This window comes from Hydractinia symbiolongicarpus, chromosome 7 (assembly GCF_029227915.1).
Source record: "Hydractinia symbiolongicarpus strain clone_291-10 chromosome 7, HSymV2.1, whole genome shotgun sequence".
Taxonomy (NCBI): domain Eukaryota; kingdom Metazoa; phylum Cnidaria; class Hydrozoa; order Anthoathecata; family Hydractiniidae; genus Hydractinia; species Hydractinia symbiolongicarpus.
Window position 1 is genome coordinate 4,553,671 of NC_079881.1, and position 71,254 is coordinate 4,624,924.

Genomic DNA, 71,254 nt, shown 5'->3' on the forward strand with positions numbered 1-71,254 from the left:
TTTACTGACCATTAAGTGACAATTTAGAGATCGTTTGCATGAAATCTGAAGCCAGTTCAGTTGATTTTTATTAATAAGTGCGTTATAAATGTTGAGAAATGCCGCATTGAATTGTGGTAAACAATTTAAAAGACTGACTGCATTTTGAATTAATTTCAAAATTTAATTTGCCGATAATAAACACATTTTTCACGATTCTGTGTTTTAGTATTCATTTTAGTCACAAAAACAACCTCGTATTCAGTTTTTTTTTGTTTTTTTTTTTGCTTTTTACATATGTTTTTTCCGACGAGGTCGCTACTGAAGTTACAGCAGGGACCAACAATATCTGCACCAACTTTTAACAAAATTGTGTCTTTACCAAAACATAGAGAGGGTAGGGAGGTGCCCCTAGCATTTTCTTTTTGAACAGGCACTAACGGTAATAGCTGAAATTCAGTTAGTTTGTTTATACAAAAAAAAGGTTCGATATAAAAAGATCATAATTCATTTTACAGACTTTCATATAAGGTTTATTGTGAGCAGTTGTAATCAATTTACCAAAAACAATTATATATTAGTGAAAACATGGATGGTAGTTTTATTACTTAAAATAACTTGTCTCGGTTTGCTTTAAGGATATAAATTTTCTGTTACAAACAATTACTGTATCGTCTTTGCACAACTACACGAGTTTTTAAAGATAGGATTTTATGTAAGAATATTAGTTGGTCCAGTTTACGCCCGTTCTTTGTTGACCTTGCTTTTTTTAATTTTTCATAGATCTAACGAAATAACGCCTTGACTTCAGATTAACGCCAATAAGGGTCGCCGCAACAGCCTTCAACAACGAACTAAAAGTGGAAATAATTCTTTTTCTTAGTTAGTTAAACTTATCAGTTTTACCGCCCAAAAATCCTTCCTCATGTTTCGTAATTTTCACGGCGAAGCACTGAACATATATTAGTTAGGAAAGTTTATCATTTCTTGAACATGAAGAAATGATAAACTTTCCACAGTAACATGAATACTGAACAGACAAACCGAAATAATATCTTCAATAACTGAACATATAATCTGACACTTTTTATTATACGTTTTATGCCTCGTCTCCAGGGCTCTTTTCCAATTTTTGAACGGTATCCCATTATTTAAAAGAGAAAAAGACGTTGAATTAGCGCCACCTAATGTGGGCGTAAAAAGGGCAGGTAACTTTATTTCCATCAGGGAAGCTAGATTTCGAAAACTGAAAACCGATATTGTGATATAACATTTTAACACTATCTAATATGATCTGTACTTCCCACAATTTATTGGGATACAAAAAAATCTGGCAAAGACATATCACGAGATTTTTTATTTTCAAAAAAAGTTTAATGACCATTTTCAATAAATGTTGAAGATGTGATCAATGACATTTATTTTTACCACAATAATACATTCACCTTTATGTAGATATGTTAATGATAAATTAATTAGGAAATTATTTTTTTAATACCAACGGATGCTGAATGTAATCCACGTTTAAAATAGAACAGGTCCAAGCCATATAAGTCGTTATCGGACACAATGTCATTGCAGCAAAATATAGCTTTTAAAGCATGTTTATGATAACAACACTAATTGCACAAATAAAAACATCATGAAGTCATGTAAAATCAACACGGCTTTTAGAAGCATCTTGCATATTATTGGCTCGTGGTAATGACTCAATATTATTACGTCAAAAACATTGTTTTGTTTTATTTTCAAACAATAAACTTTTAAAAAGCCGTGTCTTGCTAAACATGTAAGGTCGCAAGCTGGGAAAATCCAATGAGAAGATATTTTAGAAAAACAAAATATTTTTAAGTGGTTGTTTTTTATTCTATTTTCAGCTTCGGCTATTTAGTAGAATATCATATAAAAAGAAGTAGCGTGTTTAGATGGCAGAAGCTTCGATCAGTCACTCCGAACAGACGTGTTTAACACTAAGAGAGAGGCGACATATACTCAACATGACTAAAGCTTGGAAATATATATCAAGGGTGAAGGATGTCAAACGTTACAATGAACGATTTCCTTCCAACGTGAAGGTGAATATATACGCAGACCACATCTCATCGAATGATAACAAAAGTTTCTTCGAAGATATAGAAGAACAAGAAGGTTTAAATGAAGAAACTTCAGATGCTGTAAAAGAGATATTAAAACCTCAAAATTTATATAATAATAAATATTTTACAGATTTTACGGAGTCGCCACACAAAAGAATAAGTTCTTTAAAGGGTACAGATTCGTTGAGAAGCAGTGCTAGCAGCATACCTGAAGTGATCGAAGAGTGTTCGAGTGATGATGAAAACGATGAGGATGCTGAAACAGATTGTGATTACATGCATTGTATAAACTGCAGCTTGAATAATTCCACAACATCTTTAGATAGTACCATATCTGATCCTTACATTAAAAAAAGTATGAACAATTGTTATAAATGCAGACATTTAGTAAGCTCAAAAGATAGATTGTCGATACCAAGTATGATAGAATATAAACGTCCTTTATCGTGGTCATCTGGTGATTTGATTAAAATGTCTCCACAGAGGTTGAGAAAGAGTGGTTCGTCTGCCAGTGAGTTACCCAGCATTACGGAAAGTTTTGATGAGGGAGATGGTAAAGATGAAGAGAAGGAAAATAAAATAGACAACAATAAATTGGTAGATTTTGAAAACAGTTTAAATGCGGGTCGGAGACGTACGATTAGTGATGAATTGGATGCTAAAAATATCCGTAAAAAGAAATTTAAAAATATTTGTAGAAACTTTGATTATTTATAATCTTAATTTTTGATATATATATAGCTTTTATCTTCTTATGTTTTTTTTAAGTTTATTACAATATTTGTATATACTTTCGCCATGTGAATATTGTAGATATGTGTAGATATACTCTATGTAACCTAATTGCAAATAATATGAATACATGAAGAACTCGAAGACACGAAAACCAAAAATATTGTTATCATTATAAGGAGTAAAATATTATGACGGAAAACTCTATATACATCCAATAACTTTTGCTGAACTCTTGAAAAAGATAACATAAAACTCGGTTAGATATAGATGGGGTCCTGTTAAATCATGTACATGTATGGCTTGTGTCTGGGCAACGTGAAATGCAAGATGATGGTAGCAACACCACGGTTGGGTATAATAGCAGCGCGCGTAAAAGATGGATGCAACATCACTTATTTTTAAACTTGTTATCCATCATTTTTGATCGAAAGTAAACAGGCTATTTAGAAAGAGCTTCAATTGTAATAAAAATATTTTAAGGTCATTTATTTCGTTAACGATGCTTCAATTTCCTGTTTGCCATAAAAGACAAATTAAAAAATATTGATAGATCTTATTAACAGCGAGAGCATTCAGTTTTTATAAATTTCTGACATTTTAACATCATGGGTTTAATGAATGCTAAAATACGTATTGACTATTTATATTTAGAAGGCCGGAAAAACAAATAAACAGTGCTGTGTTAGCCTTTGGCTTGTGACAAACGGAATTCCAGTTTCGGTCCGAATGTATTGGGTTGTTTATTGGATTTATGACGTGGCACGATTTTCTCCATATAAAAAATGTTGCGTTATAGCTAGCTACTTGTAGTTTTTGTCTCTTTAATAATGGCCGTCGTCTGTCTCTCTTTGTGTCCGCGAAAGCCGTGTCCCGTAACGGAAACACGAAATTTTTAAAATGCGCATCAATACTAAATGCGATATATTTCTGTCCACTTTGTTGCTTCGGTTAATTCAAAGGACGGGCGACCCCGTGGATTTTTCCATGGGCTAACGACTAGTCTATATTAAAATACCAGTATATGTCTGTCTGTTACGCAAAATGGTGCCACAAGTAGCGACACGCACGCAATGCGGTATAAAAAGGACGGGCGAACCCGTGGATTTTTTTCACGGACCACCGACTAGTACTTGCATAAAATTAGAAAATTGTTGAATAAGATTTCTATCCTAAAAAGGCAAAAAGGAAAACCTGCTTACAACTGCGCGGGTTAAAATGATGACCGGAAAGATTATTTATATAAAAATAACTTCAGTTCGTTCATCCTTCCGACCACAATGATATTAATTTAAATTTTTTTAAAAAAATAGTTACAAAGGACGCTTCAGAACGTCATTTCGTCGTTAGGTTTGTTTAAAGACGATTTTTATGAAAAGCAACAAAACACTGACTTCACAAAAAACGACTTAAAAAATCAACGACCTTACGACAGGTTTTCTACGAAAAAAATAAGATTTATAATGCAATGTTGTGGAAACGTCAAAAGAAAGCATTTTCAGTTAGGTTAATTTCAATTTCTATTAAGGTTAAACTCTATTTACCTGGGCTTTTTTGGCCCGTGTAACCCTAGGCATAGATGTCGTAGGCCATAAACCCAAAACTAATTATTATGCTTACTTGATTGAAGCTAGTATGTCTTAATAAAAACTCATTTCAGGTAAAAAAATAATTTGATAACGTTTATAGGCTAAAAAATGACTTCACACATACCAAAAATAAGCTAAAAATATAAAGAAAAGTTCTTCTAGATTTATTGATGCTTATGTTGTTAAACTAGGTAAATGATTGAAGTAACAAAGACAATATAATGACGTCATTAGGATCAGAAATAACGTCAGGTCGATATTTTTTTTCAAATCTGGTCTGTATTTTATTCCTGTGTATTACCTTAGTAACACCTTTGTAATCGCCTGGTAACCAATAGACATATAATAAATTTTTATATACAGCCAATAAACATCTTACAACACTCTCAAATAAATGTCAGCAGTTTTCAAATTTCAAAATAAGCCTCTAATATACATTCCCCCACGCGAAGCACAAAATTTGTCCAAATTTTTTTGTGACAAGCCCCATAAAAGTCAAAGTCGCCACTCAATTACTTGTCCTAGGTATAATAGAGTTTAAATATGGAAATAATTATGACCCTAAGATAAGTCGAAAAGAAAAAATGTTTATGTTAAGCCTAAAGATTTTAAGCATAAAACAATTGGGCCAATTTTAGGCTTTCAAGAGTGTTTTTAGGTAACAAGTTTAACATTATCATCATGTTCAATTTTATGTTAACTACACCAAATTTTGTCAGTAACAAAACCGTTTGTTTTAGTTTAAAAGTCGTTTTAAGCATAAAAGTTAGCAGCCATGCTCCCCAATTTAAGCAGTTACAAACGTTGTTATTAAAAGATTAATTGTGACGTTAATAGCAAAAAGGGAAAAAAAAATAAATAAGGACACGTTCCGCTCTCATGCTAAACTTTTTTCCATAACTTTTTTATTTTCTGGGCTAATCACACCTTGCTATTTTGTAAATTTCCTAACTTTTATTTAGCTTTCATTTTCGAATTTTTTTTTTAAAAAAATATGCTGAGGTTTCCATTTTTGAAATAAGGAGGGGTTCACACTAGAATAAAGCATGCTTAGTATAAAAATAAAGCATGCTTTGACTGAAGCAAGTTGCCGGTAACATTAAAGGGAGAGTTGCAAACAAAATTTAAAACAAAACGTTCATGTTGTTGTTTTTCTCACATACGAATGAACTTTCACTTAGTGTGAACCACCCCTAAGTATAATAAATAAATGTCCCAAAATACGCCTCACGCAAATTAAAAAATGAAGAAATGGATATTTTGTTTTTTTTTGTTAACATTATTTTCTTTCATAACTTTATCACATAAATTAATTGAATAAGAAAAACTCTAAGAAAGGCCTTCTTTGACTAAAAAGTTGAAGTTTATTATCAGAAACAGGCGTAATGACTTTGGGCAGCGTTGTGGGTGCATAATAGGTCTTAAATTTGAAAAATGCATTGTCAGCAAAAAAAGCAAGCTGTCCGCAGCGCGAGCAAAAAATCTACGGAGGAAGCATGTGAAAAATGGAAAGGGATAGCTAGCTCACTGATCTTCTATGTTTTTAAAACCTGGCTAACCTGATAATCTTTTTTTTTGCAGTTTCCTCCTGCTTGCGTAACGTAACTTTTAAAGGCGCCTGAACGAAAAATAAATAGAATCTAGCCTAGTAGTAGCTAGCTACATTTTTTTCATTTATTTCAAAGTGTAGGACAGGTTATTAATTTCTTGAGTTTCTTGTTGTTTTTACAGGGTGATCGGTCCTAGACAAGTATATATATACCTTGGATTCTGAGATTTACAGTCAGTGGGATATCCTGGTAGATAGATAGATGGATAGATAGATGTGCATATTTTACATGGATAGCTATACCCTGTCTATTATTTCCAGGGGGGGCCATGGCTTAGATGAAGATTCTTAGAGTATTCAATGCTCGTTTTGATCTACGCAGACCCAATTAGGGCCCGCACTCTACTAGACAACTCCCGTCATCATCCAACGGCCCACACAGTGTGCCATCTCCCCAATTTCCCTCACATGGCTTGGATTAACCCAGGGCTATGGTAACATTCACTCGCCCATGTTGAATCGCAGTCAAGAGGAATCCAACCCTGGTCTCCCGCACAGATTACGAGAGCTATAACCACTAATCTACGGCGCCATAATCGTCAGTGCTGAATCTTTCCCCACTGCTAATCGGGTGACTCTACCCCAATTGGGGGAAATCACCCAATTGAGTGAGTCTACAATGTTCTACAATGTGAAAACAACAGACAAGGCTTTATTTTATATACATAAACAAAAAAAGTCTTAAGATACTTAGTTCTGGCCTAGCCAGCTTGAAATATTTTAGGTAACTATGCTCTTTATATAACTAGCTACTTATACTCACTTCCTACTAGAGTAACTCAAGCCGCGTGTCTAGTACACTCAAATGGAAAGTTTCAGAGTCTGAACATGTGCAATATGGACTGTATATATGTAAACAAAATTATGCACAATATCATCAACCCAAGTTATCATTCATCATCATTCTTGGCTTAACATTCGTTTTCCCTGCTAGAATGGTTTGGACGGGGTATATTAATGACCCTCTTCTAATCTGATCTAGACTGTGTTAGATCTAAACTCAACTTCCTTTGTATCAAGTCTGTCCTTATAACCTCCTGCCACGTCTTTCTCGGTCTGCCTCTGGGCTTTGCCCCAGGAACTATCAAGTCTCTACACTTTCTTATCCAATTATCCTCCTCCATTCTTTCCAAGTGCCCAAGCCAATTATATCTTCTTATCTGGTTAACATCTTTAATTCTACGGATACTTAGCCTGCTTCTTAGCTCATCTGAACTCTTTATGTCTCTCAGACTGGCGTTACACATCCACCTAACCATTCTCATGTCCTTCCTTTCTAAACGGTCAAGATCTTCCTGCTTCACCACCCATGTCTCATTACCATACAACATAACACTTCTTACACAGGCCTCATACAACCTACCTTTTAACTCAATTGACAAGACTCTGCTAGTCAACAAAGGAAGTAACTCTCTGAACTTTTTCCAAGCAGAACCTATCCTGCAAGTATCAATTCTTCCAAAATCCCCTTCACTGCCCAACATATCACCTAAGTAACAGAAGTTCTCAACTATCTCTAATGAGCCACTGTTGTACATCATTGATCAACCAACTTCAAACCTCTATAGTTACCTCTTTCTAACGCATCACCCTTGCCCTTGAAACAATTCAGTATTACACTCGACTGCTACTCATTCGGAATAGCACTTTCCTTTATAATCTGGTTAGCAAGACTTGTAATAAGATCAACTCCAATATATCCAGATGCTTTTACCATCTCTGCAACAATACCTGATACTCATGCAGCTTTGCCAATCTTCAATTTCCTAATAGCCTCCACTATCCATTCTGTCTTGATCTGCATAGTCATAGTCAAATAGTCATTAATAGTGTCAGAACCACACAGTGACTTTTTTTAATTTTATGTATAAACAGAAATTATATCGCACTTTTGGCCCACAGCTTGCCCTTTTTAGAAGCAATTTTAAATTTCAGGCAAGAAAATTATTCAGAGTTTAAAGAACTACAGCAACAAAAACATATTCTATGCTCGTTGTCTTTCCCCAGCCAATACCCATATTATTATCGTCTGTCGCTTAAAATACCAATTGAAATGACAGATGAAATCTTTAATTAAACCAGGTCCATAAAGTTATTAAATATATATATATATAATATATATATATATATATATATATATATATATATATATATATATATATATATATATATATATATATATATATATATATATATATATATATATATATATATATATATATATATATATATATATATATATATATATATATATATATATATATATATATATATATATATATATATATATATATCAGTGTTCGATGGTGCCTGTTTATGGCAGAATAGACACCTCATAAGGGTATTCGCAAACATTATTATTGGCTAAAGTCTATTCCATTTTTCATTTTATATATCGTATCGACCTCAATTACTATAATTTTTAAGGGTTTTACAGCAGTAAAAACTTGACCACATGTTTGCCAAAGAAAATAAAAGTCCAAAATTCTTATGATACTGTTGTGATCATTCACATGACCAATCGCATTTGTAGTATATATACATCTGCCATTTTTAAATTGGGCTGGATGAAAACAAAATTAACTGGTGCTGGAAAGAATGCTAAAAGCAAGTAAATGGAACGATATTAGCTAACAACAGGGTATAATAAAAAACTAGTTATAGTATGTACACTACATTGTTTTTTGTTTTTTTGTTTATTTGAAGAACCTTATAATCTTATATAGGATATACCCTGTCTATTATAAAATCCCCTTTAAAGCTAAGAAACATTCAGGCTGTAGGCAAAAATTATGTTTCGTATTAAAAAAAGATGTATTTATATTGGTCAACATGTGTAAGATATTTTTATGCAAATATAGTGGGCTGAGGTTTTACTTTCATTTAATGAGTATGACTTGTCAGAAACAAACTAACACTTTTCTTTGATTATGTTTGAAAAATTTTTAAGGGATTAAAATATTTCCTAATAAAATATGGAAAGCAAGTGAGTAAAGTTAGAGCATACGTTTTCGGCTATCAGAGACTGGAAATTTGAAACTGAAAGAGTATCTAGTTCAGACTCTCGGTTCTCATGTTTTGGGTTTACGAGTTTAAGCTTGTCTCCAGCAAGCAAAAATAACAAAAGCAAAGTGTACATACTTGCTGTCTATATGTTTGCTTTTGAAAAATCAGTCCCTACACAATCGCAAATTGGTGCTCGTAAAATAATTTGTCAAGTCCTGGTTTTGTGTTTAGAATGGTAATTAAAAAAGTACTGTAGGTGTAAACCAGTTGGAGACTGCAGTATGCGCCACAATGAAAATTTGATCAGATTTTGTTGCTCTGGTGTCTCATGTATGTCAGCTGGTTTTAGTAAGTATCATATAATTTCTAGTCTTGCACAATTTTGAGGAAGGGACACCTATCCTTGTGTTTTTATATATAAATTTTCAAAGATATTGGCTAAAATGATTATTATTATCCCAACCCCCTGTTATAAAGAACCCATGTGTATTATCATACATGTATTCAGTGTCTCAGTAGTCGAAATTTACCAAGCAAATAGAGATTGTTTTTAATATAAAATACTATTATATACCATTATATTCATTCATTATTAGTATTATTTCTATGAGTTTAAAAACTGCATGAACACCAGAAGAATTATCAGTAAGAGGAGTAATTAATTGAAAGTAGTCAATAAAATAATCAAAAATATGGAAATGCTGTTACCATTCCCTCAGACACAAGTCCAGACTTATATGCAATGATAAATATTCCATTTCTAAATTCTTTCTGTTTTCATTTTAACAAAACGGCTATAGGTATTTGACTTTACGACAGTTGAGCTAATGGAACTTAAAAAAAGCGACCAAAATAAATTTTAAATCTTTTTTGGTATATACTAATTATCTAGTAATTTAAAAAGTATTTTCATACAAAAATAATTATTCATAATGTGATTGTCAGTATAAATTCTTGTATCCCTTGACCTTTTGTGTGATCTGTTGATGACATACCATTCTGTGTGAGGATTGACTATAATGTCAATGATCAAAAACTTACCATTCATTAACTCCTTACTAAGAACTTGCTAGCAGCCCTGCCTTTTTATTATTATTTTTTTCATTTATAGTTACAAACCCAATAGATGTTATCAAAGTGCGTCTTCAATTGGATAACCAACTATCTCGCAATCCAAACATATTTACAAATCGATATTATAAAGGTTTTTTTCGAGGTGGACTTCTGATTGTGAAAGATGAAGGCATTGCTGGACTGTACAAAGGGTAAATATTTAAAAAAAAATATTTATAATGTTTAAAAATTTATGAAAAAAAAATTATGTAACGGCTAAATTCTGATATTCTAAAACTTTTTGATTTTATCTAATGGTTCTACCTACTTATTTTCAGTCATCATAGAATTTTCTGTTCATTTTTTAAACTTTAAACATTCCAATGCCACTATAAATATATAATTGCGTTTAACATTGAAACAATTGTGTTATGTGTGTTTTTTTATTGTTTTATATATTTATTGGATACTGACAACCCCATAACTTTGCGATGTGCATGTCAGTTTGCGATCAAATCTTGTAAGTAAACATATATAGGGCCTATACAAGCTTACCCAGAAAATTTTATTGCAAACCAAATTGCAGATCCTGAGTTATTGGGTCATTGGAAAAAAGGCCTAAGACAAGCAAACGGATGTCATTTTGGAAAAAAAAATTATCTCAATCTATTCACCTTGATAATATCTATGCATTGATAAAGTTTGAATGCACATCCTTTATCAGGTCTAAAATTCCTGATGACAGAAAATGTCAGATTACTTAAATATGACATCATAATTTATGCAGCATAATTAAATCTGAAACTTTTTAAATGTGAATTTTTAAAAAGATTTGTTAACTAACTTTTTAAGATCTACAATATAAGTCCAACATCATTTTATACCTTGGGTTCCGTTTAATGTAACATTTAATGTAAAACATGTAACATAAAATTTTATTTTAACTTTTTTCATCCTGGTCATTGTTAGTAGCACCACAGATGTACTGAAATACTACATTTTTTATGCAATATTTTTTTGCAGTGTTGTGGCATCAGTGATGCGTGAAGGTATATACAGTACAATCCGTCTTGGTGCGTATGAACCAGTTAAAGGGTTAATTGGAGCTTCTGAGAAACATGCACCTTTTTGGAAGAAACTGATTGCAGGTGCAACAACTGGTGCGATTGGGAGTGCGATTGCGAATCCTACCGATTTAGTTAAGATTCGAATGCAAGGACAAGGTAGAATAAAACCAGGTAAAAAATCAGAATAATTTTTGCCATAAAAATTGCGTTTCTTATATAAAAAAAATGTTTGTTTGTTTGTTTGTTTGGTTGATGGTTGATTGTTCTATTGTTCTTTTGTTTCTTTCTTTGCAGTAGGGCGAATGAATAGTTTTGTCAGTTGGAAAACCTAGAATACTCAGGATCACAGGTGAACATTTGACCTTCTTCTTGTTTAGGTGAGAAGCCGCGCTACGTTAGTACGTTATCAGCATTTCGCGACATCATCAAAAACGAAGGTGTACTTGCTTTATGGAGAGGTGTTGGTCCCACCGTACAAAGAGCTACCATTTTGACTGCCACACAAATACCATCTTACGATCATACCAAGTATATTTTATTACATCGAGACATAATGGAGGAAGGACTGAAATTACACATGGTGGCTTCAATAACAGCTGGTTTTATTACAGCCTTAGTGACTAGCCCGGTAGACGTGGTTAAAACTAGAGTTATGAATGAAGCTATTGCTTCCAAAGGAGAAGTAGTATATCGATCGAGTTTTTCTAGTTTACAAAAAATCTTAAAAGCAGAGGGCGTGCTAGGACTTTATAAAGGCTTCATTCCGAACTGGATGAGGATTGGACCGCATACGATAATTACGTTCTTAATATTCGAACGGTTAAGAAATCTAGTCGGGCTTAAACCTATTTAGATTGTTTTTTTTCAGAGTTTTAGGATATTTTTTACATAATTTATATAGTACTGCTATTTTTATTATTCAGTGTTTTGAAAGTTAAATTAGTTGTCAGTTACAACGCTGTGATTGGTGGGACAACGCATTGCTTTTAAATTGCTTAGTTGAGATGGATTTTTTTGTTGTTGCCAAGATTAATTGAAACAGTTAGTTAGTACCAATTCAAGCACCTTAAGGAGAGAAATTTCCACGATTCATTTTTTTGAATATTTTGCGAGGCTTTAATTTATCGGTGGGTTTTTTGCGAGGATTAAGTTTCGCCAATCTTTCTTCTAACAATGTTTGATTTATTTTGATTTTTTTGCGTTTTTTTTCTTTAGCTAGTACTATGGGAGTCACGGGACTCTTACCCAAACTTTAGCATTGAAGATGGAGACTATCATCTGTTTTTTCTCTTATAATCTGACACAATGAGTCAAATGTAAAGATACAAGATCCATACTAAAGTTTGTCGTGAGAATCGTCCATATAATTCTTTAGTCCTTTCTTAATATTGTTTGCTAATTGCTAAAAAAATTGGGTATAATTATTTTCGCGAATTAGTCCTTCGGAAGATTTTTTGCAAAGATTTGTTATCGCGAATTTGACAAAAATTGGCGAAAATTGGTCTCTTTAGCAATTTTTCACCAGAAGGTTGTTAGTTAAGTCCAAAATGAGTCAGGAGAAAAGAACATAGGTTAGATCATTTTTATTTAAACGGAACATTAAACATTTTATATATTAGTTCTATAGCCTGTATATATATATCATCAAATATTTATCGGTTTATTAAAAACTATAAAATACATGCAAAAACATCAAATTAAACAAAAAAGTCTTCGAGAAGGTTCTAATCGACATCCATGCCACCCTGAAATAAGTATGTTAGGGTTATTGGTGTTTTCATTTTGTGCCCCAAAATGCAAGTTTTAGTGTTATTTTAGCATTTTCTTATACGAAATAAGTAAAAAAATAAAAGAAATATTTTGAACAATATATATTTTCAGAAAGTTTAAAGAAACATATTTCAAGCTTCTGATATGTGCTGACAGCCAAAATTTATCTTCCATTTTGTTCTTTTTTTGACGCACTGCACCAAATTTGCTTCCATTTGAAAAAGTGTGTTAGAAGTTATGAAAGGTTGGGACTAATTAACCCCGAGATTTATGTTAAAACACCCCAAAAAGATCAGTATATTTAGTTAATGGTCAGTTTTTAGTATCTGGGCATACTCAATTTTATTCTGGTTGCGACGCCTGTGTTTTGGCAGCTTTAACTAATTTTTAATGACGTCAGCACGCATCATTTTATTGGATTCTTAGAGTTATGTTGCGTTTTCTATACCTTATTTTCTTTGTCGGTGTGAAATCCATAACAGTCAAAATATAAATTCTGGGTGGCTATTCTACCGAAACAAACAAAATTCGGTGTTTTTATTTACCCTAAAATTGCAGTTTTGGAACTTGACAACTTCAAAATTGCCGTGCGACTGTTGAACTGAAGTGCCAGAAAGTTTTCTGGAAAAGAATATTACATCTAAAAAGGCGCACTGCTGTGAACACTCAATATGTATGTGCAGCATTGGTTAAAAGTTTAGCGCTCAACCTAAACACCTTGTGTCACTTACGATTACTTTTTAAATTTTCACGAGATAATTTAATTGTACAACATAAAAAAACTTGTGACTAGTTTTGTTAACATATTGTAACAAGGGGGTAGCACGTTCTTTTATTTCAGCTAACGAGAGCTATTTTTTCAACATATAACATAGGAAACCCTTTATCGCTTTTAGGCGCTCCATTGGATTGGTAACATGGTATACAGTGAAACCTCTTTATAGCGGACACCTCTATACATGGACACTTTTCTTGGGAGCGGTCAAACTCTCATAACAAAACCTCCGTGTAGTGGACACCTCTATATAACGGACATCATTTCAAGGTCCGATTGGCATTACCCCCTGTAACTGACCTTTCTATAGCGGACAGGCTTAAGAATGGGTCATACAAAACAAATTTTTGTAAAGAATTTGTTTATATTTACTTGGGACAATGTTTTACATTATTATTTAATAATTCTTAAATCTGTTGTATGCTATCTTTCAGCCAGTTTATGGCTTTTTCAGGGCTATAAAAACGAAAATTTGCAGGGATATCCAGGCCGTATCCACCTCCGCGGTTAACGCGTTTACCAATCACTATAATTTCCATAGAGCAATAAGGGAAGGATAGAAACATAAACACGACTATATTTTTAGGCACATGACCAACTACCACTTCTTTAGCACAATGAAAATTTGAGTTAATTTGGGGAAGGACCTTTATGTAGCGGACACCTCTATAGAGAGGTTTCACTGTAATTGCACTAAAAATCCCACCTGGAAGTGCGACTCAATTACCTGCACTGAACGTTCAACAATCATTCTAGCGTTCAACACTGGATTACTAGCTTAGAGTATAGTAATAATATTATGTCTGGGTGTGTGTGCGCAAGAAAAAGTCGTGTTATACAGGCACAAGAAATGGAATTTTAAAGGACAGTAACCCGGTGTATGTTTCCACGGGTTAACAACTAGTAAGCATTAGTACTCGTTGCTTGTCTCTGTGTAGAATAGTTGCTTCGTAGCTTATCTTTCACAGAGTTGTTATGCAATCAAGCGAATGGAAATGTACATAATGTCGCTGCCCAATATATATACTACGGCCAAATTTCGGTGTATTTTTCCAAGGGCTAACGACTAGTTTAACTGATCTTTGCATCCGTCAAAAAGACTTTTGAGCAGGAGTGTGATCCGAGTGACGCTGCTTGACAATTTCGAGTGGTCGCCAAGAAACAGCGAATAAAAAGGAAATAGTCTTGAAATAGAGCTGTAAATAAACATGTTTTTTTTGTGTCTCACACCGTCACCATCAGGTATAACAGACAAACCGTTTGATCGAGGTTGGATTTTTTTTAACAAAGAAAACATGTTAAACATCATGATATTGATATTTTTTCCACGTCAATATTGTCTTGGACAGAATTTAAAATTACTGCGTCTTTAAAATTATTTGAGATACCTGTACTATATCTTTTTAGGCTGAGCAGCTTACAATCTTAATCAAAATATGCTGAGACAAGACACCATATCGGACGGCTAAAGAAACACTTGCCAGAATTATGAATAAGCGCAGCACCGATGATGAGAGACAAAAATGCCTTTGGAACGAGGTTGCCCTGACGTGTGTAGCAACTTTTCAACGTTGTCTGCTTGGCCAACGTGTGTGCAAAAGTAGCGACTTTGCATCCTGCCTGCTGCAGAGCATCGACTGTTCGACACTTTTGTCCATATTTGAAAAATGAGAAAAAATTGCTTCAATATCCTTATTTAAGATTGTATAACCACGTATAGCTTATTCGTTGTCATTTGTACCATTAAGATGCAACCTCGTCCCCAGGGTCTCGTGGTCTCTGCGCCGTTGTTATGGAGCGGCCAACCTTATTAAATTTATCAAAAAAACAAAATACCGCGGAAACGAGGTTGATTAAGATGCTAAACGCATGGATATTTCGAGAAATAACCCTTATGGTTGCTTTACTTATGTCACCGTGTTGCAACATTGTTCTTGAGTCTTCTGTGCTAACTACTTACATTTGAGTTTGGTTACAGACAAAATTTGAAAGACGATTGAGCTCAATCTCAAAAATTAATAAATGGAGGGTTGAAGAAAGCCTCCGGGACAGTCAGGAAAAAAGAAGGATTGTTCGGTGCTCAAGAGTTTTTTATTTCTTCTCCGCGAACGAAACCGGAAGTTTAAAATGTGACAATAGAGAAGCAAAAAAACACACTTGAACGAACCTGGTTTATTTTTTTTCTTGTGTCTTTCAGTGCAAAGCATGAAACTGAAAAACGCTTTCCAAATAATTTATATGAAGATTCATTTTGTTGCATACATAATTCAATTATTTCTAAATCGGTGGCTATGATGAGTGAGGTCATCACGTAAAAATAGACATTGTCATAATTCGGAGCGAGCGAGCGAGGAGCAATTATAATCAAATATGTTCATTGTTACTCAATTGTTATTAAAATGTATCGTTTTACTCCTACGCTTCAAGCACCCTTGTTAATAATGCTGAAAATGATATCGAATATTTAGTAATTTCCAAGAATTTGTGGATTGAAATTTCCCTTCATAATGAAAAATACCCTCTATTTATTTGAAAATGATGTTCTCGGGTCCAAATAAGACAGACATACAGTAGACATTCCGGAGTAGACATGCTACACAACGCCATTAAAGAAAAGCACATCGGAACTGTTAAACAGATTCTGAGTGCGGCACACAGTATTGATGAGAGAGACATCAATGGAAATACTCCTTTACATTTGGCTTGTTACCTAGGTGATGACGTTGTGATTGAAATGTTGATCGCAAATGGTGCTTGTGTTAACTATCTAAATAATCGAAAAAAAAGTGCTTTAATGCTAGCTATCTGCGGTGAGAAATGTACTGTGAGAAAGAGAAAATGCCTAAAGAAGATATTAACTTCTTTGCTAAAGTTCGGAGTTTTAAATTTGGATTTAACTGATATGAGAGGTAACACGGCACTTCACTTAGCTGTTTTAAGAGCAGTGGGCTTGGCCGTCAAACCAAGCTGCATTCGAATGTTGCTTGAAAGTGGTGCGAGCATTACCAGCAGAAATGGTGACGATAAAACTCCGTATGATTTGGCATTGGAAAATCATGCAGTAGACGTGATCGATATTTTCATTCGTGCTCCGTTGTGTAAAAATTATTTTCGTAATGCACAAGGCACTCCAAAGGAAAAAAGACTTGACAAAAATTTTGTAAAAGGGAAAATGTCTGAGCGTATCAATTCTAGCGATGAGATCACAAAGAAACGGTACAACGTTAGTGGATATGAATGTCCAGAATGCAATAATCCATTTCGTAAGGGCATGATTGTCCTTCAATGTCATGAAGGACACATCTTTTGTCATGCATGCAAAGAAAAAATGACATTTTGTCCACAGTGTCATCAAGATATTCGAAATGTCAACATTAGGAATCGGTTTTGGGAACACATGATAACAAATTCTGTAAATTAAATTTTGAGTAAAATTGTGAATAAATTGTACATCAATTGTTTAGACATTTGAATTTCCAGATAAATTCGGATACAAATAAAACTTTATTTTAAAACGTGACTATATTTTTAAAGAACGAAATCTAAAACTAACATGTGCGAGAATATAAATACATAATAAGAGCAGCTAGAGGACTGGGGAAGATATAAACAAATATGGTAACCACATCCTCCCCCCTAGCTGCCTAAATATCTTATATATAACAAATACGTGATAAACTATAAAAGTGTCAACAAATGTATAACATAATGTCTTTATGTTTCTTATTTAAATGTTCGTTATGATATCATTTTCGTCAATGAATGTGATATTTACTTCTTCTTTCTTTTCAGCTTCGTCTTTCGCTAATTCAACAGGATAAAGTTTGTTTATCGGTCTTCTTATTGTATGTGTGTTTCCATTGAGAACATATCTAACGACAGCTCCCCGTTTCTTGCCGTCACGTGATGGTACGAACTCTTCAACGACTCCCATTTTCCAATTTTGTCTCGGTTGCTTTGCTTCCTCAATTAAAACAACATCGTTGATTCGAATAGAAGTTTCACCACGTGATTTGCCAACTCTGTGATATTCGCGTAACTCTGTCAAATATTCGCATTTCCATCGATTCCAATAGTGGTTTATGATACGTTGCAAATGATCATAACGTTGACACAAATCTTTTTCATTTTCATCGCTATCAATATGTGAGGCTTCCAAATTAATTTTTCTCCCAAATAATAAATGGTTAGGTGTTAATGGTTGCTCACCTATGTTTTCATACAAAAATGTCAGCGGTCTGTTATTAATAACTGCTTGAATTTCAGCTAGAACAGTCAGTAGTTCTTCATACGATAATCTGGTATTGTGTAAAGTCTTCTTTAAACAACGTTTAACGGATCTTACAAGTCTTTCGAACATCCCTCCCCACCAAGGAGCGGCTTCTAAATTAAAATGCCATTTAATTCCTCGAATGACTGGTCGGTGTGGTAAATAGTGAACTTGTCTTTTGGTACAATCGTCGTTGGTAACTCTTTCAATGATACCTTGTTCAAGCTGTTCTTTGAGGATACTGTTATAATTACGCAATAATTCGGGATTATTTTTCAATTTATGCCTCAATGATTCAAGTCTCTTTGAAGAAACACAATAATTATCAGGGAGCACATCGTGATCATCCTTAAAAGGCAGCCGCACCTCGTAACGTTTAGTCTGCGCGCTGAATTTAACATTTTCACAAAAATTTTCAACAGCTGGTTGTTCCTCGATACCAGCGTTTTCGAAGGACCAAAACTTTTCCAACTGATTATCCAACTTATCTTCGACAAACTCAGCCCCAATCTTCAATACGTTTGCTACCAAGACTGCACTTCTACTACCTTCACTCGACCCTATGCGTCCACTTACAATGTATCCAACCTTTGAATTTAAAGCAACTGGCCCATCCTCACCCCGAACTATACCACCATCAAAAAATTTCCAATAATTATCAGCACCCAACAAGACATCCACCTTCAAATCTCTATTATTACAGTTACTGTCAGCTAAACGTAAGTCTTTCAAGTGTTTATACTTCAAACAATCGTTAAAATTCTGTCCTGTTAAAGGATGACAAATATTTTTCACATAACAATCAACGTTGATTTTATCTCCATCTAAACCGATCACTGAAAACTGCACCCTATCTAAAGTTTCTTTGAACGAATGTTTACCAAAAATACGGATGCAAATCTCACGCTTACCAACAACCTTTAATTGCAATTTTTCACATAACTCGGGCGATATGTAACTTAATTGGGAACAGTTATCGAACAAAATTCTCGTGTTCTCAATTTTTGAAGGATCAGTAGTATTAACAACTTTAACTTTAGCGGTTTGCAACATAACGGAACTCGGAATGTCGAGCGAATTTGAACTTGTAACCAACGAAGTGGCACCAGCAACATTTTCTGGTTTTTCTTGTTCGGTTCCATCCTTATCTCTACGACCTTGGTCAACGTCCCTTTTCTTATCACAAATAGCAACATGGTGTCTACCCGAACACTTTAAACAACTAATCTTAGAATAACAAGACTTGGCTAAATGTCCACCTTTCAAACAAACAAAACATCTCTTCTTGTCACGTAACACGTTTTTCCTTGCGTCGAAATTAGTGATTATTCGGCATTGCTGTGATTTATGCGATTTGTCACAAAATATGCATCTATAATTATTCTGATTATTCTGATGATTGCGATAATTATGCTGATTGTTCTGATACTGATTGTGCGGAAGATCACGGTTCGATTGATGTGAATAGTGAACTGGTAATGCCGATGATGAAAACGGGTTGTTATCGTGTGGCTGTTGTAAAGAATATGCAGATTTCTCACGAACTTCGATCTCCGATTTTAACGCTCTTAAAACTAACTTCATATCCCAGCAATCTTTGTCGTTAAATTGACGACTAATAATTAAATTAAGCTCTTCTGGAAGTTTCGACATAAGTACCGGTATTAATAGCGGACCATAATTTTCAGACGTGACATCTAAATTTTCCAGACTTCTCACTTGTGTCTCAACGTTGTCAAATACATTACGCAATGTTTCTATGTTAGTTAAGTTATTCGCCTGTTCAAGTTTCAGTAATTTTTTCATATGTGCTGAAATAAGTAACTGTTTATTATTATATCTCTCTTTCAGTAAATCAACGACGGTTTTATAATTTTCATTGCTAAGTCTAAACCCAGCGATACAACTTGCAGCGGGACCTTCTACTAGATTTTTTAAATAGGTCATTTTTTGAACGTCGGAAATATCGTCATTAGTGTGTACGGCACATTCAAAGCTATCCCAGAAAGTCGACCAGTTTTCCGGATGCCCATCAAAGGGCTGTAAATGTAAGCGAGGCAATTTTATTAGTTTACTGTGGCTGAAAGTGCTTCCTGCTTCTGAAAAATCCTTTTTGGCTGATCGTTTTTCTAAAAATGATTCAAACAGACGAAGTTTATCCTTTAACATCATCATTTCCTCCGTACTAGAATCTTCTTCCTTGTCGATATCATCCTGCTCTGTCAAGCAATCCATAATCGACTCGTTTAGTTCAGCAACTTTCGCTATTTTTTCCATCAAAGTATCACGGATCGACTCAATTTGACGAACATCTGCAACATTATCGGTATATGACGAAATAATTGTCTCTCCCCTTGTAATTAATTTGTTTGCAGTTCTAACAACAGACTTTCTAACTTTGTTGTACTTCGCGAAATCACCCATTTTTAAAATCAAAACAACACCAAACTTTAAACCAAACCAATAAAAATAAGACAACTAAAAACCACTAAATAAAACCATAGATACATAAGCAAAGTATCTCTCCGAGGGCTCCAATGAATTTCCAGATAAATTCGGATACAAATAAAACTTTATTTTAAAACGTGACTATATTTTTAAAGAACGAAATCTAAAACTAACATGTGCGAGAATATAAATACATAATAAGAGCAGCTAGAGGACTGGGGAAGATATAAACAAATATGGTAACCACAACATTTAAGAATATAAATTGTATATAGATTGTGAAAAAAAGTTGAAATATTATTAACATACATTCGCGTAAATAACAAAATTCAGATATCCAAAAATCACTTTGACACTCTACTTTGACAGAATCCTATTTTACCCTTCTTCAAGTTTTTTGCTTTTATCGGTGCTTGGAATATTATTATACATTTGTATAGATTGTATATAATAACGTTTTGTATAATAGTTAAAATAAAGAAAATATAAAGAAAAACATATATTGTATATAAACTACTGTGTTTTTTTGTGTGTCTTTTGCAAGTATATTTTATTATCGATATTACTAATTTTGGTGTTTGTCCACAACAGCATCTTTTTTAGATCATTTGCTAATTAATCGAAAGCTGAAACCCTATTTTTCCAAATAATTGCACTGACCAGCAAAGAAGAATTAAAATTTGTGGACTTAAAAAGAAAGTTGAAAGGAAGAAGCGCTGACATAAGAGAGATGTGCATCCAGGGTTGCTATCTGGTTATGCGTAACCAAACCCACCTGGTTAAGCCTAAACCCACTTGATATTTAACCACTGAATCCATCCTACGATTCATTGTTTATCTTTTACCCGTAACGTCTGTTTCACATTAAGGAAAAGACATACTTACACAAATTGGAAATTCAATATAAAGTGGAAAATTACGATTTCCTTCTTTGTTGTCTTTATGATCAGCAAAGAAGCTTCTTTCTATTATGACTAGCTGGGATGTAAAGGAATAGTCTGGAATCCAGGGGTTGTAATTTAAAGCAAGCAAATTAAAAAAGTAAATGTAAAAACGCAAAGAAAACACAAAAACGACAGTAAATACAGTAAACACGTGATAAGGCGCCGGATACTTTCTGGCTAGCCTTTCGTAGAAATCACGGTCATCTAAATTTGTGCATTCTTAGCAGAAAGTACCGACTCAAATGCCACTTTAAACAAAGCACAGTATTATGGAGACGTCCTTGGGAAATCTTTTTTGAAATAAACGAGCTTGAGGCTGTATTTTTCCCTGTTTTTTTTTAATCCATATTTGCGATTGTAATTTCCCTTGCAATTGAAAGCCTTAATGGACCTATTCCACGAAAAATCAAGCTTCCTCCTTTCTTAAAAAATGGGGAAAAATAAGAGATCTGATGAAAAGCAAATTAATGGTCGTCTATTTAATTTCAGGTTGCTTCGTTTAAGTGCAATTGGTGTCTAATGATCAAGTAAACGTAGTAAAGGTAGATTTTTTGATTCAACGATCAGTTTATAATCACGAGGAAGTCATCATTATTAAGAATTTGTGAAAAAAAATCTTGTATTCGTAGTCGGTTCCGAATTTTGCATATGAAAAAGGCAAATTGCCCCCTGGGAACAAGGTTGTTACATAAATTCCAAATCTTTAGATTGTTAGCACATTAAATAATTTTAGGACTGAAAATGCTGATCAGGTAACAACAACAATACTGATCTAGTTTATTTGCGCAAAGTCTAGACAGCAGACAATAGACAAGGTCAATTCAAATAAGAGCCTGTATGGTGGAGAGCATATTTGTTTGTTGTTGCTTGATAAATAATTACCAGATTTAAAGATAGTTGGGGAAAAGAACAGTTGGAATAATATGCTAGGTGAATGTAAAATTTAGAGCTAAATATACTTCGCTAACATCTCTGGAAATTTATGTTTTAAAGGAATCCCAGTTTTTTTGTTATTTTGTTTTTTTGTGTTTGTTTATACTTTTTTTATACAAACAAAACATGTTGTTGACAAAAACTCCTTCTACTTTTTACGCTGTTTTCTTTAAGCGAGATTAAGCGTTATTGCAATAGCAATTTTGAAGTTTTGCAAGAAATAATCAAAGAAGCTTGTAGAAAAAATAATTGGATATCCTTTTGAAGAAAGACACGCTACAAACCATGATGGACAGAAGAAAAGAAAACCGCAGGAGATTCTTCTGCTCAGCCGTTGCAGTTTCATCAGCTGCTTTTTGTAAGTTTTATTCTTGCATTTAATACCTTACTAATTGGTTTTTATGCCCATAACGCCAAGTCGCAGCCAAACTATGTTTATCTGGTTTCTTACATACCGTATTTGGTTCTATTTTTCGCCCGGGCGTTAATTCCTAAACTTTTACTGTGTGTAATTAAAAAGGGGCGTTAATTAGGAAGTGGGCGTGTGGTCAAAAAAATACTAAAAAGCGATATTTTTCAACTGTGATGAATTACGTTACAATATTTTTTTTCAAATGTCACAGTGATAACTACAGCGGGAAAAACAGAACTTAGTGAAACATCCATCATACAAAAATACAATGTAAATGCAAATGCAAAAGATCTTAAGTAGATCATTTAGCAATAAAAAAATGACGTTATTGAATAAATCAAATGCGGTAGAGTATTTTTTAGCAGGGTCTCTTTGGTACACGCAGTAATAAAATAAGGACCTCTTGAGCCTTGGCAAATATATTCTGCATCATACTAAAATAACGGATGTTTTTGTTGTTTATTGTTTTTATATTTTATTTAAAACAACAATGCATTAACTCTCTTCCCATGCTTTTTTGCTTTTTTGATGATAAAGATATGATGGCAAAAAGTCCTGGGGACGAGGGTGTAACAGACTTAAAATTTTGTTTGTATATTTATATTTCAGGCACTAACCCGATTGATGTTATCAAGGTCCGGTTACAACTGGATAACCAGCTTGCTGGCACTAAAAACATATTTGCGAATCGATATTATAATGGTTTTCTTCGTGGTGGATTATTGATCGTGAAGGAGGAGGGGATTGCTGGACTTTATAAAGGGTAGATACTCTATTTGCAATGTCTTATCCCCAACAGAGTCCCAACACATTTTACCGCGTTTTATAACTCCGTATCAAAAAAATTAAATAAATCCTGGGGACGAAGTTGACTTTCTTCAATTATTAAAATAGATTTTAGCTAACTAAATATTTGTTTCGAAGCAACAAAGGGGGAAGAAAAACAACGATTTTTTTTGTCTTGGCGCCTGAAATTCTTTTAACTCAGTTTGGTTGCAAGTTTGAAATCTGACCTATCACTGTTGTGTTTTTCTAGAGTCGTGCCATCCGTCTTACGCGATGGAACGTATAGTACGTTTCGACTTGGAGCATATGAGCCTGTTAAAGGTCTTTTAGGTGCATCAGGACCTTACTCGCCATTATGGAAAAAGATTGTAGCTGGGGCGACGACCGGAGCGGTTAGCAGTGCTATTTGCACTCCGACAGATTTAGTTAAAATTCGAATGCAAGGTCAAGGAAAGCTAGCCCTAGGTAGTTTTAATATTTTCTCTCCAAAACGCTCCTTCGTAGATTTTCTGGTTAGATTCAGTTAAAATAATATGCTCGATAAATTGTCTATATAGCTTTGGTTCTGAAGTTTTCTTTGATATAAGGGTGAAATGCAAAGGCGTTAATAAATAAAAACTTGGAAACGCGTATTTTAAAATTATTATAGTAGTACTGAAATTATTTACCCACGATAGTCTCTTCAGTTCCTATTGATACTACTAAGAACGAGGACCTGCTAAGAGGGTTCTAGTGAATTTAAAGCTCCCATTTGAGCTACGAAAGTCGTGCAAGCACAGCAATCGCTCAACTAGACTACCGGCTAAGATATCAATCCTATTCTCATGCTGAACACTAAGCAGAAAGGATAGATTCACTCTTTTATAGTCCTGGCACTGGAAGCGAACGCTTTACCATAAAACTACCAATCAAAAGAAACTTACAAAGTCTGATATCATAAAACATCGCATGCAGATGTTAACTATTTGTGAAAACCATACTTTAATCTTAAAAACTTTTAGGAGTTTTTTTTAACGTCGACATTTTTTTTTCGCGCAAGGCATTAGATTTTCCCCACGCGAAACTTTTGTCAACTTTTTTAAACTTTATATTATAGGAGAAAAACCTCGGTACAGTGGTACGTTTGCAGCATTTCGTGAGATCGCTAAAAAAGAAGGCATCTTAGCACTATGGAAAGGAGTAGGGCCGACCGTCCAGAGGGCAGCTATTCTAACTGCAGCTCAAATCCCTACTTACGACCACACGAAATATATGTTAATACATCGAGATTTAATGGAAGAAGGACTGAAAATACATTTAGTGTCGGCCATGTTTGCTGGCTTTGTGACTGCTTTCGTCACCAATCCAATTGATGTTATAAAGACAAGGATCATGAACGAAAATGTTCAGTCTCAACAACAGAGGATCTACACGTCCAGCTTTTCAAGCTTCATGAAAATCTTAAAAACTGAAGGTGTTTTGGGTTTGTACAAGGGCTTTATTCCGAATTGGTTAAGGCTTGGTCCACACACTGTTATAACATTCTTGATATTTGAAAAATTGAGAAAAACGTTAGGCTTAAAACCAGTTTAAAAATATTATGAAAGTTTTTAACATTGGAAATGATAACTTTGCTTTTAAATTAAATCGAAACTGCATAATGAAACAAAGCACGTTGAGTTTGGAGCCAGAACAATAATCTTGTTTTAATGCATCAACACTTGTTCCTGATCCCTGTTACGTATTTTTTATAATCAACCGAGTTGCAAGAGCTGAGACTAGATTTGGTTCAAAACTAAGCAACCATTTGGAACATTGAGTAACTGAGGCTTAAAATCGGATAATCAAACAAGCGATATACTAAACAGATTTTTTAAAAAAGAATAGTTTTTCTTCTAAGAGATTTTCCAAGTTCACGCGAAAAATATTTAAAAAGAAACGATTTATACAATTTTTTTCCTTTTGATTCTTTTTCCAATAGATAAATAAATTTAGATCAAGAATGTTATTAAACATTCGCGAAAGTTAATTCTCGCGCAAATTTCCCTGCGAAAATATATTTCTCAAGGTAAAGCGGTTTTTTTACGAAGCAAACTGGGCGGTTAAATGTACCTGAGCTTGCTTCAAAAAATTCGCTTCCTCAGAAAGTAAAAACAGTTCCTACTTTTTAGCACCGAAATATTTTAGTGTAAACTTTTAATCAATAAGAATGCAATAAGAATGGGCAATCTTTAGTGGGTTTTTTTTTTAGAAAAACTCATTACTGGAAAGAATTCAAAATCAAAGTAGCTTGTTTTTGACATTCAAACGAGTTCTTACATTTAGTATATTAAATTCTCAACTTGTTTCTCGTAAAAATTAAACAGACCTCGCAATACGTTTTAAAAGCAACATTTTATAACCAACACTAGGCTTTAAATTATGTAAATATGAATGCATTTAAACCTGCTATAACGTCCACATTTGCCATACCATTTCTTTCTTTTCAAAAACTAATTTGTCACTCTAGCAAATAATTATCTTTGGCGTGTGCATTGTTTCCTCCAAAAATTATTTTTAGCTTTGCTTTTTTTCGAATCATAGTGCATCATATCAGTTGAAAACTAAATATTAAAATAAATAAGACAACACCAGAGACACGCTATCTTTTCGAAAAATATAGAAAAAGAAATGAAGATTGAGAGGTTCAGTCATCATCATTAGGATTCACGATTTAAAACATCCCTCACTTTTCTACCGCAAAACAAATGCGTAGTAAAGCATATATATTTATATTACAGTTTGCATAAAATGGAGATCATAGCGGTTGTGTAATTTCACATTGTTACTTGTGTTGTTTTGTGGTGTGGTGAAAAATAAAAGAAAAAAAAACTGTCTGAGACGATCATGTTAGAGACTCGCCGTCTTACAGAAGAAAATCACTATTTTAAGTCCCGAGAATGCCCGTTTAGCAACTGTTTAGCAACTGAGGCTAAAATCAAAAATGGAGTTAAAGGAGCTACGAACCGGTTAAAATGCTCACATTCCGTATATCCAGCGCACATACTAAAAATCCGGCAAAGGCGTTTTGCGCAATAAACAGACCAGCGCACTTTGCTCGCTGGTTCAATATTTTTTTGAAAAGTATATTACAAAGAAAGATTTTAGCGAGACTCATTCTGGATGAAAACATGACCAAGGCTGGAGAAGATAAAAATTGTAGATATATCTATATGTTAGACTCTGCAAATTACATACATGCCGGAAAAATAGCCAGTTTGTTTTTCGCCGCCATCCGCTCGACTTTTGTGTATAAGTCACTAACGTCCAAAACCAACAGCCGTTCCGTAGTCCCTTTAATTATAAAAAACGTGAAAAACAAAATTAAAGAATTGTCATCTTAAAGTTGTAAAATAAAAATGTCCTCAATCAGTTCCCCTTTTAAAACAAAACAAAAAAAAAAATACGAAATAACATATTCTCCACGTAAGAATTATTTAACTCTACATAAATATTTGATTACTATACATGCACAAGAGTTTTATTAATTAAATTATAAAACATAAGATGTTGTATACAAAATGTAAAAAGAAAAAAAAACTACATGTCTGCAAAGAGATGACTTTCAACAGGTGCGTTTGTAAAAATGACACCAACGAATACATTACTCTTCCATTGTTTATGCATGAGTACTTTACAACAACCAAGATCTTCAACATCGAATCCCAATTGGTTGAAACGATCATCAGTTTCAAATAAAGTTCTGTTCTGATTGCCACTGTTAAAGGCAAGTCCAGATGCAGGGTCAATAAAATCAGCCCAATATCCACAATCTTGAATTTTTCGACATACTTCCTTTGCATTTTCTATGAAAAGCCCAGTCAATGTTTCTCGTTCTTCTTCAACTTTTTCAGACCAGACTGCCATATCGTTGTCTGTCTCTTGACTGATAGTAATAACTGTAAGATTGCTTAGATCTGGTGTATCGGAAAAAAGCGACTGAAAATCTTTTTTCATTGTAGCAGGGCATTCTTGAATTTTACACTCCACCTTGTTTGTCACTGAAAGCGAAGATGCAATCGCAACAACATCTCCTTCTGAGCTCTCGTTAAGGAACTGATTAACAATATGATACTTTCGAAAGGTGTCATTTCTTGTGTGCAACAAAACACTTGCCAGACTTTGATATTTTTCAGGACTTTTACTTTCACTGCAATCCAACATACTGACGTCGATATTAATATTCCCCGGCAATGGAAAATTTGGATCGTGTTGCCATCCGGATGTTGGTACAACACTTCCTGTTTTAATGTTGTTTTGCATTGTTATTGATGCCATGGATCTGCTAATAAGTCTCAACTTGGCTACCAAGCTTCTCATATTTGGTGCATAAAATACATTTTTAATGCTCTTGCTTTTCGTGAGTATATTAGAAGCCATTTTCGATTTTTGATTTTCTAAATTATAAACACAAATATAGTTAAAAGTTGCAATTATTGGAGATTGGTTTTAACATTATTCTAATTGGACCTTTTTCTTTAAATCATATTCGTAACAACAAGAGTTAAACATTAAAATTTAGTGACTTTACATACACATGGTGGCCACAGGTTTAAAAATTTGCAATTTTAGGAGATTTTAGTAGAATTTAAGAGATGTTTACGTCAGATTATAGGAAAAAACACTGAAAATGTATAAAAACCATTCTGTATTTACGGAATGAATTCACTCTTAATCAGCCTTTCCCTTTTTCAATGTCAAAGAAACTGTTCATTTGAATGGCAATAGCTATGTAAATACAATTCATCAGTCCTATTGTAAGATTAGCATAATGCTCAATTTTTTTGTAACATAGATGTATATATTAAAAAAAAAGTTACTATTTAAAAAAAATGGATGCCAGCATAAACAATTCAGGGAGATTTTAGGAAAAGTCGATATTCTGAACCCAAATTTTTAAGTTGTTTAGATTTTAGGAGGCATGGCCCCTCTGATACATGTCAAAACATTCAGGAAAGTGTTGGGTGAAAAATGGTGTTTTGAAATTTTAATTATCTTACTAAGGGTTGTGTGCAAGCAAACTATCAGGCCATAGTTCTTCATGTTTAGGGTTAGGGTAAAAGGCCCAGGCCTAATAAGGTTAATACTGGCATGTTTATTGAAATATATGATACTAAAAGAAATTCCAAGGGACCTCCCCCACACATATGCTGAACTCTTAGCAAACTAGCACTCTTATCTTTGTCAGGACTAAGGGGCCCTGAATATTTGATGCCTCTAATTCGATTTTAAATGGTCCCTATACAGTGTGAATTAAATTCTAATAATTTCAAGTATTACTATAGCTTACACATGCAGTGTACATAAATAGTGTTATTCACCTTCTGCAGCTGTTTTACTCATGCTGGGATTTTAGTCCTTGACCATCCGGGGTTCACTTACACACAGAAAAACTCACTATATACTTCGAACAAACTTTATGCAAGCTAGATACAGCTAAGATTCCTCTTATGAACAGAACAAGCATTTTGTAGAATGTTACTGTAAAAGACTTATGATGTAATGCGGTAGTGTTTGTATTTCCAGAACGTTACGCAAACCAACAGGCAGAAAAATTCAGGCAGTGAGCAATAAGCCAGTTTGTTTTAAGCTTTATTTCTGGGTGGACACATCTTTTTGCTCATGGAATTTAAATAAAGTTTGTAAGTAATTTAAATTTAGAACATCCATTAGTGAACTGATGCTACAAGCAGCAGGGAAAAATTTATACCATTATTGACTTGGTAATTTTAATTTTTTTTGCACATGCAGAGGAATCATTTAAAATCATCTATATGTAAAATTTCTTAGGGGAAAAATTGGAAATAATTGCCAAATTCTAAAACAGATTTTAGTTTTTAGTTTTTTCTCTTATTACAGACCTATAAACTTGCAGTTCTTGAAATAAGTATTTTTAACTCTCTCAAAAAAAAATAATCGAAAATCAACTGAAAGTATTGTACTTATGACAAACAGATATTTTATCGCAAGATATTTGTTGTGAAAGTTTCAAAATATTAGCTAGGACAAAAGCTTTGTGCTGGTCGCTAAAATGTAAATAAATTCTTTCGTGGTAGGGCTTGTGATGTCAACCTCTGGAAAGTAACTTTCGCTGCCCAGAATTTTATATATACAAACGAAGCGGTTTTACCATACCATGCGAATGTTGTTGTGTTTTTTTTGGTTTAAAAATATTTTGTAACAGCAATGAAGAAAAGCTTGAAGCAGGTACAAAAGATGAGACTGCATATAGACAGACTGTATATTTTATCTATAAGGCATGGAGCAAAGTGTAATTAACCCAAGCAAAGTGTAATTAGCCCCTTTGTGTTTAACTATAATAAGAGACAATGTTTTACTTCTTGTCCTGCTGGTATCTCTCAGTAAAAACTTTGTAAGCTTTCAGTAATAAAGTCTGCGAAGGTGTAAAAAACGTACCACAATGTCCACATAGTCAGGATTTTTATTGTTTACAGTTTAACTCAGGCTGGACTTAAAAATATTTGTGTTTGCTGTCGCCAGACCAAGTCAATAATATAGGGTGGAAAAATTTTTTGCGTCACTGTTACAATTTTTTTTTCTTTTTGCAGATGCAGGAAGGCCAGCCTTAAAACAAAACCCAATGAAAAAATGAATTTTGTAAAACGTATTTACAAAGCAAAGTTGAAAAACAGTAAACGCGACAATGTGTTGGCAGTATGCTATATGTTTTTGGCATTAAATATATTTCTAGACATTTTTGATTTCTCTTTCCCCTTTTAAAAAAGATTTTTTAAGCTTTATTAAATACAAAACACCTAAGGCCGTCATAAAAAAATGTTGTGTTCGCGTCCTCCGACTGACTCACTTTTGGTAATAAAAACCCAAGTCGGAAAAAGACAGGAAAAAAAATTTTGCGACACATTTTTCAAAAAAAAAATTGTTTTCGCCAGAACTAATTTTATGCAAAATTGACAAAAACTTGCAAAAATTAATTTCGATAAAATTAATTCCTTTAGGGCACTCCTGTGGCTACTGACAGTTTACAGGGTGGCAAAAAATGGTCTACAAACGATGTCGAGTGGCGTTACACTGTCTTGGCCCTGGGAACGAATTTGCTTGCTCCGATCTGAAAATCCCAGGAAAAAATACGCCCGACCGACTCATTTTTGCAGGGTCTTCAGGATGCGAACACAACATATTTTTGATGGTGGTCTAACCTCTCTTATGTTATATTTAACTTGCATGGGTGCGCACTCTTCTCGCAGTAATCTCTGTGACGCTGAAGGTCGGACTGACTTTTGGCATGGTTCCAAATGGTCTTTCGTTCGAGTCTCAGTGAAATGCATCTGCTGAGCATAATAATGTCAGCATGAAGGAAGGGGAAAAATTTAATGTTCTCTATACCTTACGTTCTTCGTAAATAACAGCAACCGTTTTTGGTCGCCGGATTTATAAGCTTTGGGTTTTTGGTGGCCCTTATTCAGTACATTCTCTTAAAATATTAGAAAAATATATGGTAGATAGACAAGTTTTGAAAATAAAAAAAATCCCGACCAACCGGGTCAGTGCTGAAACCCTCACCCGGGTGATGGCAATAACATATTTTTAAGTCCAGCCTCAGCCAGTCAGGGATAACGGCAAATTAGGCTATCACGCCAAATTAGGCTAGTAGCTTAGTTAGGAGATTTTTCATAGACTATTTAGGCGAGTATCTCCTATTTAGGCGATTTGCTATCTTCTTTTATGATTATCTCGAAAACCACGTTTGGTCGCACCTTCTTCTTTCGGAGCTTTGTTGCTCATTACATCATCTTTGTTCGAGCAAAATTTTTTATAGTTTGCTTCACAGGACTAAAAATTATACGTCAAAAGTCTTTGGATCGGCTAATTAGACAAGAAATAGTCTATTTAGGCTATGCGCCACGATGTTAAAAATATGCGCACGGGAAATTTAGCCTTTTTTCAGAAGCAACCGTAGCCGTAAAACAAAGAAGCCGTAACACAGCGCATGCGTTCTTAATCAAAACAAACTAAAAGCTATATCTTCTGACAGCGCAAATAATAAAGAAAAATATATTTGGACCATCAAAAGGGGGTTCTATAGAATGTTTTTAGCTAATAAAATCATTGCGATTATGCAACAGAACAGCGATAGGCAGCAAAAACCATGTTGATAGCCTAATTAGGCGAGATAAATCGCCTAAATAGGCTATCGTAGACTAATTAGACTATTATAGCCTAATTTGCGGTTATCCCTGACTGTCAGCAAGCATTTTAAATGTAGAAAGTTGGTAAACAATCAGCAGCATTGATCATCATTGCAGCCACATAAGTATAAACACAAAGGATGGGCACATGCTAAAGCACCAGCTTGTTGTTATGTAGTTTGGCTTCCAATAACCTAAATTTTCTTGCACAACAGTCAGTCACTGTAACAACTATTTTTGAGACACATTGTACAACAAGAACAAAACAAGAGATGGTGCACAACAAATGTTGCCAAATAATAGATCCCAAATTGATCCACCAATTGTTAGGAAGGATCATAAATTAACAGTTTGATTCAGCAAAAATATCCAAACCAGGCCTAGCTATTATTCGAAATTTCTTTCAGCTGTACCATAACAAAAAATATATATACTTGCTTCACAATTTGTTAAACTCTGCCTAATGGAGATACTAGAGGAGAAAAATTGGTAAGAGAATTGTGTGGACAATGAGATTCAACCACACTCATGACGAAAAAATTATAACAATGGGACTTAGTTAAAAAGAACTCAAGCAAGCCAACGAGCTACAAAAACAGAGATAGCTGAAAAATTATTTTTAGTACCTTGCATACTTAAATATTAGAAACGAGACGTTTCAGCTATACAACTGTATCAAGAAGAAAAAAAGGGAATAAATAAACCAATCAAAACAGAATTTGAGAAACTTACTTACGAGAGAAGATTGGGAGACCTGTTTGTTGATTAAATTTCGTGCACCCACATCATAAGCCGTTGATCTCCTTCTGAGTGCCTTAGGGCGGGTTTCGAATCAAACGAATGTGGTCGAATCGATTGATGGCGTTTTGCATTAAAATTGGTTTCCACTTAAATTCGACAAGCCTGGATCGATTGCGATTCATTCAAATTTATTTCAAAAAATTTGATAAGAAACTAAGAACATGTACTAAGAATTTCATGGCATATAAATACGATAAACAAAAATATTTTCGTATACTATTTTTCTACAATTTCTCAGCTATTTGCCTCTATACTTTTGCTTTGTGAGGTTTTGAAACTTTTCGAGGCAGTGTCCCAAAACACGGAAACCTGCAAACTTATGAAGACCCTCCCCCAGCTCCCTAGTGGCGCCACCCCTGATCAGTGGATGCATTTTCAACTTTTAACGGTTGCTCGTGTTAATAGTGGGTTGCTGTTGCTGCGTCAAATATGCAATTAAAATTTTTGTTTGTTTATAATGTTTTCAGCCATCTTTTAGTTTTTTCCGCTTCTCAGTGAATTTTATTTCTTCGTCGCTTTGTTTACATCAAGTGGGTCGGGTAATAATCAATCTTATTGGATCAATTTCAACCGATCAACGAAAAGTAGAAAACAATCCTATTTTTGAATTCAATTGATCGATGTCGATCGATTCGACCACATTCGTTTAAGTGGAAAGTCGCCTTTAAACCCCTCTAAATATTTTAGTACTCAATTTCGTCTCCAGGCCTTTTTAATATTTTTCGCCATCTTCTCTTATATCAAAGAAGCCGAAAACCCTGGTGATCAGGTGCAAGAAAACACTGAAAAAGGGTAGAAAAGACGTTAAAAATTTTTTGGGTTTGTCGTTAATGATATTCAATGTTGAAACATTGCTGCTTGCCCCCAAAATGTGTTGACTTATCAAAATTGTTTGCCATATTTGTGCGGCTGTGAGCGAGATATCAAAAGTTAACAATCAATTTTATTTCCCTTGACACAATGACTCTGATTAGTAAACCAATACTTGCAATGAGATCATAAAATCAGGTTTACCAGTCTCATGAAAAACCTAGAAAGTTTGGGGAATCCTGGAAACATAACCGAATCTTTTTTGAATTTTGTCTAGATTCTATGATACTTTTGTGAACTCCCTGAGTTTGGACATCAGGAGCATTTCAAACTTGCTCCGGTTTTTTAATTTTTAACAAAGACAATATTTTAATTATTGACAATTTATTTCTACAATATATCTCAAAGACTATGGAATAAATACATCAGATAAAATTTGAAATCTAGTTCATAGTGTAAACCCAACTTTGCATATTTGTACGTTGATAAAAACTGAATAAAAATGTTGAAGACAAACCTTTTTATTAATCGTGTTTGTGATGTGCACTGAGAAAGTATCAGTCTTCAAATATAACATACTGTTTTTGGTATAACGTAGTGTTCAAGATACAAGGATAAATCGGGGGTATGAGTGAAGAAGTTTTACATCTAGGTTAAAAACTTGACAAAATGAGTAAGATAAATTACACGCAACACTAACAGACCAAATAACCTACACACGCACCACGTAAGAAACCAAAACAGTTGTAAGGGCTTATTTACACGACTCTCAATACCTTTTAGTAAAAAATTAAAATTTTCGCGTGTCCATGAGTTGTAACAGAAGATAACCTAGTTCACAGGACTTCTTCAAATCCTCATACAAGTTCTAATGTTTGCATAATCTATTAATTTACAATATAAAATAACTTTCGAAAAAGAAAAATTGTCATAAAAATAATTATTTCATCACGCATCACAATTTACACTAATTCCTACAAATTAAAAGTTTGCACACACCAAGCACAACTGTACTTTTAGGGTTGGTTTACATCACGAGATTTTAAGCTGGATAAAAAGCCGCGGTGCATACAAAAAATCAAGGGTTCAGTCCTATCACGGGCAGTGTGCTCTTAGATGCACCAATGTAAGAACAAACTGGGAATTACGTTTCCAACTAACAACTAAAAGTGTTACAGCCCTCGGTGTTCTGTAAGAATTGAAATTCTTGAAAATCTAGAATTACTTTATTATCAAAGCAATAGATATAATACACACTTAAAATTCTTAGTAAAAGCTACGTAAAATTAAAATAATTTTTCATCACAAAAATAAAAAAAATGCAAATAAAATTTACTACGTCCATGCTACCCCAGCTTCTTCTCGCAAAGTGGAGGAGAACATAGTTGAAGCTATGTTCGTCGTTCATACGTGAACTAATAGTACTGTATGTGTAATGCTTAGTAATATCCACTACTGTGCTAAGCAAACTTAACTTGTGCATGTTGAAATGAAATGTTGCTATCACTTAGAAAAATAAAAACATTCTTCATTTATTAACCTGCGGGGGAGAGCCAGACTTTATTCCACACTTCTGTAACGGCGTATGTAGCGAGTTAACTTTCCGCTGCAACAGCTTCATCACCATCGATGCTTTTGTTGGAAATATTTGTAACCGGTTCAGCTTCCTACGATAAAATTGATAGGCTTTACCGTTGAGATAGTTTTTGTATAAGAAACACAGAGCAAACACAGGCTTTATGATTTCAAAAAAGTAATCCAAACAATTTATAAAAACATTGTGAAGGTGTACGATGTTAATCTGTACTCACCTCTTTTTCCTCTCCGCTAATTATGTGATTGCTCTCCGCTAAAATAAGAACAAATGCAAGCCAACTAAATTACAATATCAAAAGCTCCCGAGGTATCTAAAATCCAGAAAATGGTAGCCCGATTAGCCAGACTTTATGTTGAAAACGTGGGTTTTATTAAGCGCGATATTTAGCTTTTACTTGCAAAGGGGCTCCAGTGATGTAAGATTTGTGGAAAGCCACCCTGCAGGCTACAGGGCGCTCCACCCAGCATGCGCCTTTGGGCGTTTAATCTAGACATACTGTATTCTTAAATTGTTCAACAACTACCGTACCTGATGCGGGACTACTCGCTAACTCGCGTTCTTCCTCTTCATAACGTTCATCTTCGTCAGGTCGCATACCACGTTTTAATTTTATTATTGTGTCAGACGTAAGCCTAAAAAATAAAATGAATGAAAAAAATAAATAATTAAATAAATAAAAATATAGGGAATGGAATGAGAGAAAAGAACGTAAATGTACAAAGAATGCGAACCATATGGAAACTTATTTTCAGAACTTACGTGTTAGCCGAGATCAAACAAAACCGTTGCATTTCAGATGGTGATTTTAAAAAGAATCCTTCACCAGAACGTGTGAAAAGTAGTGATGAGATAGCTCTACAAGTAAAAGAGTTTATTTGATGACAAATACAGAAAATGATAAATTATGATTGCTAGTCATGGTTGATTTGTCAAGCGCACATACATTTTTTTACTATTAGCAACATAGACTTGTTTTTTTTCTTCACCGTGGGGCACAAAAGTATCGCTTCGTCCCCATTATTAACAAACCTGCTTCATTATTTAGACGAGTTAACTATAAAGCATTAATTTTGACTTTTTTCTTTTCTTTTGCGCATTGCATGAGTTTACTTGGAACAGAGTAAAATTGTTTGTCTTTAAGCGTAGGAGAAAAGTTTCGTTTGCTCAGCCATATATAGATTTGGTGTAGTTATGCCAAACGTCATCACGTTGTAGGCAACTTGTCATAATTTTAGCCAGTTTATAGCCAATCGGTTTCCGGCAATCTTAATCGGGTTACACCACGTTAGTCACGTTACGCAAAATTAGTCAAGTTAACGGTTAGTAAATTACCTCTGGTATGACGTGTTTTCAGCATCGTTGCTATCAAAAAGAAACAGATAGACCTGTCACACCCTATGGGTAGACTTCTCGTGCTGAAACGTGCCGAAGTGCCGATGTAAATATGGTGCAGGTTTATAGTTACAGACAATAAAATAGAACCAAACAAATAAAAAAATAAGAAACAAATACTTGCGCACTAATAAACGCATGTAATATAGTTAGCACACGAACATAGCACAATCTGAACGAGATTCCAGAGCATATGAAACAATGTTATAAACGAAATTAGGTTTCTCAATAAAGCGCTTTCATAGGAATAATTCTGAAGCACTTATCCCAGCTGTTTTGTTTTGTGTTACAGTCAGTTAGGATTTACAGTCAGTTGGGGTTTATGGGCAGATTAGGATTTCGGTTAGTTAGGTTGGTTAATCTTGTGAAGAAAAAAGTGTGTACGGTATTATGTGGGTAGAGCGCAAAATACAAATTCAATACACGTTTCCCGAATTACATGTTTTTTTAAATTTTGGAATTTTGATGTTTTGACCTCAACATCATTTTCAGCATCAGTAAATTGGTGTGTGTATAAATTTTCAACTTAATCTGACATGGGAAAGTGCTGTTTTGGTGGCATTATTGTTACGGTCAAAGCCTTGTTAATTTTCAACTTGTACTAATAAGCCTCATGCTCGAGCAAAGGTTAATTAGTACAAAATTAAAAAAACTGTTGTAGCAGGTTGTTTGTTTGATGTATGCATATGAAAACTTCACGATTTATCAATTTTCATGTGAGGATTTCGAAAATTACATTCATTTTCTTTAAAAAAGTTGAGAAAGAGCTGCGGCACGTCAAAGAAAATAAATTCGGGAAAGGTGTATTTAAAACAACAATTTTGGTTGATCGAGTAATCAGCTGCCAAATTTTCTTAGCTTTAATGTAATGTTTTTAATCTTGTTGTGTTTGTATCTCAATATACGTTATAAATTAATTTATCAGATCATTTCTTTAAATTGAGTTGGCCTAGACCTTTTAAATATTTTTGTCAGTTTAAATTGAACAGGAATAGCGAGTAGCTTTTTACACATTTAATTGGAGCAAATAGTAAACAAAAATTCTTACCCTATGTCTTCTCTTTTAATAATATTTTTCTTGATTTGTACTTTTAAATTAGGAATGCTGTATACTGCAACATCTCCCAAGTTGGTCAGACATACTAAACAGTGATGTATAACGTCTTGGCCGTCTGAAACAAAATTAAAAATTAGTCGCGAATAGTTTACGATAGAAACAACACAAAAAACATTCCCCAAACTTAGAAGAAATAAACAACAAAACGAAAGATTAAATTCCTTTACAAATAACTCACCAACTTTTCCCTTTACTTCCATAATTCCTAACTTGCGTACTCTAGAACCGTCAACAGCAGTTAACTTTTCCTTGTTTCTTGGTCTTAACCCAGGTAAAGAAAATACTTTAAATTGTTCTTCTGACGAAATAACAACAGAATGTCCGCCTGTCATATCTGCCGAGACCATACGACCAGCAGTAGTCTCTGCCACAGATGCAATAGGAACACCATGTCTATCCACAACAAATATATTTACAACTGGTGCATGGTGTTTAAGTTTGAGCTCTTTTCCAACTTCAGTTTTAATAGCTGTAGAGTCTCTATTCGTTTTATCAGGTACAGTTACTGAGTAAACATATATATAACCAGCATTTGTTCCTGCCCATAATGTTGGTGTGAGGTGATCAGCTAAAAAAGTCGTACAAATACTAGTGCTTATGTAAGAAAGAAGCTGTTTCAGAATACAACCACCCTATCTGCTCGTATTGTATATTCTAGATCCTAAAAAACAAATTTGCCTAAATAATGGGGCAGTATGGCACCTGACGTGACTGACTTACCATCGCCAAGAAACGTTTCGCCAAAGTATAAGCACCGCACCATACTTAACACAGCCTCGTCTACTCTGTTTTCATCTATTAATCGTGTCTGTGGAGCTGCTTCATACGCTGGTAAGGAGCGCACACCGGTGTTGGGCGAACTAGTTCCTTCTTGTTTCTCAGGTTTTGGTCTCTTTTTAGAGCCACGCCTACTACGCAACCTTCTAAATGAATCACGTAAAGACTTTGCTAAAGTTCTCTTTCGCTGGATCCCTGCACCAGTGTTGGCTAAGTCTAAAATATAGGAGTAAAAATCAATAAAGATCAATAAAGAATAACACTGTAACATTGAACTAATAGATTCATATGCTTAAACAAAAAGAGCTATACAATTTTGTCCAGCAGTAGACAGGCTTTGAAATGCAGTTATGTCTGATGCTGTAGCAACGTCTCTATTTTGTTTAATCTTTTTCTACATACCTGTTGGATTAACAGTACATTTGATTAGCGCAAGTTTACTAGAGATGATGTCGTAAACAATAAGACCATGACAAGTTCCAGCTGCAACTCTAAAGCAAAGAAGATTTAAAAACTAAAAACAGGGGAACAATATCTATGCCCACTAAATATTACAGACCTTCAGATAAGAGCATTCCTTCTCTGTAACGAATAATAATATTAAACACAGTGACTTACAAACCCCATGCACTTTCCATAGCAACAGCTGTAATAGGAGCAGATGGTTTAAGCTGCAATACTTTTACTGGAACAGGTCCAAAGTGCTTATCATGTGGATCTGTGCGAAGAGATAATGGTCCAAGGCCTTTCCACTCAAATCCATCCAAGTTAGCAATAACATTGATGTCCACCATCTGAAAATAGCCAAGTATGACACCATGTAAGTTAAAATAACATAAGTTAGATCTGGAAGTCTTTGAACAAAAACTTTCGCAGTCACTTAGTTTTTAGCATTTTTCATACAATATTACATTCTATTTTTATACCTTCGTACCATTTTTTTTTTTTTTGAATAACCCACAAAACAAAAGATTCCTCGTGTAATATGTTTTGATACAAAGTGAAAGAAAGAAGATATTTTTCTTAAATAAATAAATTAAAATGAAAAGGAATTCACTTTAATACGCAGCCATCTATATTTCAAAGTTTGATCATCGTCATTTGATAGCCTTGCTGAGTAGTTTTTAACTTGCCTTGCATATAATTATTTTCCTCAAGTTTTAAGACCGTGTTTTATAATCATCTGAGGTAAAACATATAATTTGCAGCTTGATGTACATAAGTTGATACAGCATTGCACACTATCATTGATAAAGACAGATATATGAGAGTATGTGGCTCAAAATAGATTCAAGTAAATTAAATCATACCTCAGCACTTTCCCGAATCACAGCATCTTTGTGAAGCTCATATATTACTAACTGGCCACCACTTCCACCAACTATAAGATTTTTTGAAACTGGACAAAGAAGTAGCTTTTGTATCACGAAGCGAGGATCGTCTGTAAACGGGTCAAAATTACCAACTTTCTTAAAAGGTGGCCAGTCTTCTTCATCAGGATCTTCTGGAGGTGGTCCGTCATCATAATCACTTTGAAATAATTTACCGGTATATATAGTATATAATAAATTAAATGACAGAGAAGAAACATCCCAGAATTTTACTGTGCCATCTTCATGCCTAAAAAATAAATACATTATAGTGTAATCTACTAACTTCTACAACAAATATCTTGTTCATAAGATAAAAAGCATACATATATAAGTCCTTAATAATTGTACCAACATATGGCCGTAAAATGGTTGGAAGATCAATTTTATAGTTGCTCTTTGATAGCTCTAACTTGTTTTTATATCCATTTTTCACATCTTATTAACTGTTAATTGCAAATCTATTTACCAGAATAATTAACTATGCAAATGCTGCCTTGATAATTTTATCACAAAAAGTAAACATATCCACTAAAGGCAGGAGTCAAAATACATCATATTTACTAAAAAGGTGTAATAAATTTGCATTAGCAGGTTACAATTCAGAATTTTCAATTTAAAATGACATCGTTTGTATTACGTATTACTATAATAGTGCTTCTAACAAAATAATGATTAAAGAAGGATCAATGGCAAGTGGCCTACAGTGCTCCCAGACTACAGCTACAAAGTCACCAAATTTTTGCAAACCGACTTTATATTTTTAATTCGAATCCTGACTAATTTAAAAATTTTCCTCCTTTTTCTAAATTCAATTATTAAAAAGATGGTACCTACCCTGTAATCATTAAATCTTTTTTACTAGTTTCTTGTATCAATCTATTTCCTCCCAACACTGGCCATGTCTAAAAAATATAAATACAAAAACATTTTTAATTCAATATATCCCCTTATATTTCACATTTTAAGGAAAATGTGTGTTAGCTGATTTTACAACCACTTTATCCTACTTTGTCCACTTTAACAAAAACAAAAGCAAACAAAACACATAGCAATAACCTTGCTGGTTGTATCAGCTCCTGACTGTTCTTCACCAGCTTGTATTAAGTATGTCCACAGATCATCTGGACAGTTTGTTATGTGTGTAGATGTTGTGATATGTGAAGAATGTAAACAAGCAAGATATGGCTTGGTATACACTGGAAAACTAAAAGGCAAATATATCATTAAGAATTGAAACAAGATTATGAAATCACAATAAAAAAATATCTAAACTTATATAATTTAAAATGACTTAAGCAAAAAAGTTCAAAAATATAACTTTGGATATATACAAAATAAAATATCAAAAATGCATCACCTCTTTTCAGAACTCATTAAATCAACAACGACAATTTCTTCTTCACACAAAACTACTAAGGCAGTTGGAGTTACTGATGAAGGGTCCCGGATTGAAAAGAAATCGATTACTTTTGAAGTAAAATCTAGTACCACTTGTACAGTGTTTCCTTGTAAAATAGACACACAGTGTTTGTCACCATACGATGCCCGCGGTAGCCCACCAGAAAATATAACAGTGGGGTCATGCCATTCAACTTTACGAATTGCTTTACAAGGAAATGGACCGAAAGGTGTAGATGTCTCCTGAACAACATCTGCATCTTCGTTATCAGGTATGTTCCAAACAGACAAACTACCATGCTCATGTGCACTAATAAATTGTCTACAGTTTGGATTCCATGAAACACTTTCAACATCTTGCGATGATACAAATGTTCCTTCAGCTTTTATTTTATCTTGATTCCACAGTACTATGATTCCTTTTTTGTAACCAATTAATAACTAAAAAAAATATTAAAACATTATGAAGGAAATCAGTTTCATAGAGTGAACACAATATCCATGTTCATAAATCTTTTGTTGAATCAAACTTAAAATAACAACCTTCTCGGGATCAGTTGGGTGTTCTTGTAATGCTTCTACTGACCCTCCATTAGTTTTGTTGACTTCACTTGACAAGCTAAAGAGATCATTATATACAAAGCATATGATGCAACAAACAGTTTTATTTTAGATAAGAATTCAAATCAAAGTCAGGTCTGTGAAGACATTATTTTGTGTACTAGATAGCTTTCTATATTTCCTTTGATACAAGTCAACGAAGGCTGGATTACATTCATACGGCAGACAAATATGATTAATCTTAAACAGTGTCAGCACAGATAATAATGAAAACATAACATAACATGAAAACACACCTTTGCATAATAATATCTTGGTATATTACATGATCTTTTAGTTCAAATGAATTTAAATCCAAAACATAAATATGACCTCCCTCTGTACCAATATATAAACATTCTCGAGCAGTGGACAGGCAGCACACAGATATCTTTTTAAGCCTTCCCTCTAGTGTGCATGCTTTAACTTCTTCTAATATAGATTTTTGACCATATGGATTATTAATTTCCCAAAGATGGAGAGAATTCTGTTCTCCATCATCACAAACACTGATAATACGACCCTTAAAAACAAAGATTTTTTTCCAGAATATGCAATTCCAAACAAAGCCCTAGAACAAATGCAGCCTTAGAACAAATGCAATGTGTTGTATCTTATATATGGGTATACACAACTATATTACAGGCAACTAAATTGTGCTTGTCATAAAAAAAAGGTTTACCTGTTCTTCTAAAAAAAATAATTCTTGTATACTTGATGATGCTGCTGATGATTCTTGTGCAACTAACTCAACACCAGGCTTTCCATAACTGCCAAATTATTAAGGAAAATAACAGGTTATATCATGAGGTTATAATAAATTTTGCACGTCTATATTGTAAGAGATGCTTTTATTTTAGTTCGCGATCAACAAAGGAACAAATTCTAGTGTTTGCACTTCAATGTTAATATATTAAAAATGGCATTCATTTGAGAAAAGAAATAAAATTTGCATATATTTGTAAGTATTAACAGGCCAAATATGTTGCATCGTTTTACAAACGATGTTTTGACTCTACCCATGGATCAGGTTCTATGAGCCCTTGAGGTGCAGGTATTAAAGTACCAAAACTACATATATATACTTTCTCTTATGGAAACAAAAAATATTTGTTAATTCCATTTGAAAAATATAATAGAACTAGATGCTAGAATGCAATAATAAAATTAGCCTTGGATGAGAAAGCAGTGATGAATCATACCGAATTGAATCATAGTGAGAATAACATGAGGAGGATAAAGTGGAAGTAACACTTGAAAAATTTTTCTAAAAAAATTAGGACTAAAACAAAAGTATTTGAGACTTGAAATGACGTTAATATTTACAAATCAGAACAAACAAACTTCAAAGAGTCCATTATAAAAACCTGACTACTAACAGTAAAATCATGATTTTTTCTCAATAAGTAAAGCTAAATTTTAAAATATAATAAAATGGTCTCTAAGAATTTTTATGATTGTATTGTTATGAAGGATCATTAATTGCTTATGGACAATCCATGAAGATTAAATCAAAAATGATGCCAACTGATGTGAAGGAGTAAAAAAAGAAGTTTAGAAAACTTCTAACTTGTTTCAACTACTATTTGAGAAAATTCTTTCCAAAGGGTTTGTAAAAAGTTTTAGATTTTCTAAACATGATTACCTTCCAGGGAAATTCCAAGATATCTTTAATTTTCTGTCAAAATTTCAACATTTTCTGGGAATTCTAGGACAAGTTTATTTTTCAGAAGTTTGATATGTTGATATACAATGTTTGCAAGCAAAACACAATATCGATTGATTTTACTATGTATGGGAAACTTTGCCACCATTTTGAAAAAAACTTAACTTTTCCAGACTGACTTAGATAAACAAATCCAACAATATAGATCTTAGAACTGAGTAATACAGAAGCAATATAGAAATCATTTGAGGCAATGTGTAAAAATAATGTGAACAAAGCTTTTTGTAGGAATATTCACATTTTTATAACTGGGGCCAATATAATATTTTAATTTCTTTTTATTAATCCAACTCTTATTGTGTGTTTAAGAGCATCAATGCAAAAAAATGAAGATTAATTTAATATGATAATATACGTATACAAGTCATGTGCAAATTTTATTATCAATCCCCCCCCCCCAAAAAAAAAAAAAATAATAACAAAAAACAAAGCAATAATCTGATAAAAAATAAGTGGATAAAAATATTCTTTTATTCCTTATAAGGGCTTAATACTTTTCTAATCTAAAATAATAATTGGCCAAAAGATAAGAACTTCTTTGTTTCTTTATTATTGACCAGACAATTTTTTTTGTGGTCAAACAAAACAACAACGAAAAGATACACTCTTAAATTCCCTGTCCTTGTTCCAATAGCAAGAAGTTGTAATTTTGAATCATAAGCTATTGCACTAGGTTTGTGTTGAAAGCCATGTTCTCCAATCTAGAAAAAGAGAAATATAAAAGCTATATAAAAATTTGGGATTTCCTCAGGAAGATTTATAATTAAACATTGAAAATAATTACTTTAAGGAAGCAGAAGATGAAAAAACTATTTAAATGCACTTTCAAAACTATTCTGGACAAATATCTAAGTGACCGGGTAAAAGTGTTTAAATAAACTTTGTAAATACTTATATATATTGGACAAATGTATTTACATGTATGTACAAAATTCCATGCACAAAAACGCACACATTTTGCCAATACCATAACGTTACGTTACCATAACTTTACTAAAAATTTGCATCTACAATTTTTTAAGGTGTAAATTATCTACTTATGAGTGTTTTGCCGTGATTTTGTTTACAGTGACAAAAATTATTATTCCTTCTTTACCAGTAAATTCAAGAAGTAATGTTTACAGACATTTTTGTTAGTGTATCTAAAGTTTAATTTTTTTGTGAATTATAATATTTTGATGACTGTATACTTCACAGGCAAAATTTTTGCAAACACAGTTTTTTTTCAAAAAAAACAACTCAATTTTAATTTCTGGACTTATATTTAAAAAACAACTATTTATATAAATTTATTTCTTAAATGTGAAAAATTTGATTCTTGAAAACCTTACTGGTAAAGCCATTGCACCACACTTTTAATTTGAGGCCAAATAGTTTGAAACAGATGGATTGATGACACATTCAAAAATTTTAACCTTGATAATTCTTTTTTTGTCTAAAACATGTTACAGAAGCATTTTAAGCCCTATACCTTAGAGAGAATGGGTTAACAAATTTACTACTATTAACAAATTACATTTTTCACTGAAGATAAAGTGATCATGGTATCATTTTAATTGATGACACAGCATTTATCAGGGTAGTTTGGAATTTTTTTAAAAAAATGCTGCGTTAGTATTTTAGTTAGAAAAACTGTATGCTTTTTCAAAGCTTTGCAAACTTTACCAAACAAAAATTTGTGGCGTTTAAAATCTTTTTATTGACCCATACTGAAATAAGATGTCTCATGTCTTAGTAAATAACAAATTGCGTCAGAATTTATTAAAATATTAAAGATAAATTGGGTTGCTTATTTTATCAAATTTGAAGGGATGCATATATCTTCAAATTTGACTACCATGGCAACTTTATTTTAAGAACTGTTTAAAAAAAATAATAATCTACAATTAAAACTTAGAATATTTTTTATGCTAACTTCTTTCGGGTTAAAATTTCATCTCCATTCTGAACTTTTGTTGTTTAAAGGCCTGACTTAGTGGGACAAATGCATAAAAAAGGGACCTGGATAAAGTTAAGCGATATAGATAAAGCCTCGATAGAGCCTCAAAACTATGTTTTGCAGCTGTCATGCATTGAGGATTCTGGAAAGGGTGGGTGGGTTTGAGAAATAAAAGTCTAACTTGGGGGGAAACTTGAGTGATGCTCCCCTTCTAATGCAAATTGATTAAGATTAGATTAACTTTTTTGCCACCGGAGGTATATACAGTAAGCTTTGAATTTCAGTCTTCTTTATTTTATTTAGTCATTAAAAGTTTGACTTTTGTTACAAAAAAATCTTGTAGACAAAAATTGAATTTTTATTATTAATTCTTATTTAGCCAATGTTTCAATTTAACATGAATTTTTTATTATTTTAAATATATAGCTACTTCATGCTGTTTCACATAGATGGGTTAATTTTGAAACGTTTAAAATGAAATACATAGCTACACATATTGACAGTGACAGACAAGAAATCTTAATGTTATTATTTGTGTAGACTCAAAAATTTTTAACAAGGAACTGAAAGTAATTTTAACAAGATTTACAGCTTTAAAATTTGTTTTATTGAGGACACATTGCCTATTGTGATTATTTACAGGAAATATTTCTCCTAGTAATAGTATGCTAAGCATATATTTGTAATTACACTTTTTTTATTTACCATCAAAAGCACGCTTAAGAAGCTATAACAACAACCACAAATTTACTTCTGATAGACAAGATTTAATTTTAGTTTGATTTACCTTGGCGAATTTGAATAGATCATGCCCTAGCTTGTCCTTTTCAGGAGCTTTCCTTCTCAGATTTTTCAGCATGTTGACTTCATTAGAATATTACTGCTCACAATTAAATTCAAAATTTAACATTAATTAATGTGTGTGAACGTTATTTGACTCTTGACCGGGACCTCGAGCTCAATGGAACGCCCAAGTGCCATATTTAAATTCTAAAAAAATTAGGGAGAGTGCTAAGCCGAAATTAAGAATCGGAGAGGTGTTCTCCGTTATAATTAAAGGAATTTACGGCCTCAAAAGCAACGGGAGCAAGAAATCGGATAACCCAGCTTGCCTTGTTTGTTCAAACAAATACATTTTTAAAAATGCAAAACTATGACATCATCATGATAATGATAAATGGAATGTTATGACGTCACACCCTACTAACAAACAAATTGGCAATAAACGCTAAATTAGTAGTCCAATAACTTCCGTCCCAGGCTAAGCAGTTGCAACAGGTCAGTTGTGTTGTGCGAATCCTACTATTTGCGAGAATTAGTCTTTGGAGCCTTATAAAAGTGGGTGGATTTTTTCTTTATTTGTTGTACATAAAAAGTACATAATATCCGAAACCATCATTAACAACTACTTTTAAAGTCATAATGAAAACCAAGCGTCGAAAATTAAGAATTGGCTGTTACGGAAAACGCCAGACAGGAAAGTTTTTCAACTACGTTGAGCGGAAAATCTTTAGTTTTACGCATGCGAATTTTGTGCTGTTAAATATAAACAGAATAAAAATTACAAATCTAGTTTTACGAAAAGATTATTTGGGAGAAAGTTCTTAAAAGAGCTCGGCTTGGCTTGGCCAAAGTTAATTTTCCAGTGTAAAAAGTATACAATTTTTTTTTACCCCAAAGGTACTGAAACAGAGAAAAACAATGTTCACTGCTGGATGTCGACGCATTTTATCCGTGGAGAAGTTGCTCCTTTGAATTGCGTGACTTGATCACATTTCAGATCCCTTTTTCAATTTCGTCCCCAGGGCTTCTTTTTTCCTTTCTGATATGTGTGCTGGCGCCAGCCACATATTAGAAAGAGAAAGAGAAGCCCTGGGGACGAGATTGATCCCTTTTTATATCCGTTTCATTTTACGCCACAAGTGTACACAAATATACCTGATATACGCGAAAAGTTCATCAAAAACGCATCAGCTCATTTCTGGGAGACTAAACAATACACAAAAGATTGTTAAAGGTTAAAGAGCCATGTAGAAGAGCCATTGTAATATATGGATATGCCCGAAATATACCATTATTATTATTCTTATTAACTCTGCGAAATTGTGAGTCATATTTCTCGCAGTTTTTTCTTTACTAATTTCATCATTTGAGGCTTTGGTACTCAGATTTCATGTAACTAAATATAGATAATGGGCGTTTTTCAAGAGGAAAAAATAGAAACACAAATATTCTAAAATGAATATACACTATTGTCATAATTCCGTTCTTTCTAAACTCTTTACCAACCTCGATTCCAAGATTTTAACCTTCACAAATACGTAAGTTTAAAAATCCTTGGGATCGAGGTTGGGACTTCATAAAACATACAAAATAATCGCATTCTTAGTTTTAAACATTAAATAATAAGAGCAAAAATTAAGGTTAATAACATATAGCTATTGTGTGGCCTGATTACTAGTGCAACGGGCTAACGGGTTAAGCGAGGCTAATCGAGTCAAATGGCTTATAGTTAGAATTTCAGACTACGTCACACAGATTCACAGTGCGTTGTCGAATCAGCAAAAAATGGTAGATTAGTTGTAAGTTGGCATAACAAAAAAAATGACGTTGAAAATATAACCCTTTTGCGGACGACGAGTCACGATTTGACGTCAAGAAGAGCTCGTTGGTTTGGTTAGTCAAAAAAATAACAATTAGTGAAATTGGATATCGTTTAACGAAAATTCCGACACACAAATCGAAGCACACACTGGGTCATAAAGAACTTCGTAAAAAAACACAATCAAGTCAGTATATTGATAATCGAAATAAAACTGTAGTAGATTTTTCAGACACGCCCAAATTAAGTACCCTATTTTTTGTCTTATTAACTGAAGATGATGCTGCATTTATAATAAACTCTCATTCATATAAAAAAATGTGCAATGTGCAAAGAAGGTTTACTTTAAAATAAAAAGTTTCTTTCGCGTACGCAGGGCAATATCTTTCTTGTGAGAAAAGGAAAAATTTAAAGCAATATTTACTTCAGCTAAAAGTAAGATTTATTTTTTAAAAGCATAAAACTCGAAACGAAATAAACATTAAGCATATAGCAAATTCAAAATTTAAGAAAAAACTTGATTTTTTTCTGCAGATCATTAACAGTACGAGCTTCAGTTTATAATTCTATTTCAAGTAGATCGAGGGTGGGGATGTTTAGCTACCACATACGTGCAACATCTTTCGTAAAATAGTGGCTGACTAATAATAATACATTAACACGTTTAGCGAGAATATTTGTTGCTTTATTTCAACCCACTGACACGTGTACACATCGTGTCAAAGTTTCTACCACAACAGCTCGCTAACATATAGAAAAACAGCAACTTAGTTACCATATCTTTAAATTAAATAAAATTCTTCGTGTTCCTACAATGCCAACTTTTTAAGTCTTGCCCGTTGACCATAGCAACGCGCGTATATATTTTTGTTTCGAGAGGAATTCCGTTTGTATCAGGATTAGTCCATTCTTTACGGCATTGCTTTAACGTGAATGTTCTACACCATTGGCTATGCAGCTCAATGAAAACAAATATACACGCTATTTATAACATTTTCCAGTCAGTGTGGCCACGTATATCAAGGTTTAGCGCTCACTCTGTGGTGACGCGATGGAGATCGTCCGTCATTTAAAATGTCTCTGCTTACTTTGCGCGTCGTTGTAGAAACTGGTATACCTCCACGCAACTGCGAAGAAGAGCGTACCACATCATCGCCATCACCGGAAATTTGCCTTGCGGATAAACGTCGGTCACCTGGAACATATGTTAGCGAAATTAAATGACACATGTAACAAAAGCTTTGTCTAAAAATGGTGCGATCGACAAAAAGAATTATTCTGCTAAAAAAACACACGAGGGGAGTGTGTGCTGAAACAGTGAACAGCGTCAAAATGATCGTTTTCGATATTTTTGAGTTGGAAATAAGATTATTTTTGTGTTCAACATGGTCCCACTATAAAACACGTTCCAATTAAATACATTTGCAAAATTCATGAAAAACTTAGCGAAAGAGATCTGATTGGCCAATTAGGTCAAGTTAATCTTACAAAGCCTCGCATAAGCTGTCAATAAAACACAAACCTCCAATCGCTTCTCTTGGCTTTGGTGCGGAAGTCGTACGATTATTTGTTCTTAATTGAAAATTCTGTCCGCTATAATGATGTCCATCACCATGGTGATCTTTCCGTCTTTCTTCGTCATTACGTGAGCCACTCTACGACAAAGAAAGGTGGGATTATTTACGACGCACGCATACCGGATGTCTTACAAAGTTACTGCTGACGTAAGCATGATTTTTGTTTACATCATTAATATTATGCGAGCTTCTCGTTTAAAGTATGGAAGGCTATGAACGTGTTTATGGAAAGTTTCAGTTCGTTTCTAATCTCACATTATATTCACAATCACGACGTCTAAAAATTGTCATGTTTTCTATTTTTAAATTTTCTTGAGAATAATGACCTAAAGATAAAACAGAAGAACATACCACTCGTAACAAGTTCCAGTCGAAGATATAGTCGTATGTGTATCCTTGTCGATGAAACAAACTGCGGAATATTTGACGTAGGAAACTGTAATCGGGTTTATCGTCAAACCTCAAAGCACGACAGTAATTTAAATAGGTCGCAAATTCAGCTAGAATTTAAGAAAACAAGTTAAATTGTCTGCAAAATAGAATGAAATGTTTTTTTGTCTTAAATAACTGTCAACACACTAAAACCAAAAGCAATGCATTTAACTCGGTACCAAGTTTCCACATACGGGGGCATACAGAGGTGGTAGGAGACGGGACCCTCTGTCATGTTTGCATGTGGGAAGAGGGTGAGGTGAACTGCTTTAAATCAAAAAGTGGAGGAGTAGCTTTCCAACGGTGGCTAAATTATTCCACGCAGGATAACTGTTATCGACAAAATCCAAAAAAAAGTTTAGCATTTTTCTGAAACTTTTTTTTGAAATGTTTTAAAACGTGCATAAACGCTCTAAGATTCAAGGTTTAATCTAATATAATTACATATTAAAGTGAAAAGAAAACACGTTATAGATTGGATTTCACGGATTTCTCTCGAATTGCCGATTTTAAACCCGTTTTTTAAAGGTTCTTACGGTTGGCGGGCAAATAAACTACCTTACGAAAGACAAACATGCAAATCATAATTATTCACTCTCGTGTTAAAACGTAATTTCGAGTTGGTCGTATAAGCTACGTAAGATTACAAAGTACAAAAAAAAACATATGCTCACGTGGGTAGCTACGACAAAGTTGTTCAATGGAAGTCGACATTTTCTTTTCACTGATTTTTTCGTATTTCTGTCGCTTTGTTCCGGCACGTAAGCCCTGCCATGGCAATGTACCCAAGTTAAAGTACATTAAAACATAAGCTAAAGATTCCATATCATCTCGTCGACTTTGTTCTAAATACAAAAATTTAAAATTTAGATCGACACTGTCTATTCGATAACGGTAAGTTTTCCGTCAGTTCTCTAAACAGTCAGATTTAGCACTAACGTTACTGATCGAAACGGAGAAAGTACAATTCAAAATACACTAGGTTATACCAACGGGGTATATGAAGAAAACAACTATAGTCTGCTCGCTATCAAATTCAATTCATAAAAAGTTTGTGTTTGAATGCAAAGTTGTTTTTTTATACCATTTTTTAGAAAAATATCGTTACAGCTTTTTTTCGAAAAAAATCGTGTTTTGAGATACACTTTTTGTTGTCTTCTTGTAATACTTATTTAAATAAACTGTCCAAGAAAATTTTCTTAGAGAAGAACTTAATTTCAGATGTCACTCACAAAATGCGCACTTTGATGGATAAATATACGAATTCTAACAATCTAATTAAGATTTTCAACTTTTGCCTCCACTAATTAACTTTCCTCGACAGCTTGATAGCAAGATATTATCAGAGATTTGCACCACACAGTATAGAAATCTTTTAACGAGCAAATGTATTTAAAATTCTATTGGTAGAAGTTCCTCCGCTTCTTTTCAATAACCCTCACAAAGTTATTATACTTTTTGTCATCAATAATGGACTTGTAACCCCCAATACAGGAAAAATAACGAATAAACTTACCTATGCCAAGATGCGTATTTATACTTGCATATCGTGCAGTTCCGGTTAAGTTTTTGTTTTCCCTGTAAGGTATGTGTTGATGGTTCTTTTGGTCTCTGTACTTTTTGGCCAGTCCAAAGTCGATGATATATACCAGGTTGCCCTTTTTACCCAGACCCATGAGAAAGTTGTCTGGTTTGACGTCACGGTGGATGAAATTCTTCGAGTGGACATACTCCAGTCTGCTGATCTGATAATAAAAATAGCAAAAGCAATATAGAGGAACGTGCGACCACACTTTCAACAGAAGTGATGCAACATATTACCACAGATATTGTTAAAATGGGTAATACACGATCTATTTAAATTGAAAAAAATTTTTTCATTTAATTTTGTAAAACAAACGTGTATCATCTGTATATACACTTTCAATTTGATTTGATAAAAAATTTCGTACACGTTATCCTTTGTAATGGACAATGCTCTGATAAAAACATGGGGGTGTTCGGAAGAGCTAATTTTATATGTTATTTACAGAACAAGTTTAGGAAAACTTTGATTCACATTCCCCTTTACAAGAAAACGTCTGAAAAGTTATTTTCGTATTTGTCACAAACACATACATAAAACCACGTGGTTAGTCGACACATCGGTGTTAGTAAAAGACAAAGAAAAAGTTGAACGTGTATTAATGAACAAAAATTTCCTAACTCATGACCACCATTGAATTAACTTAGCAATTTAAATGATCAGGTATCAAGACAATATTTTATCCCTTAGAGCATGTAATTATCTTACACCTATTTTCAAAACATATTTCTTAAAAAACGTTGTCAAATTATGATATTCCTCAACACATTTTCTGTTGACCAATCTAACTACTTTGACTAATTACAATCGGAGGTGTAAGAGGTAGATAACTCTTAAAATATCATTATGAATGATTTACCAATTAACTGTCTGCTAAGCAATTCTAACAGTATCCATGATAAATCGTCAAAATAATAATGCACAAAATAAACTAATCTGTGAAATTACCAACAATGCATTTCAGCATTTACACTTTTTTTTATTTATATATCTATAATATAATACTCATATACGTCTGTCTGTCACGCAAAATGGTAGCTTAGCTGCGCAAGTAGCGAGACGCACGTGATGCGTTATAAAAAGGGCGGGCGAATCCGTGGATTTTTCCACGGGCTAATTTATACATATTTTCTATATATTCCTTTATTTCCACCTACCAGTTGATCTGCCAGTAACAACACAGTTTTGATGCTGAACTTTCTGTTGCAAAAATTAAATAAATCTTCTAAACTAGGTCCAAGTAATTCCATCACCAAAACGTTGTAATCTCCTTCAGTGCCACACCATTTGATGGATGGAATACCAACTAAAAAAAAAACAATGTTTAACTGCATCATCATAACACAGTGAGTATCTTGTAGATGCTGAAAAGGTGGTGAGTATGGAACTGGTAAGACTCTTCCCTTGAAAATATTGTTTTTCAAGTAAAAGGGTTAAGAATTGCTGTAAAATTGTTTTCTTCTTAAAAACCAATAAAGTTGATTCTAGAATTTAATATCTCAGCATTCCATAGCATTTAATATCTGACCAGTATCAGATGTAAAAACAGATGTGTGCAGAAAATGTAGCTAAAATACGACTCTACAAAACATATTCACGTTGTGTTAATTCGTAGACATCATTTTTATCAGTTTCTGCACAACTTTTAAGGAGATTTTTTATCAACAGCATTTTGAAATGAGTTTCCTCAAAAATATATTGCAAATTACACAATTTGCTTGTTTACGTACCTCCACCTTGCATCATTCTGTAAAATTTCGCTTCAATGTGCAATTGTGGATGTTTTGATTTCAGACATTCCAGTTTTATCGCAACTTCTTCATTAGTGGTGATACTGGAGCCTAGTGTATCCGACACATAGAAATTCATCCTACTCTCAATACAAATAGCTAAATTTACTTTATAGTTTCTGTTTCAGTTTAAAATAATAGTAATAAAAAAAAAATACAAATCACAGCACCTCTGAAATTATCAAATTTTGGTATGCGTTACCTTGTGCACCACAGAAGCTGTCTATATGCATAGAACTTACACTCTTCATAGGTGGAAAATATAAAAAAGTCTGTTTTATGCTAAATTCTTGACACAAACGGTAGCAACATGTACACAATTTAGAAAACGAAAGAGCAATAAGAAGTGAGCTCTGGAATTTAGCATGATATATTTAGACATGCAAAAACAACTTACCTAAATAAATATCACCAAATGATCCACTTCCAATTTTTCGACCCAACCTATATCTACCTCCAACTCTTAACTCCATTGTAGTTATTCTATATATTTACACTAGACAAAAAAAATAAAAAGTGAAAATCTTGCATCACTATTTCAATATTGATATTGATGGCATAGATGTATTTCTTATGCTAACTCCCTTCGACACAATCACTTGCAGCAATGCAACTGTTATTAAAAACTCACAAGTTTTAAAATCAACATTGAAATAACTGTACTAAAATAGACAAGAAACAAAACAACAACACTTAAAAAGAATACAGTAATGCTAAATGTAAAAAAAAATATCTACCTTAAAACCACGCTTAATATTAATAATAATTAAAAAAATTATAACATAAATTTTGATCAAACTTCCTTTATTTGGATTGATACTTTATGCATATTTTTAACATGTAAATTTAACACGTAGATATTCTAGTTGTTTATTTTAACATCTTAATTTCCTGTGCTCCATTGATATTTAAAAAATAATCTTGTTACATTGTATAGAATTAACTTTTCTATAGGGAAAAGTTCAAACTTAAAATTTAAATATTATTCTTATTATTCTTGTTTGAATACTTCTAAATATGTCCCAAAACGTTTTTAACTTAGGAAACATCTCAAATGCAAGTGACAGGCTTTTTTCGAAGACGCATCCAACAACATATATACATCCACACACGCACAAAATTATTTACACAGCTAGCACATCTAAATTGCCATAATTAATGCCAAGAAGATCAATGCGGCATGTGTAAAACATTTAGTGTGCATTTTTTGCTATAATATTAAAAACATTTTAAAAGGTTTCAAATTTACTGTGAATAATCGTCCCTGAGTAATCATTAAGATTTAAAATAAACAAAGTCTTCATATACATGTTATTATCTCATAATTAAATATAATAAAGAAAAACCAAACATATATTTAAAATAAAAAAAACAGACCATGAAGTTTGAAAAAGCTTGAAAAAGTGACAAAAACTTTTATATACGTAATACATCACAAAATGCATTTAGATTTGAAATACAAAACTTCACTTGTAAATATTTGACAAAAGATTGTACCACATACATCTGGTATGCAGTATGCTGAGCATAAACAATATGATACAATATGTTTAAAAGACATAAAAAAAACTGTAACAATAATAAACTTGAAGTTGAAAAATAAAAATATACATTACAATGAAAGAAGAAGCCTGCCCAACACAAATGTGTATATAAAATATAGAACACAACAATTCTCTGTGGTCATGGCATAAATATTTCATTATTTTAAGCTTATAACCACTGCATTATTCATCCTTTCCCATAACAACAATTCTTCACAAATTCAACTTTTAAAAATCCACCATAATTCACTTTCTTATACATAAACACAAAACAGAAAACTTTTTGTTGTTAATTAAAAAAAATTTACAGTGATACAACTAGTTGACTCAATGTCTCAGGAAAACCTACTAAAATATTTTCATTCTATTGTATGGCATTGTGTTTGAGCAATTAGTGTTCTTGATAAACAATACCACTTCCACCTAAATGACAAATTAACAGCATAGAATAACCACTGCAATTAATTTATCTTACGTAATTGAGTCCTTGGTAAAAAGAGACTGTGTCTTTCTGTAGGAAATGTTTTGTTAATACAAAAAAACAAAACAAAACAAAAATATCTGCATGAAATTAAAACGACACTAAAATAAAAAATAAAAATTGAATGGAAAGGAATGTAGATAAAAGCAAAATCAAACAGTGTCAATCAAATTTTTTTCAGGAACTTAAAACGCCATCAAATTTAAAGCCCTGTTGAAACAAAACATCATGACAGCATATAATAACATGAGCAGATGATATTGCATCATATAAAAAGACTAATGAAATTAATAGAGAAACATGATATATGAAACTACCCTCCAATCTTTATTATTAATTCATACAAACTATTACCAACTCACTGGATTATTGAAAAACAGGTTTAAGAAAGTTGATAAACATAATTGCGGATATACATAGATTGCCTTTTAAACACAATACATTTTCATAGTCACTGAATTTTGTAATAACTCACTGATGCAGCTATCGTAATACAAAATGTAAACTTTTTTCATATTGCTACAACAAGACACTAAAAGAAAGTCTCAGGGAATATATCATTCAACAATCAACTAAAACAACAAGTATAGGAAATGGTGCTTAACCTACAAACAAAAGAGCAAAACAAACATAAACTTGTTATGACATCATCATTACATAGGATGGTTATATATATAGAAATAAAAACAAGGCAACATTATTTCACATTTTATACCCTTATGCATCATAGCTTTATGAGGTGCAGGATAACATTATAGGTATAGAAGATTAAACTTGTGACCAAAAATGGGCCATAAACACAAAAACAATAACTTGTTTCTTTTCTATTCTATAAAGAAGGTAATATCCAATTTTAAAATTCTTTGAAAGCAACAAGTATTTTTTTAAATATATATTTAAGTACTTTTCAGGAGATTTTCTTTTTCTAAGGTTATTAAAGGAATTTAAGAAATGGTCACCCTGGTTCAGGCATTTCTTGAATGGCCTGGTGTTGTTGGGTATGAAATACTGAAACAATACTTGGGAATTAAAGTGGATGGTTTTTACCAAATTATTCCACTAGGGATATGTTTGCCTCAATACCAGAAAAAGACAACAGGGCAATGGATTAAGGATGAAAAACAAGATATTTCTTGTGTGATGTATATGATGCTGATAAGTCATATATGCAATAAAAAGTATGGGTACTAGGTAGTTAAGCATTAAAATATTTTTTTTTTGAGAATTGGCCCAACACAGCCTGCATTAATTTTAAAAATAAAAACAAACTTTGCAGTATATATTACCAATAAGGTAATATATACTGCAAGGGCGTCTTTATGATCTTTTAAAAAATAATCATTTCAATCCGTAATAATACTTTATTTGAAACAATAAAATCCTTTTAAATTTGTTTCCAAATAGTTTCCTATCGCTTTATTGAATTGAAAATTGTTTCGTAATCGTTCCAAATAGTTTAGAAAAAAACAGCATTGTAGAAAGCAATAGTCGTAAATCGTTTAAAAATCAGGAAAACAGGATTGTGTAGAGCAAAGAGATCTACGGCCATCATGTAGATTGAAACTGCATGAATACACAATTTTGCTAGTCCTTTCAGAGTAATTAACCTTGCGTAAATTTTGATGACATCTGTGGAAGTGAAAAAGGTTTGTCTAAAAATAGTTTCACGTTGCTTCGGGGAAAGAATTTGTCTCAGATTTTTTTGTAATTCGTTTCTAAATTTGCTTTGTAAATGATTTTTAAAAATGATGATACGATCTTGAAACAATCATGATCATTTCAATTCATAATAAATATAAAACGATGGTGGAGATAATCCCTAATGTTTCTTAGCCTACTAAAAAGTCAGATTTTTGTCAATATTACTTCGTCTATTAACAAAATGACTCAGAGTGGCTCGTTAGAATATTTTTCCCTGAAATTTCAATATAGATGTTTTTCCCTGCGAGACATCATGAAAAAGACCCTTTTTTGCCTGAGTTTATACACAAAGATACTATTTTTCCCTGGGTTGTCCGAATCATCATCATCATCATCATTCTCGGCTTAACGTCCGTTTTCCATGCTAGCATGGGTTGGACGGGGTATATTAATGACCCTCTTCCAATCTGATCTAGACTGTGTTAGATCTAAACTCAACTTCCTCTCTATCAAGTTTGTCCTTATAACCTCCTGCCAAGTCTTTCTCGGTCTGCCTCTGGGCTTTGCCCCAGGAACTATCAAGTCTCTACACTTTCTTACCCAATTATCCTCCTCCATTCTTTCCAAGTGCCCCAGCCAATTCAATCTTCTTATCTGGATAACATCTTTAATTCTACAGAGACTTAGCCTGCTTCTTAGCTCATCTGAACTCTTTCTGTCTCTCAGACTGGCATTACACATCCACCTAACCATTCTCATATCATTCCTTTCTAAACGGTCAAGATCTTCCTGCTTCACTGCCCATGTCTCACTACCGTACAACATAACACTTCTTACACAGGCCTCATACAACCTACCTTTTACCTCAATTGACAGGACTCTGCTAGTCAATAAAGGAAGTAACTCTCTAAACTTTTTCCAAGCAGAACCTATCCTGCAAGTAACACTTCTTCCAACACCCCCTTCACTGCCCAACATATCACCTAAGTAACAGAAGTTCTTAACTATCTCTAACGAGCCACTGTTGTACATCATTAAAGCTGGAAATACATCATTCCCTATAATCTCACCTTTGCAACGCTTGCATACAAACTGTATGCCAGCTCTTAACCTTCCATTAATACTACTGCACTTCGAACTGAGAAAGAATGTTAAACCTTACTGGAACTTACAAAACATATCATCTCTTTAATGCAGTAACTTTCGAAAATGATATGTTACAAAGTAAGAAAGTAAAAGAGTTGTAAATAGAATACAACAAAATGTAACAAACAAAAAGAAATTCATATGGTCATTTAAGTCATTTAAGCTTTCTCTTTACAAAGAAATATGCAGCAACAAAACATTCTTAAATAGGAGAAAAAAACTTCCCTGAGTTTTCCCTGACTTAGAAAAAAGTTCCCTGAGTTTTCCAGGTTCTCCCTGAGTTTTGCCAAAAAGGGTACTTTTCCAGGTTTCCAGGGTCACTCTGAACCCTGGAATAGTCCCTAAATGACCTTACAAAGCATAAAAGTTGCTACATTTCACTTCAATCACACACAATCTAGAATGACGAAAATGTTGCTTTAAACCTAAAATGGTGATAAACAACTTCAATGGTTATATTTTACAGTATTTTGTTCTAAAATGTTAAGAAACATCCCTACAAAGGTTAAATATGTCCTTTTTTGTTCTATATTGTTGAGGAAACATTGTTACGAAGGTCAGATATGTTGATCTTCTATCTAGGCGATTACTAATAAGAATCACTTGGTGGTGGGGTTTTAATTGCGTTGAACCAGTATCATTGGCAATTCGTAAAGTAAATAATTAAAGTAAATAATTGAAGTAAATAATTTGGTAATTTTATTGATAATCTTGAAAATGATAGATTGCCCGAAGACCATCCCAGCCAAATAAGATTTAAATTTGGAGATAGTGAAGCAGTTCGTTCTATGAAAAGAGTGTTCTTACCTGTAATTATTGGCTCAAAAGAAGTTTATCTGGAGACAGAATTGTCCCAAACGAAATTCCTTTGTTACTGAGTCAAATTTAAAATTTACCACTACAGGTCACTATTGCATTCCTTTCAACAACAATATAATAGAGATGGATGGAAAGAGACACTTGTTACCCCAGGTTGCCTTTGTTTGTGCAAGTACAAAATCAAGAAAAAGTTAGATTATCAAACTTCATCGTCAATTTTGCCATCCAAGTGCTGAAAAATTAAAATCTCTCATCAAAGCATCTAATTCCTTCTTAAATGATTGAAGTGAAGTTATGAAAGTCATCGATGAAGTATCAAACTCTTGTGAAGTGTGCATCAAATACAGAAAACCAAGACCGCACCCTATTGTTGGCTTACCAATGTCATCAGAATTTCACGAGTGTGTGGCTCTTGATCTTGTGCAACTTTCGCAATCATTATGGTTTATCCATATCATAGATGTTTTACCGGATCTTTATCAGCAAAATTGACAAAGATGAAAGACAAAGATGTAGATACAGATATTATTTTTGAAATTTGGTTAGCCCGATATGGTCAACCAAGGAAGTTTCTAGCTGATAAAGGTGGAGAATTTGTTAACAAAGTGTATGAAGAAATGTTTGAGCAGTTTAACATAGAGTTTTCAACAACTGCAGCTGAAAGTCCTTGGTCAAATGGACTATCTGAACGACACAATGGTATGATTAAGGAAATGCTGAATAAAATATGAAGACAGAAAATGTACACACAATCGCGCACTATTCTGGGCTATAAGTGCAAAGAATTCTTTATCAAACAACAAGGGATTCTCACCGAGTCAACTTGTTTATGGTAAAAATCAGGACTATTCCTGCATCCTAACTGATCATTTGCCAGTTATGAATGACACAGTTTCAAGCAAAACCGTGGCCCATAACCTTGCTGTAATGCAAGCATCACAAAGAGTCTTCGAGCATATTTGAAGAGCATTGAGGCATAATGTTCAGTGTTACAATGATGAGCGATATATTAATGGAGATAGAGTTTTCTATAAGAGAAAAGACAGTGAAAAATGGCATGGACCAGGCTCTGTAATTGGATATGAGAATAAGCAAAGTCCTTGTAAAACATGGTGGAAGTTACGTTAAAGTACACATGTGTCGCTTGCAGAAGTTGGACCAAGTTTTGCATTCACAAAAACCTTTACAAGAAACGGAAATGAGTACGGAAGTGACAACTACACAAGTGAACAATTGTATTCTGCTTGAATGTGATGATGTTTTTGGTGAATATGTTGGATCAGATGATTTTGACAGTAACAATACAGAAGAACCAGAAAATTAGAAAACAACAAATTTACAAACAACAAAAGAAACAACATCAGACGGTGCCTCAATGAATGAAACAATAACACACAAGATGTCAACAAATGAAATCACAACCAATTGAAATGTTAGCAATTTGTCAACAGTCCAAGGAATACCAAAGTTAAAGACAAAAGTCATTTACAAGCTAACTCCCGACAGTGAATGGAAAAGGGGATTAGTCCATAGCAGACCAGCAAAAGTGAGCAGAAAAGGAAAAGAAGGCAGACAGCATGGTAGCTGTTTAAATGTCCAACATGAAGACACAAGTGAAATAAATTGGTTAGATTTCAAAAGATGTGTAACTGGCACCCTGTTGTTGGGACAAACGAAACTGAAGACATACTATTTTCGACTAAAGCAACTGTTACAGATGAGGTCCTAAATGCAAAGTATAAAGAATTACCCAATTGGGAAGACAACAAAGTTTTCTCCACCATAGAAGATAAGGGTCAACTGCAATAACCACAAGATGGGTGGTCAGAACAAAGAATATAGAGGGATACAAAACAGTTAAAGCTCATTTGGTCATAAGAGGTTTCAAAGAAAAAGAGGACTCCCCAACTTTTCAAAAGAAATTCTTCGCATTGTACTTACAATGTTAGCAACCTTTGAATGGGAATATCACATCTTAGATGTCAAGACAGCATTTCTTCAAGGCAACCAGTTTGACAGAGAGGTTATCATAAAGCCCGCAAAGGAAGCAAATACAACAGGTGTGTTTTGGAAACTAAATAAAGTTGTATACAGCCTTGCTGGTGCTTCAAGAGCTTGGTATATATACATGTGAAGGAAGAGCTAATTGGCTTGGGGTTGAGAATTCTTTATTTGATGAAGCATTATTTTATTGGATTTAAGACGACTGCTGCAAAGGACTAATTGTAATACATGTTGATGATTTTCTATGGGGAGGATCCCATGATTTTTAAGTGAAGGTCATTTCGCCTATCAGAGAAACTTTTCTCATTGGATCTGAAGATTACTCCAATTTCAAATATGTTGGTGTCAATATACAACAATCTAATGGCCACCAAAAGAACTATGTGGTAGGTATGGAACTGGTGAAGAACAATCAAAGTTCCGCTGCATATGTGGGCAACTAAACTTGATGTCATTGCAATCAAGGCCTGAAATTTCATTTGATGTGTGCCAGCTAAGCACAAAACTAAACTGTGCAGTAGTTGATAATGTCATGAGAGCCAATAGTGGTAAAGAAGTTGAAATTGGATTAAGCTTCCATTACAACTGATTTTATACTTTGATGCTTCATTTGGGAAGCTTCAAGATGGCAGCTCTCAAAGTGGAATTTTCATTTTCCTGAAAGGTGTTGAGAATCTTATAGCACATATCACATGGCAGTCTGAAAAGATTAGGAGAGTTGCGCGTAGCACTCTTGCTTCTGAGACACTAGCTCTTGTTAATGGTATTGATACATGCATATGGGTGAAGAATGGGATAAATGAAGTGTTGAATACTAATCTAGAAGGCATTTTATGTCATACAGATAACAAATCATTGTTCGAATCTGCCCATTCAACAAATTCTATGGAAGACAAATGGTTAAGGGTTGATATGGCTTCCCTTAGACAGAGTATCAATCAGAAAGAGATTGAATTGAAGTGGATTTCTACCAAACATCAGATAGCAGACGTGTTAATAAAACAATAATAACGAAAATAATTTTATAATGAAATGATTTGAAACGAATCAGAAAATAAAGAAACAATTTCCAGGTGATTTGAAACGATTTTATGACAAAAATGTCATACATACTGAGAATGGTTGTATCATAAACAAACTTTGAAAATGTTGCTTTACAATTTGCTCAATGTTTGGTAAGGTGTGCAAGTCGTAGGAAGAAAACTATAAACTTTATTTATGAAGTCACCTCCACTCACCTTTATGTATATTTTGATAATCTTCATCTATAATAGTCTACTTTGTCTGTCTGTGGCATTTACAAAATGGATTATATTTTCTGCAAGTTCTTAAGTCTAGAAAACATCATCTATAAAACTGTTCTGTAATTTACCGAACTAGAATGTTAAAAAAATATTGGATGTCAGTTATTTTTACAGTGCGGGTAACTAGGAAACACCTGGGACCAAAATGGGACTAATTTTATAAAACTTGGCTAAGCACAGGTTGACAACGTCATCAAAAAACATTTAAACCCTAATATTTCTTGAACTATTCATTGAAAGCACATTATCCTATACATTTTCTTGGTCAGCATTTCTAGCTCTACACAATCAAGGCAACAGATAGACAATTTCTAAAAAAAACGTTTTTGCACTTTGGTGTCTCTGCTGATGTCAGCAAAATGTTTAAGTCTTTATACCTCCCCAACTGTTTGTGAAAGCATGTGATCAAATATATTATTTTTGTCAGAATTTCAAGCTTTTTACAATACATAGAACAATTAAACAAATTAAAAAAAATTGTGTATCGACATGACATCATAAAAAATGACGAATCTTTTGCATTCTTTCTGTGCTCAAGTGTAATTTTCAACATGCCTTATTAACCAGTCTTTTATTAATATAAAAACTGTGTGTGTCCACCTGTAAAAGGCAAAGTAGATGTTCTTTTTCCTTTTATGTAGCCGAAAGATGATCAAATGCTAATTTTGCTGACGTTACCACACGGCGTTAATAACACTAATGTAACATCAATGTCTTAATTCAAATTGATAAAGCCATTACAATGCAGTTTTAATTTTGAGACTAAATAACTTGGAAACAAGTTGTGACATCAGTCATTTTTTATAGTGTGAACGAGAGACAACCTAAGACTGGATAAATTTTCCGTTTGTAATCAAGTTTTGTGACCTATAAATCCGTTATTCTGCCAGAATTTTTTTATCTTTCCAATACTCAAAAAAACCTTTCCGGCTCTTCCGCCGTTTCCCAAACGCCGTCCTTTTAGCACCAAGTCAGTCCTTAAAAATATAACGTTTGCATTGAAATAATTTAACTAGAGCTCTCAGTTTTAGCATGTCATATTTTAACCATCTTCTAAATGTTGATTGCCTCTCACATCACTTAATCGAAGAATTTAACAGCGAAAAAACACAAAATGCTCTGTAATGGAGTTAAATCACAAAGCATTGGCACATTTCACACCTTTCTACTTTTTTACTTAAGTTAGCTAAACCTTCAAGTTAGGGTAAAAACCCACATTTTCCTTATTTGAGCTCTAACAGGTTTATTAAAAGAATTATTATATTTACAAAGCTTTGCAAGGGTTATGTTAGTTTTCAACATTTAGCAAAAAAGATTACCACAAAAAAGATGGGAGGTTGAATGCTATAGCTAGCTATTTTACTTATAAAAATGCTAGCCAGTCTACAATTTATACTTCCCTGTATATTCTCTTTCTGTATCTACAATTTAAGGAACTAAAGTTGAATCTCAATCTTTAATATGTTTAACAGCTCTCCTGACTTCTGTCTTCTTTTTCCTGAATGTATTTGTTTTCGGAACCAAACATTGCTTCACGGCAGCCATATTAGAATTTCTGGTCTCACGAACCAAGGCAATGTACATAGGTTTTATCCACCACATTCGCCGTAGCTCGTGCGTCTTTGGTCATTATCTTTAACATTTGTCAAGTCATAATTAACTAAATATGGTAAGACTAAATCCTTTTATGGCCTTAGTACTAATGTATGAAACCCAGAGATTTTCAAAACAAAATATATCTTAGGGTTTGCACTAAATCATGGACTAGTAGTGGCCATCTTGTGTGTTTAGGTAATATATTTTGCATTTCAATATTTAAACTGCACATTTTTGATTTTCTACTCAAAAAATTAAGTAGCATGAAGTTAATAACTTCATGCTAGCTAATTTTTGAAGTCTTAAAAACACTAGCTTTCACTTAGTGAAAGTTTTCTTTCTTAACTTTTTTCCCACCATTATTTAGTACTACATTTTCTCAAATTAGGCAGCTGGTTAGGAAAAAGAGTTAGCTATTGTGACCTTGCTACGGCTGCACAGAAAAGCCATGCCTGAAATTTTCATTGTTTCACCACCATCAATTAGATGAGTTGCAATGTTACAAAATTCCATATATGTGCGCGCATCCTGACTGGCAAGAAATTAAGGACCGCATAGCCAAATTGAACAAATTGGAATTTTTCTTAACTATTATTTTCTCTGTTTAAGTGCAGACATACCAATTTGAGCATCAGTTTTTTTTACAATACACCTATGATAATTTAATTGTACATGATGTGTTTCTATGCTCTCCATCGTGTTACAAAATCAGAAGAAAGGAGGTAAAAAACATGTTTTTTAAGAGTTTGTTAGAGACGAAAGTGTGTTCTCCAGTTATTTAACTTTCTTCGTATCAATTCCTTCGTATTGATTCCTTTCAAATTTTCAGGAAAGAACGTGTTTTCTCCTTAATAAACTAAATAAGACAAATGTCTTAAAAGTTGCGCTAATTATGCGGAATTATGACATCATGAGTTAGCATTGAGCGAAATTATGGTAACTAAATATTGAAATTTATGTAGAATGTTCAAAATGTGTCAAAGTGAACGGCCAAAAAATATTTTAAACTCTCTATGTCACACCCTCACAGAGCATACACATGACATCTTGAATAATCAATGAGTCTTCTTAGTTCAAATTCAGAAGAACCAATTAAAACTTTAAAAAAAATATTCAAATTCTTAGACAACTTTTAAAGGTCTTTCATATGCAATTAACTTTATTTTTCACAAGAGGTAACCTAAACATTAAACATGGTGCTCCCCAAGGCTCGGTTCTTGGATCTTTATTATTTTTACTTTATAGTCTTAGTGATGCAATCATCTATTCTAAAGTCTTCCATTTTGCTGACAACACGAGTCAGCTATGTTCAAACTATAGTCTTAAAAAAATCCATTGCAAGGTCTGTCAGTGGCATTATTCTGATAACGTACATGCATAGATCAAAAGTCAAAGCACTTTTTTTGACTGGGTGCAAAATGTTGTTTTATTAAAACCAGTCTTTCTCAAAATAGCAAAACTCAATAAATTGTCAATGTTACACTCAAAAAGTGAGACATGTGGGAAGCATTTAAATCAGCCCATTTCCTATCAATCATGCTTGGCTGGTGTACAGCAATTTGGCTCAAATAGGAGATGGAACACCAGTTGAAACTATATGCCATAAAGCAGTCTGGTCCATTGTAAGTGTAACAAGGGCTGTGGGAGGATTAGATGCATGCTCCAAAACTAAATTCACAATAAAAAAATCTTCCCATAAGCTAATTTAAAAAACAATTACATTAGCTATACATATCTTACCAAAAGTTTTCAGTAAAAGAAAGTGGAAATGAGTTATCTTCAATGAAACAAAAAACACTTAATTTACGAATATATTTCAACATTATCATTCATGATGCAATAAAGTTGATGACTTCATCAAAATTTTGTTGTCAAATTTTATATAATATGTCTGATCAAGAGCTATGTTCATGTAAAATTTTATGTCTATGTAAAATTTCATGTCCGTAGCTCTTTTTTTTTCTCAAGATTTATAGGGAGGGAGGCTTGGCATTGGTCCAATCAGTTTTTCAAAAGTCATAATCTTTGTTATATCTATATATAGTTGACGTTATACACATATCACTTTGCCAGGCAACTGTTTGTCATTAAACAATACATATTTTCATAAATCTGTCATATATTAGGAAAGAGGTTATAGCCTAGGAAAAGTACCTTCACCTCATTGACACCTCTGGTCATTGGTATTGCACCAGTCAACACGAAAGAATTATAAACAACAAAAGATGTGTGGAGCAAGATAATAAAATGAGCATTTTGGTGATGTCGTCATCAAATTCGGTGACATATAGAAAAAGAAGCACTAACTTTGAAGCACTAACCTTTTTTAGTAAAAAAAAATTTTTTCAGAATTTTACTCAACATAAAAAAGTGTTGCCATAATTCCAAAAAAAAAATCTTTTTGGAAAATAAAGCTAAATAAAAGTTGGGAAAAACACATAAGAAGTTATTAAAAAAGTGTAAGAGACCTGCGCACGAATAAGGTTAAAGGGACTACGAAAAGTTCAATCCCTGCAATTTCCAAAAAAATGGGTGTCATAAACGGACAAACAAAAAGGTCAAGGTGCAAGAAATTATACACACTTTAGAACCCCATAGATGTCTAGACAACCTGTTTATAAATAATTAATTTGCTATAATGAATTTGATACTTTTTTTTTATTTTTTGTTTCTAAAAAATGAAAATTTTCCTTCAGTATTCTTTTTGGCTGTAAAATAGGCTACGGTCTGTAAAGTGAAATAAATATCAGTAAATTGAAAATTTGTTTAAAGAGGGAACAGAGACAACACAAGGAGCTGTATTTGTTATGCTTATGTTACTAGCTTCAAAAAGAAAAGTCTAATACCTCTAAAAAGATTTAAAAGTCGTTGTTGTTCCTTAGACCGGCTTTATATACAATAAACTTAAATATTTTGAAGCATTTAGCAAGCTATAGCTAGTTTAAAAGATTCGAAGTTTTTTTTTTAAAAAGTTTGAGTTAAAAGCAAGTTAAGTACTTATATCGAATAAATCATGGATATCCAATATATGTAGGGAACTTTACAGTCATTTTCAGTTATACTTGGATGCCCAATATGAGATTTAAAAAGATTTAAGTTGTTGGTTTTGTCCTCAATGATCATAAAACTTTCCCACCAACTCTACTTTTGTGTAAGTTGCCAGTGATCAAAAACTATTCACCATTAGCTTGACTTTCGTGTATAAGTCACCAAAGTCGAAAGCCGTTTCGTAGCCCCTTAAAGTAAAAGCTGCTGCATTTTTAACACATGCTGACCTAGAATATGAAATGACTGGTAATATGACTAGCACAACCAATGGGAAATTAGTCCTAGAAACACCACTGAAAGCCCCAGCAGCAATTTATAGAGTATTTTGATTACCCTTTATGTATGTATAGTGTATGTTAATTTAGGTGGTGCAACAACTTGAGGAGCATGGGTTGGGATATTGACAGATTTCCAGAAGGGGAGGTGAATTTGGAGCTGATTTGTTGCATTTGTACTTGTATATTAGAAGATCCTGTAGAGTCACCATGCCGCCACGTGTTTTGTTCACAATGTATTAAAACATGGTTATCCAATCAAAAATCGTGTCCGCATTGTCGCGCTGCGGTTCATAAAAGAGACCTTCAATCAGTGGTGCCACTTTTAAAAAACATTATCAGTAAACAACGTATTTTTTGCGATAACAAAGAAAGAGGCTGTACTGAGATCGTTCCTCTGGAAAGTTTGGTAAGCCATGTTGCAGTGTGTCAACATGGATTAGTATCCTGTTCAAATGATGGTTGTCACACAAAAATTATGAGAAAAGACTTAAAAGCACATTCAGAAGTCTGTTTGAAACGTACAGTACTGTGCGAAGACGGCTGCGATATGTTTCTGAAACTTGGGGAACGAAATAACCACAATTGTGTGCAAGCTCTACGGGCTCATTTTCAAGGTATGCTACCATAATGTTAAATTCTTACATGTGCAGAGAGAAATTTTATTTCTTTGAATAAACGTAAGGTTATGACAAGGGTGAGATCTTTTTAAAATCGTAAAGATTAATGTTAGTTATTAAAAATTGGTTGTGTTTGTCAAACTTCAAAAGGCATACACCAAGCAGTAGTTTTTTTGACATTGTCTTGCAAACATTAACGCCGCTTAAGTTAGATATAAGTTTGTTGTTGTTATTGTTGTTTTTATTGTTATTGTTGGTGTTATTGTTGTTGTTATTGCTGCTGTTGTTGGTTTAGTTGTTGTTGTTGTTGTTTCTCTTATGATTGATTTTTATATTTACGGAGATGCTTTTATTCACAGTATTTACATATCATAGAATAATTTACCAGATTAGTGTCTAAACTGTTTTATTTACACAATACTTATTTGATACGTATTTTCGTTTAGATGTTCAGAATGAAATGTTAACCAGAATCTCCAAGTTGGAAGAGCTGGTCAATGTTTTAGTTTCCAAGAACGGCGTGAATCCCCCACGAAGTTTATCAAGATCAAACAACTTGGCAGCCCAAGAAACGTACAACTGCGTTCCATATCGCATCCCTTCTCCGCACCGTTCCTACGAAAGTCGGCCTCCTCCATATACGGTGTTTCCCGACGAGGACGTAAGTGCGACCATAAATTTGACTGGTTACTCTATTGAAAACCACGAGTTTTCTGATTCAGTTGAATCAGTTGAGTCGGATAACGTTGTGAGTGATGCGTTACCACGAGTTGCTCGTCCCCAACGAGATTCTTCAAACGAAAGGGAAATGTCGCCAGTGTACGATCACTTGGACAGAAACAATCGTTCTCATTTTCACGTCAGTAGAGAAGAACGCCGGCGTGACGTACATCGAGAGCGACAGCGCTCTCGTTCGCCACATTCACGAAGACCTTTAGATACAACTTACACGCGAAATCGTGTAAGCAATAGTTATCGTGTTGAGCGAGAAAATCGAGACAACCGAGATAATCGGATTGAGCGTCAAAACAGAACATACGATTATAACGAACGACAAAACAGACGTCAGACAGACGGCAGCCACAACGGCCAAGACGAACAACCTTTAGTTTTGAGGATCGGTGTGTCGCAAACAGTGTCGGATAGTTCCAGTTCTTCTTCGTCTTCAGATACTGACACAGATTAGATTTGATAAAACAGGCATTTTTGACGAAACACATTTTAAAAGCGCGTTTCAGCCTGTTCAATAATTCGTTCAAGTGATTCTCGAAAAGAATTGTGTTGTTTGTTTCTTTTTGTTTATAAGTACGAAATATTTTGCTATGTTTATTTAAGTTGTGGATGTTTAGTGTTTATATTTTGTATATAGGAAAGAGAGAAAAATATTTTTTGGTAAAAAAATTGCTTCTGACTTGCGATAAAGATTCTATGTAAATAGAATGTGTCGGGTCTTATATAATACTAGTCGTTAGCCCGTGGAAAAATCCACGAGTTCGCCCGTCGCAGCTAAGCTACCATTTTGCGTGACAGACAGACGCACGGACGGACAGACGTATACGGGCATTATGATATAGATAAAACTTGTTCGTTCGTTCCCCATGTAGATGTACCTTTATAATGCAGTAACCTGAAGATTAGGTTCATTGCACTAATCACTGCCCGAGTAAAGTAAAATCCCAGTTGAAGCTTTAATATAAACCCAAGTTATCATTTTTACAAATTCCTTTCATTCGGATGCAAACGTTACCATGAGGTAGATACCGTTGACATACCATGATGGAAGTGTGTGTATAATAACATTTGCACGAAATTCGTTTGTAGACAGTCGGAATATTAAAATTAATATGTACGTAGTAACGCTTCAAAGCCGTACTCAACCTGGACTGTTTGCAGCGCAGTAACACTTAATGCAGAGTAAATTATAGAAAAATCTTTTATTCTAAAAGTCAGCAAGACTTGGAACCCAGAATCTAACTCAAACTCAGGCCTCGTTGGGGTTTCTCCGTGAATATCACTTACTTTTCAGAAACCTCAAAGAATCGCTGGAAATTTTTAAAAAGATCACGCTATCTTGGCTATTGTTTTATTTCTTCACACCGCTGAGATATTAACCTGCTTTTCGGACGTAACATTTTTTCAACACTAAAAAGTAAAAAATCCCAAACGCAACTGTATCTAGAGCCTGCACGGTCGTTAACGGGTTAAGTTTAGGTTTAATTGCAAGGTCTTTCAAGATCACCCAATTCAGTGTGCAGGTGATGTGTGCCGTATAGATTTGGTCTGAAATTCATGTCGCGAAAAGGTCAACATCTTTGTCTTAGCTAATCCGCCTCATTGTGCATCTTAAATATCCCTTACCATTACACATGCGCAACACCCTTGTTGTCCTGTCCATATGAATTTTTCTATGTAGAGACGTTATCATGGGGAGGCCAACATCGTTGCCCCCACAAAGTTTATCATAAGAGAGCCTTGGAATGGTGTTGATAAATTCTCTTTCCAGTTAGAAAGGAAAAAGATAGTAGCCTAAATGCGATTGTGCATTAGGAGTCATGACAACAAATATATCACATAATCATGTAGCATAATTTGACGTCAAATGAGAACATATATATATGGTGAAAATATTTTATAGTATCATTCGTGACCAACAGTTTTACAAGATGAGACTTCCAAGACCAAAACTGTTTAAGAAACGTAAAATAAAGAAAGAGAGAACAGGATTGTTCTCATTATGGCAAAGTTTTTTTGCACTTTTAACGTGTTGTACCAGCAGTAATGCAAATAAACAACAGAAGAGACGGAGACGCAACAAAATTGATGTTGTCGTGTGTCCTTCAGAATCATCAATGAAAGAAGTTGAAGTACCTGCAGATCAAACAAGTGAATTGACCAAGCAAGCAGCTGTGCCTTTAGACCCTGAGAAGAAAAAGACGAAAAGTCGCGGAGTTAAGAGAAGTAACAAGTCTGAAAAAAAGGTCGAAGTTGATCCAGGTGCGAATGCAGTGGTAATTGGTAGGGTTGTTAGTCAAAAGGAAGTACCAGTCAATAAACTTGTGGTAGAAGATCGAGGATGTAAAAGTGGAGATCTAGGATGTAAAAGTGAAGTGAAGATTAACAAAGAGAACTCAATCGAGAGCTCTACCGGTAGTAATGTATTGATATCTCAAGAGAAAGAGAGTGATGCAAAAATGGAGATTGAAATACATGAAACTGGTGGCATGGCGTCAGAAAAAAACCACGTTAAGACAGAAGTTAACCAAGTAAGTGCTGTTGTCAAGAGAAAAATCAATATCGTAGTGGGAAACGTGAAGGATAATACACGCTCCATTAACACTAAAGGTGGTAACGTGGATGGATTGAAAAGTGAAATCGTAAGTAACGATGGTAATGACAGGGCGAAAATCGAAACAAAAAAAATCAACAGTGCCGGAGCATTTAAAAACAAAGTGTTGGACTTTGATCAGAAGATGCTAACTAAGAAAAACGAAGACCAACAAAAGATGAAGGTAGCATATGACAAAGAAAACGGTAATAGAAATTCTGTTCTAATTGACAAATGTTCCATCAATCTGCAATCGGTTGAGGTTTTCAATGATACTGTC

General features: G+C 33.6%; 7 protein-coding genes across 9 annotated transcripts in view; 3 read left to right on the plus strand and 4 right to left on the minus strand.

The window, feature by feature from the left end:
* The first annotated feature begins 8,634 nt into the window (after nt 1–8,634).
* On the plus strand, nt 8,635–13,428 carry LOC130649088 (mitochondrial substrate carrier family protein ucpB-like). The gene is made up of 4 exons (XM_057455290.1): nt 8,635–9,359; nt 10,123–10,276; nt 11,088–11,302; nt 11,509–13,428. Exons 1-4 carry the CDS (start codon nt 9,293–9,295, stop codon nt 11,982–11,984), a joined length of 912 nt encoding a protein of 303 aa, XP_057311273.1. The 5' UTR covers nt 8,635–9,292; the 3' UTR covers nt 11,985–13,428.
* Nucleotides 13,429–17,403: 3,975 nt separating this feature from the next.
* LOC130648427 (uncharacterized) lies at nt 17,404–21,225 on the minus strand. The gene is made up of 3 exons (XM_057454480.1): nt 21,170–21,225; nt 20,961–20,988; nt 17,404–20,424 (listed from the first exon to the last, which is right to left on the minus strand). Exons 1-3 carry the CDS (start codon nt 21,223–21,225, stop codon nt 17,404–17,406), a joined length of 3,105 nt encoding a protein of 1,034 aa, XP_057310463.1.
* A 581-nt stretch (nt 21,226–21,806) lies between these two features.
* On the plus strand, nt 21,807–25,143 carry LOC130649015 (mitochondrial substrate carrier family protein ucpB-like). Of its 2 annotated transcripts, none has more exons than XM_057455201.1 (5): nt 21,807–21,880; nt 22,446–22,629; nt 23,293–23,446; nt 23,720–23,934; nt 24,566–25,143. In XM_057455201.1, the coding sequence occupies exons 2-5, from the start codon at nt 22,557–22,559 to the stop codon at nt 25,039–25,041; spliced, it is 918 nt and encodes a 305-aa protein (XP_057311184.1). In that variant the 5' UTR covers nt 21,807–21,880; nt 22,446–22,556; the 3' UTR covers nt 25,042–25,143. The 2 variants fall into 2 exon arrangements, with proteins under 2 accessions (XP_057311184.1, XP_057311185.1); XM_057455202.1 differs by lacking the exon at nt 21,807–21,880 and adding an exon at nt 21,995–22,268.
* A 1,748-nt stretch (nt 25,144–26,891) lies between these two features.
* Nucleotides 26,892–32,452, minus strand: LOC130649016 (cobalamin trafficking protein CblD-like). Its single transcript, XM_057455203.1, has 2 exons — nt 32,388–32,452; nt 26,892–27,884 (listed from the first exon to the last, which is right to left on the minus strand). The coding sequence occupies exon 2, from the start codon at nt 27,865–27,867 to the stop codon at nt 27,028–27,030; it is 840 nt and encodes a 279-aa protein (XP_057311186.1). The 5' UTR covers nt 27,868–27,884; nt 32,388–32,452; the 3' UTR covers nt 26,892–27,027.
* A 1,181-nt stretch (nt 32,453–33,633) lies between these two features.
* On the minus strand, nt 33,634–46,160 carry LOC130648755 (lethal(2) giant larvae protein homolog 1-like). 2 transcript variants are annotated; one of them, XM_057454839.1, is made up of 19 exons: nt 45,973–46,160; nt 43,850–43,947; nt 42,203–42,290; nt 41,778–42,043; nt 41,464–41,539; nt 40,880–41,361; nt 40,579–40,726; nt 40,357–40,424; nt 39,460–39,769; nt 38,768–38,943; nt 38,552–38,640; nt 38,093–38,365; nt 37,551–37,940; nt 37,304–37,427; nt 36,196–36,225; nt 35,623–35,718; nt 35,392–35,495; nt 35,078–35,115; nt 33,634–34,933 (listed from the first exon to the last, which is right to left on the minus strand). In XM_057454839.1, exons 1-19 carry the CDS (start codon nt 46,042–46,044, stop codon nt 34,862–34,864), a joined length of 3,000 nt encoding a protein of 999 aa, XP_057310822.1. In that variant the 5' UTR covers nt 46,045–46,160; the 3' UTR covers nt 33,634–34,861. The 2 variants fall into 2 exon arrangements, with proteins under 2 accessions (XP_057310822.1, XP_057310823.1); XM_057454840.1 differs by lacking the exon at nt 36,196–36,225.
* A 1,256-nt stretch (nt 46,161–47,416) lies between these two features.
* On the minus strand, nt 47,417–53,715 carry LOC130649510 (casein kinase I-like). The gene is made up of 8 exons (XM_057455794.1): nt 53,569–53,715; nt 53,112–53,222; nt 52,539–52,687; nt 51,313–51,541; nt 50,471–50,641; nt 49,716–49,864; nt 49,310–49,442; nt 47,417–48,982 (listed from the first exon to the last, which is right to left on the minus strand). Exons 1-8 carry the CDS (start codon nt 53,642–53,644, stop codon nt 48,807–48,809), a joined length of 1,194 nt encoding a protein of 397 aa, XP_057311777.1. The 5' UTR covers nt 53,645–53,715; the 3' UTR covers nt 47,417–48,806.
* Nucleotides 53,716–67,119: 13,404 nt separating this feature from the next.
* LOC130648428 (phosphatidylinositol 4-phosphate 5-kinase-like) overlaps nt 67,120–71,254 on the plus strand; it is a 6,444-nt gene continuing 2,309 nt past the window's right edge. The window contains exons 1-6 of the mRNA XM_057454481.1: nt 67,120–67,646; nt 68,096–68,833; nt 69,471–69,546; nt 69,861–69,927; nt 70,063–70,151; nt 70,285–71,254. The exon at nt 70,285–71,254 is cut by the window's right edge and continues 555 nt beyond it. Coding sequence (XP_057310464.1) covers nt 67,142–67,646; nt 68,096–68,833; nt 69,471–69,546; nt 69,861–69,927; nt 70,063–70,151; nt 70,285–71,254 — 2,445 coding nt within the window. The 5' untranslated portion in view covers nt 67,120–67,141. The remainder of the gene's footprint in view (nt 67,647–68,095; nt 68,834–69,470; nt 69,547–69,860; nt 69,928–70,062; nt 70,152–70,284) is intronic.

Bases quoted from the DNA above. Each gene is read 5' to 3' on its own strand.
- LOC130649016 (XM_057455203.1), bottom strand. From the start codon at position 27,867: ATGGCTTCTAATATACTCACGAAAAGCAAGAGCATTAAAAATGTATTT.
- LOC130648427 (XM_057454480.1), bottom strand. From the start codon at position 21,225: ATGAATCGTAGGATGGATTCAGTGGTTAAATATCAAGTGGGTTTAGGC. The intron at 20,989-21,169 runs GTGGGTTTGGTT...GATCTAAAAAAG, and splicing joins GTGGGTTTAGGCTTAACCAG to ATGCTGTTGTGGACAAACAC. The intron at 20,425-20,960 runs GTAATATCGATA...AGTGGTTTTTAG, and splicing joins GTGGACAAACACCAAAATTA to TTGTCTTATTTTTATTGGTT.
- LOC130649015 (XM_057455201.1), top strand. From the start codon at position 22,557: ATGATGGACAGAAGAAAAGAAAACCGCAGGAGATTCTTCTGCTCAGCC. The intron at 23,447-23,719 runs GTAGATACTCTA...GTGTTTTTCTAG, and splicing joins ATTGCTGGACTTTATAAAGG to AGTCGTGCCATCCGTCTTAC. The intron at 23,935-24,565 runs GTAGTTTTAATA...TTTATATTATAG, and splicing joins TCAAGGAAAGCTAGCCCTAG to GAGAAAAACCTCGGTACAGT.
- LOC130648755 (XM_057454839.1), bottom strand. From the start codon at position 46,044: ATGCTGAAAAATCTGAGAAGGAAAGCTCCTGAAAAGGACAAGCTAGGG. The intron at 35,496-35,622 runs GTAAGTTCTGAA...TTTATTTTTTAG, and splicing joins TGTTTGATCTCGGCTAACAC to GCTTACGTCTGACACAATAA. The intron at 34,934-35,077 runs GTGAGTACAGAT...ATTTTATCGTAG, and splicing joins TTAGCGGAGAGGAAAAAGAG to GAAGCTGAACCGGTTACAAA.
- LOC130649088 (XM_057455290.1), top strand. From the start codon at position 9,293: ATGCGCCACAATGAAAATTTGATCAGATTTTGTTGCTCTGGTGTCTCA. The intron at 9,360-10,122 runs GTAAGTATCATA...TTTCATTTATAG, and splicing joins ATGTATGTCAGCTGGTTTTA to TTACAAACCCAATAGATGTT. The intron at 11,303-11,508 runs GTAAAAAATCAG...CTTCTTGTTTAG, and splicing joins ACAAGGTAGAATAAAACCAG to GTGAGAAGCCGCGCTACGTT.
- LOC130649510 (XM_057455794.1), bottom strand. From the start codon at position 53,644: ATGGAGTTAAGAGTTGGAGGTAGATATAGGTTGGGTCGAAAAATTGGA. The intron at 52,688-53,111 runs GTACGTAAACAA...TTTTTTTTTTAG, and splicing joins CAGAATGATGCAAGGTGGAG to TTGGTATTCCATCCATCAAA. The intron at 48,983-49,309 runs GTTTGTGTTTTA...CATATGTTCCAG, and splicing joins GCCAAGAGAAGCGATTGGAG to GTGACCGACGTTTATCCGCA.